The following is a 72089-nucleotide window of genomic DNA, read 5'->3' on the forward strand; positions in this document are numbered from 1 at the left end:
GACGGGGTGTGCGGCTTAGGACCCCTGCCAGCTCGGTGACCCCGGCCGAGTGCTTTAAGCCTTCTAGGTCTCAGTGTTCTCATCTGTAGCATGGGCTTAACAGGACCCACTCTCTGTGGAGGTTACAAGGTCTCACTCTGTTAATGCTTGTAGACTCTACAATGTAGAACATGTAGCACAGTTTGGAGCGTCCTTAATGGTTGCATAGATGTTACCTGGTGTGTTGAATGACTTTGCCTGGTACAGACCAAAGCGGTTAGGAAATTGATATATCCCAGCTTCATTTCCTTTCCATTCAAACAGGGCTCAGGAAAAAACATTTTTTTTCAATAGTATCCTATAGTGGAAAGAGCACCAGTGTGAAGGCAGCTTAGGGTTTGAATTCCAGGGCTTATGCTCTCTGTGGCCTGGGCAGGTTTCTTTTGCACTACAACCCCCCACACTTGTAAAATGACATTAAAAACCACTCTTTCTGTGGGTTCTTAGAATTAATTAAGCAGGTTATGTGTGTAACATATCCTGGCACTTGAATGAGTTGTCAGAACCAAGGGCTGCTGGAGATGATGCTTCTGTCCTAGGTAAGCTCCCCTTCTACTGGGTGGCAAGGAAACACAAGCACAGTAGTCAGTGCTCTGGAAGAAGTGAGTTCTGGTGCTACAGAGCACAGAATCTCTTTTTTCTTTAATTTAATTTTTATTTTATATTGGAGTATAGTTGATTTACAATATTGTGTTAGTTTCAGATGTACAGCAAAGTGATTCAGTTATACATATATCCATTCCTTTTCAGATTCTTTTCCCGTACAGTTTGTTACAGGATACAGAGTAGAGTTCCCTGTGCTATGCAGTAGGTCCTTGTTGATTATCTCTTTTATATATTGTCGTGTGTATATGTTAATCCCAAACTCCTAATGTATCCCTCCCCGCCATCTTTCCCCTTTGCAGAGCACAGAATCTTGGAAGGGAAAGTTCAGGGTAGGCTCCTTGGAGGAGGTGCCATCCTTTCTAAGGATATGTAGAAGCTCCTGGGGTGGCAGGAGGGAGCAGTGTGTGTCAAAGTTTGAGAAATATAAAAAAAATATGACAAAACTCAGGTACAGGACTGGAACTCAGGGTTTGGGAAAGCAATGAGAGTTGATACTGGAAAGCTAGTGGGACCCCACAGAAAGGGGCCTTGTTTATCATGTCATAAGTTTGGATGTTTATCCTGAAGGCTGTGGGAAACACCAAAGAACAGTGAAATGGAATTCTGGTTTAGAGGCTCACTGGGACCTCCATGTGGAAGGCAGTTGATTGGGTGCAGCGTGAATTGTAATCAAAGGGTCCCACTTAAGTTATAAAAGGTGGGACTGGATTTTGCAGATCTGAGAGAGAATGGGTGAGGCCTGGTGACCAGTTAGAAAAGGAGGGCAGCAAGCGTGGGTGATGCAGTTTACAGCTGCATCTTTTTGTGAGATAAACAGAGCACAGTAGAGAGGGATTGTGGGTGGCGAGAGGATCTTACTTGATCTTCAGTGCTTTAGAGGGGCCTGGTAGAGGGGCCAGGTCTGGGCCCAAGATATGGATCTGGGCTTTTTGGAAGGACAGGTGTTTGAAGGCATGGGAGAGACTTAGGTTATCCACAAGAATATCCAAAGAATCATAGGTCTGAGAGATTTTTAAGTGGGCATATTTGAGGATGTTTATAAGCTGAGAGAAAGTAGCCAGCAGAGGAAGGGTGTGAAGATCTAGGAAAGGAAATGATTGTTCATTTGTTTTTGAAAAGCTGAATACTTATCGTGTGCCTGGCCCTTTTCTAGGATCTGGGGTTCACACCATCTGTTATCTCTCCTGCAAGGACAGTTCAATTCATCCCCTGGTGAACAGAAGTCAGATTATTCTTTGCATCCCATTCAGGTGTAAGAACTGTTCTGTACCTCTGAAGGGACTTTACTTAAGCAGAGTAATAAGTTAGAAATCAAAAGAAATTAGAGCTGGAAGGGACCTTAAAGGCCACTGTACTTAATTTTGCCACATATTTTACATTGAATATAAGAAAAATTTATTGTTGAGCCCATTCTCTTCAGAGTTCCTTCACTGAACTTCCTTTATGTCTTGCATCCAGTGGGGCTAGCTTGTAGATTTTGGCCTCCTCTTAAATTTGCTTCTTCATCCATATTACATTTTGCCCGGACTATGGCAGAACCTCCTGGGTGGTTTTGCGGCTCCTGGGCTTAGCTCCTCTAAGTTCATCTGCCTACTCGGGTTGAGTAATCTTGTAACATAAAAAGCTATGCTTCAAATAATGCTGCTAATGACTTGCCCACACAAAGTTAGTGCATACTAGCCCCCCAGCGTTTGCCCTGCCCAGAGGCGTGTAGTCTGAACTGTGCTGGGCCAAGCATCACCGGACGCGCAGGCTCAGCGGCCATGGTTCACGGGCCTAGCCGCTCCGCGGCATGTGGGATCTTCCTGGACCGGGGCACGAACCTGTGTCCCCTGCATCGGCAGGCGGACTCTCAACCGCTGTGCCACCAGGGAAGCGCCGTCTTGGGGCTCTTTGGCCCTGAGGAAGGGGAGCTTTTTGTGATCACTCCCTTTATCTAATTGGTCCTTCAGCAGCGGGTCGCCTTTTTCTAATCAGCGGAGGCACCCTTACTCAGCCAGTGGTAGTCCCAGGCCTCGTCACCTGTGGGACTCAAGCCACGCTCTCTCCCAGGCTTGCTTCGGCCAGCATCTCTATTTTCCTTTGTGTCTCTCCTCACACTTGGACCCCTGGCCTTTAGTCATCGCCACCTGCAGTATTTACAGTGCCCGGCAGGAGTCAGGCTTGAGTGTCTTTTCACAGATGTTCCCTCTGCCGTTAATGCACCTCCTACTCCAACTCTGCATAGCCTCATCTTTCTAGATTCTACTTCAGGGTTATCATGAAGCCGTCACTTAGATATAACTTTTTGCCTCCATAGGCACCTCTGTGCATAAAGGTTATGTTTATTTATCTCATGTGATTGAAAATTTGAGTTTATCCATCTTCCTCCTGAATGAAGGCTTTAAGGGCAGGAGTCATTTCTACTCCTTAGCACAGAGCAGATGCTCTTTTTCTTTTTACTTAGGTGCTTTTTAATGATGATAAAATGTATGGTTTAAATCACTCATTTTATAATAATTTTGCTTTAGGTTGTGACAGAAATGAAGTTTACAGAAGTCGTGTTCCTGCGATAAGAAATAAAGATGTGACCTTCCAGTTGTGTAGAGCTCATAAATGCTGTGTAAGTGCGTCGGGTGCACTAAGGAACCTGGAGCTAAGTGGGCTAGCTCTGAGAGAGAGAGACTTAACTATGTTCACAAAGGTAAGCCTTCATTGTGTCCTGCCAACCTTTGATAGTTGCTTTTGGGGCAAACTAAACCAATAAAATTTTAAACTGTTCCTCCCCATTAAAGGGATTGAATATTTGGCCACTTTGGTGCTCCTGTGTCTTGTGAATTGTCCAGCTGGAGATGGAGGTTTAGAAAGTGAGTTTCAGTCTTGTTTAAGTCTCTTCCCATCGGACTGGTCTCGTGATTTCCTACACACCATGTCTGTCTACCTTTTCCCGTCTACCTTTTCTTGGTGTTCATGCGTGGATTGTCTCCTGTACCTGCTCAAACCTTGGTCCATTCTCATTTGTACCATGGAAGTTTGTCATGCTGGATACTGTCAGAATTAATCTTACTTAAGTTTGTGTTAAGCCACAAACCACGCGTTTTCTATATTTTCTGTTTTTTGTGTGTGTTTATATTTTTATGGTTTCTCTTCAAGAAATAGTATGGGAAGGGAAATAGCAAGACGTAAAGAGCAAAAAAGTCATCATTCTCTTTAAATTGTTAGAACGTCTATCTGCAGTCATAATTATAAGGCACTGTGGTATGTGTTCAAATAGGAAATACATGTAACGTCCCATAGGAGCAGCAAATTCATTGGTGGTGAGGGTGTGTCATGGAAGTAATCACAAAACAGGTGACTCTTCATTGGGGTCCTGAAACGTTAGCGTGCGTGCCCTATGTCCAGTAGTGGTCTGGAGGGGTCAGGAAGCCTGCCTTTCAGTTTGAGGGAACAGAGGGTTTGAGGTTCTCTCTCTTCTATTGCTCTAGTATACTGCATAGCAGCTAATAAAATACTGGGTTTATAGTTGACATTTACATCGCTGATTGATCATCAAGATTGACATGTATCATTGGAACTGAAAATCGGAAGAGTCTTATGCTTTTTAGGTTCTTCTTTTTCCTTTGACTCAAAAGTATGTCGTACTTTACTGAGTGGTTGGCAATAAAGTTTGCAGTATTCAGTGTATTCAGTTTTAGTACCTAAATAGAATTAAAGTGTTGCTGTAAACTGGAATAAGACTTTGTTACTGACAAGTTTTAGAACGCATCAGTTCATCAATTACCTTTTTGGGAAGATTGTTGTTAATGATTTTAAAAATGTGGCTGTAAACCTCCAATTGACTCAAGAAAAGCAAATAAGTCAAGGTTGACAAATGTATAGGCTCTTCATCTTATCGTGTGTGTGTGTGTGTTTTTTTTTCCTTGTAGTTTTTTGTCAAGGTATAAAGAACTCTATCACTCTTAAGACAGTAAACTTCACGGGCTGTAATCTGACATGGCAGGGAGCAGATTACGTGGCCAAGATCTTAAAGGTGATTTTATGTTTAAACTTTCATGGAAACATATGTGATTGAAGCACATTAATACGTTGACACAGATGGCAGTTAATTTTTGTCTTTTGATACCTCTGAGTGCATCTTTCATTTTGTTGAAAGAATATGACCAGTTTTCAGTTTGGGATTCTACCATTTAGTAAAGATAGTCCAGTTAATTTTAGAAATAAGAGATTTAATATATAATACATAATAATACTTTTATGTATTTTTAGTTACTGAAAACACTGATTGTGATGCTGTGCAGAAACTATGCCATTATAGTCTTCAAGATTTAAATGAATCAAGTGTCTATTAGCTGCTGTAGTTTATAAACTAATAAAAATTACTACATCAGCAACTTGTAAATACAGTTTTTCAACTAATGCCTTAAGTTTACAGTGGTTCTAATTACTGTACTTAGGCCTAAATTATTTAGTAATTTGACATGAAGCCTTTTTAGTAGTTTGCTGGTGCAGATCAGGGATGGGTAAACTATGGCTGGTGGGCCAGATCCAGCCTGCCGCCTGATTTTGTAAAGAAAGTTTTTTTGGAACCTAGTCGCACCCATTGTTGATGTGGTAGCTCTGGCTACTTTCAGCCTACACCAGTGGGGTTGAGTAGTTGCAACAGAAACTGTATAGCCCACAAAGCTGGAAATGTTTAAATTTAGATTTTAAAAATTGAAGAATTCTTTGAGCCTCTACAGGGCAAGTCCACTGACCCCTGGGGGAGAAAACAGTCAAGAACTTGGGTGCCGAAGCCAAATGGCCTAGGTTCAAATTCCCTTTCTCCCTTTTCATAGCTAGTGATCATGGACAAATCACTTAACCTCTATGCCTCATTTGGGTTTAAATGAACTCATTTGTATAAATAGTGCTTGGCACATACCAAGCACTGTGTAAGTGATTGCTGTTATTTCTGCTTGGAGCTTTTATAAGCTATTGTTAATAGGAAAATGACACTAATGATTTTCCTTTTAGAGTGTCAAAGGTACTTTGAGTCGTTTATTTTTTCAAGAATGTAACAAGACTTTTCTCATTTAAAGTCAGTATTCCCTGGTACCAGAATTTATTTTATGAATAAAAAGAATTGAATGTCTTTAAGACAAGACTTGTGGTTAAATGTCAAACCATTATTTTCCCAAGGCACATCAAACTGGCTGTGCATAGTCCAGGCCTCTGAAGTTTGTGTGCATACCCTAGGTAGGATGTGAGATCCATGTTGTGAATATATTTTTGTTTTGTTTCGTTTTTTTGCGTTACGCGGGCCTCTCACTGTTGTGGCCTTTCCCACTGCAGAGCACAGGCTCCAGACGCGCAGGCTCAGTGGCCGTGGCTCACGGGCCCCGCCACTCCGCGGCATGCAGGATCTTCCCGGACCGGGGCACGAACCCGCGTCCCCTGCATCGGCAGGCGGACTCCCAACCACTGCGTCACCAGGGAAGCCAGTGAATATAGTTTTTAAAATAATGCCTGGGAATTCCCTGACTGTCCAGCAGTTAACGCTCTGCGCTCCCAATGCAGGGGCCGTCGGTTCGATCCCTGCTCAAGGAACTAGATACCACATGCAATAAGTGAAAGATCCGGCAGGCCGCAGCTAAAGGCCCGGCACAGCCAAACAAACAAACAAACAAATAAATATTTTTTCAAAATAAATAAAATAAAATAATGCCTTAGGAGTTAGGGCAACAAAATATTAGAACCTATTTAGCTTTGTATCATGAAAAACTATCTGTGTAGTTTATAATGTACGTAAGTTAAACGTATAGAACTTTGTGTATATAATTTGTTAAAAACGAAGATGCATATTAAAAAGTTTTCTTATGGGTTGCCCAGTCAGGTGTTTGGAGACCTTTGGAGGACAGAATGATGAAATTTAGAGCCTCAGCAATGACAGAATTTAGAACCAATTCCCTGACTTAGAAGATAAGGAAAATAATTCTTAGACTGTAATTGAGTTGTCCAACTTTACATAACTGTTCAAAAACAGGTCATCCAGTGGCTGGAATCTAATCCCTGACCGACTAGAATGTGGGTCACTGGACTCGTAAAGCAGAACTGACTGTTTAATTTCTCAGCTTGATTCTCCTGGCACATATGCTTGATACGTGTGTGTGTAAATCTCTGACATAATAAGCCATACTCAGTAGGCACACCCTGTTTCCTTATTGAAGCATCTTAATTTTGTCCCATTAAAGCTTTGAAGTATCAGACTATCAGAAGGCATGAAGAAACCTGGGCTGAGAGGCTTCGTTCCAGGAGACCTGATCTTGACTGTATGCCTGGTTGGAGGCGCATCCCTCTGAACTGCAACAAGCTCATTGGTGACCTGGGTTCGTGCTTTTGCAGAATCTCTTAGTGAGGATTTATGGCTTGGAGGTAAATGCTAAAATTGAAAATATTGAATTTTTGATATAATATAATGCTTAGCTTTTGGCGTGATACTGTTGTGATAGGATTTTTTTCAAAGCCTCATTTTTCTGATAGCTTTTATGTTGCTTTTAAACTTTCTCTAAGAGTTGCATGTATTCTTTACAGAAAATACACAGTAACAAGAGAACAATTACCTATAAGCTTAATACCCAGACATAAGCACTGTTCATTTTGGTGTATATATTTTCAGTCCTTTTTTTAATATATAAATATATTTGTACACTTAGGGATTACTAAACTAGAATTGTAGTATACTTGCTATTTCATATTCCTGCTTTTTTCACTTAATGAGGTATCACGTAATATTCCATCATATTGATGTCCCATAGTTTAATCACTTCTTTGCAATTATATTTAGACAGTTTGCTTTTCCCTGTCACAAGCAATGTGAATACGTTGTATATACACCTCTGTGTCCATCGGGCTTACTTGTGTAGAATAAGGTACTACACGTGGAATGACTAAGTGTGACATATTTTTAACACTGTTGATACACATTGCCGAATCACCACCCAGAAAGGCTATGCCAATTTGTAGTCCACCCCAAGAGTGGATGTGAAGCCTGCCTCTCACAAACACTGGCTGGTAGCACTTTTAAAAAACTGAAAGACTACAAAAATGAGTACCTCTCCCTTTTTTATGTAAGTGGGATTACTCCAAATTTTATACCTTTTTTCAGTTAATTTAGTATGACCATCTTAGCAAGTTAGTAAATTTGCATCTACTGCATCATTTTTTGTGACTGTTCAGTGTTCCGTTATATGAATATGCCAGGGTACACATAGCTTATCCAATCTTGTATAAAAGGTATGTCCAGTTTTTCAGTTACAAAAAGTACTCTGATATATATCCTTACCTATATCTCTATTTCTTTTGGTTAAATTCTTAGAGAGTTGTTGCATCAAAAGGGTATAGACATTTTGAAGACTTTTCTTACAGAATCGTGGCTTAATCTGATAGGAGAATAACCACATTTTGTTTTATTTTGTATTCATTTGATCTACTGGTGAGGTTTACTGGCTGTTTGTATTCATTTGGCTAGTTGGTTAATGACACCGTGTGTCCATTCTTCTGCAGTGACAGTTTGTAAGGGTTGTATCATATCCTGTCAGATCCATATGTCTGACTTGCTATTTCTGTATGTCATGGGGTGTTGAAAGACTCCAGTTACTTTAATGTGATGGTCTACTCAACACTTAAATAAATGACTCATGATAGTTTCCTTTCATGTAATAGTTTTTAATATCTTTGCTTTTGTGATGATCCCTTTTGTTTGAATGAGTAGGTTGTTCAGCCCCAGAACTACTAGAAGTCATGATCATTTGTTCTGGTTTTTGTCTGACGTTTTACCGCGAGAGTTCTTGACCATGATACTTTCATGATAGGTTTTTAGTATGTATTCTCTATTCACACATTGTTTGAATTTGTTATTATTTGTATCCTAGAAAACGGTACTTTTGGGCTTCCCTGGTGGCGCAGTGGTTGAGAGTCCGCCTGCCGATGCAGGGGACACGGGTTCGTGCTCCGGTCCGGGAAGATCACACATGCCGCGGAGCGGCTGTGCCTGTGAGCCATGGCCGCTGAGCCTGCGCGTCCGGAGCCTGTTGCTCGGCAACGGGAGAGGCCACAACAGTGAGAGGCCCACGTTCCGCAAAAAAACGAAAACAAAAACAACAACAACAAAAACGGTTCTTTTCTAATGTTGTACGTCCCTTATGTTTTTAGCAGATAATTTACTAATTAAAGTGAGTTATACTTGTAACTTGTTCTCATCTCTACTCAGAAAGAGGTGAACCTAGATACTAAGCCTGCTTCCACCCAAGAGCATTGTTTCCTTCTTGTGCAACCTCTGAATTCTTGCACGGAGTACTTTATTCATTTGTCAGTTTCACACGTAAGTATTTTAATACCTATTGTGTGCCAGACACGTGTTTAGGCACTAGAGATAAAGCAGTGAACCAGACACACAAAAGTCTTGCCCTCATGGAGCTTACATTCTAGTGAAGGAGTTCAGATAGAAATGAGTAAACGGAGAAGTAATATAATTTTAGATAGTAGGAGGTGCAAAAATATCTTAATGTAAAGAGAGTGAGCGGGGTCATGTAGGACTCCGTTGGACAGGTTTGTTAGGGGACAGCTTCACTGGAGAAGTGGCATTTGAACGGAGACCTGAATGAAGAGAGGAGCAAGCCATGTAAGATCTGGGGTAAACACATTCCAGGACAAGGAGCCCATGAGTATGCAGGCATATAGGTGGATGGAGTATTTAAGGAAAAGCAAGGAGGCAATGAGTATGCAGGCAGGTAGGTGGGTGGAGTATTTAAGGAAAGCAAGGAAGCCAACATGGTCAGAGGACTGAGTGCAGAAGATGTGGTATGACATGAGGTCAAGAGCTAGCCAGGGGTCTGATCTTGTAAAGTCTTGAAGGCCAGAGTAAAGATTTGGATTATTCTAAATGAGTAGAGGGTTTTGAACTTGTAAATGGCATGATCCAAATAGTATCTGAATGAGGGAACCTGGTATAGAGGATGGACTTGGGAGGATAAAGAAGAGAAACAGGGAGAGTAGTTAGGAGACTATCACAGTGGTCCAAAATAGAGATGTTTATGGCTTAGCTTAGGCTGGAAGTTTGGAGCAAGTGAAAAGTGGCTGAATTCAGGTTGTGTTTTGAGGGTGTAACTAACAAGGCTTGCCCATAGATTAGATGTGGGCTATGAAGGGAATAGTAACAAGGAGACAAGTCGTTGATGATTATGTGTGCAACTGGGTGGTATCACTTAGAAAAAGGGAGCTGATGGGAGGAGCAGCTTTTGAGGGAATATCAGGACTTTGGTTTGTTATCTTAGATGCCCTTTATGTATCTAAGTGTCTGGACAGTGCTCAGACTGTACTTTCTATCCAAAGGTATCCAAAGCCACTTTAGATGCAAAATGTTTAAAGCTGCCCATTGCTGCTGCCAAAATAGTAGCCACTGGAGGCAGTCTGCAAGATGGCATCTTAGGTTTCTGAGGAAGAAATTAGAATACACAAAGGGGGAGATAAGTGTATAATTACATAATGTAGATTTCATATTTAAATTTATGGGAAAAGCAATAATTAGTTGGCTTTTGGTTTTAAATCTAAATAGCCACTCATTGGGAACTAACTACTCTAATTTCCATTTGTTTTACTTTAGATCATTGTGTGATGAAAGCAGTTATCCAAAAAGTTCTCCAGGTGGAAGGAGTGCCAAGTCAGAGGTATATCACATGTTTCAGTTCTCTCGGAAGAATTTCTCTTTAATTGCTTGTTTTTCTTTCTTTCTTAAAAGAAAATTATCAAGGTACTTTCTGCCATCTTAAAACTAAGTTTTTAGTCAAACGAAATGGCTTTTCTGTTTTTGAAAATGTTGTGTGATGCTTTAATTTAGGTTCCCAGAAATGCAGATTGAAAACCTTTTATTAACTTAAAGTATCTTAATTTCCAATGAAGATCAAACCCTCCTAAATTATCTGAAACTTAAATGGCATATTTATCATTTCTGTCTCAGTACCAGTGGATAACTTCTCCATCGTGAAGGAACCATCCAAAGCTGCTAGACAGAAAAAGAGAACTCTAATTTGGGGAAGTGATCGAAAAGGAAAAGCTACGATTAGAGTTGGTAACTCTTTCTGAACTTATACCCCTTATGTTTTCTGGTGTGCTAAAATTAAAGCAGCCAATATTAACCACATGCATATTAGGAAGCCTATGATTATTTTGAGACTTATGAGAATTTATAGAATATAGATATAATAAATGAATTTAAAGAGATGTTAATATTAACCAACAGTATTGTTTGGATCTCATAAAAACTTCATTATTTTGAAAATATTTCCTGGTTGATAATTACTTCTGACACTTTGCAATTGAAATTTGGGGTGCACTTTGATGATAATTTTAGTACTGGTGCTTTTGAGGAATGATTTTTTTTAAATGCAGAATTACCTTTTGCGCTACAAGAAACAAAATTTCTTCTCAGTTCCAACCTTCCCATTGTTTCCTGCTCCTTTCTTAGAGATGCTTACCTAAATTTTTGAATCAGGTAATATCTTGTTTCTCTGAATGATTAAAAAAACTTGAAATATGTATGATCCTTATAAAAGACTTCTACAGACATGTTTATTTACCTAGATTGAACATTTTAGAAAACTATTTTCTAAATGTTTACTGTAATGTATATTTAATTTTCCAAATGGTAGTTAACCCAGGATATTACAACTAAGCCTATTATTTTGTTACGAAATGTAATTGTAATAAAAAGCTTTTGCACAGCCAACGAAACCATAAAGAAGACGAAAATACAACCTTCAGAATGGGAAAAAATATTTGCCAGTGAAGCAACTGACAAAGGATTAATTTCCAAATTTTACAAGCAGCTCATGCAGCTCAATATCAAAGAAAAAAACAACCCAATCCAAAAATGGGCAGAAGACCTAGACATTTATCCAAAGAAGATACGCAGATTGCCAGCAAACACATGAAAGAATGCTCAACATTATTAATCATTAGAGAAATGCAGATCAAAACTACAATGTGGTATAACCTCACACCAGTCAGAATGGCCATCATCAAAATATCTACAAACAATACATGCTGGAGAAGGTGTGGAATAAAGCGAACCCTCTTGCACTGTTGGTGGGAATGTAAAATGATACAGTGACTATGGAGAACATTATAGAGCATCCTTAAAAAACTAAAAATAGAGCTTCCATATGATCTAGCAATCCGACTATTGGGCATATACCCTGAGAAAACCATAATTCAAAAAGAGTCATGTACCACAATGTTCATTGCAGCTCTATTTACAGTAGCCAGGACATGGAAGCAACCTATGTGTCCATTGACAGAAGAATGGATAAAGAAGACGTGGCACATATATACAATGAACATTACTCAGCCATAAAAAGAAATGAAATTGAGTTATTTGTAGTGAGGTGGATGGACCTAGAGTCTGTCATACAGAATGAAGTAAGTGAGAAAGAGAAAAACAAGTGCCATATGCTAACACAAACATATGGAATCTAAAAAAAAAAAAAAGGTTTTGAAGAACCTAGGGGCAGCACAGGAATAAACACGCAGACGTAGAGAATGGACTTGAGGAGGGGGAAGGGTAAGCTGGGACGAAGTGAGAGATTGGCATGGACATATATACAGTACCAAATGTAAAATAGATAGCTAGTGGGAAGCAGCCACATAGCACAGGGAGATCAGCTCCGTGCTTTTTGACCACCTAGAGGGGTGGGATAGAGCAGGTGGGAGGGAGACACAAGAGGGAGGAGATATGGCGATATATGTATATGCATAGCTGATTCACTTTGTTATAAAGCAGAAGCTAACACACCATTGTAAAGCAATTATACTCCAATAAAGGCGTTAAAAAATAAATAACTAAAAATAAAAGTGAAGCCACCCACAAAAAAATAAATAAACCATAGGAAAATAATACCTATTGTTTACCAAATATTTTCTAAAAAAAAATATTTTGATCAGTTTCTGATTGGATATCCTAGGTTATTCAGACATTTCCTAGTAGTTTGCATTTCTCTATCACTTTTTAAATTTATCTATTCTGCTTGAGATTGCCACTCTTCTTAATAATTTACAATAGCTGCATGTTACTTTATGATTTATCACAGTTTCCAGCCCAGCAAATCTATTGAGAGAGCACAGAACTCTGATAAATGTGAAATATGCACTAGTGTAATGTTTTTTGTTTTTTTTGTTGTTGTTTTGTTTTTTGCAGTATGCGGGCCTCTCACTGCTGTGGCCTCTCCCGTTGCGGAGCACAGGCTCCGGACGCGCAGGCTCAGTGGCCATGGCTCACGGCCCTAGCCGCTCCGCGGCTTGTGGGGTCTGCCCGGACCGGGGCACGAGCTCGTGTTCCCTGCATCAGCAGGCGGACTCTCAACCACTGCGCCACCAGGGAAGCCCTAGTGTAATGTTTTTTTAAGAACACTTGATGAATGTTAGCTAAGAAAATTAGTAAAGCAGGGGCTTCCCTGGTGGCGCACTGGTTGAGAGTCCGCCTGCCGATGCAGGGGACACGTGTTCGTGCCCCGGTCCGGGAAGATCCCACATGCCGCAGAGCGGCTGGGCCCGTGAGCCATGGCCGCTGAGCCTGCGCGTCCGGAGCCTGTGCTCCGCAACGGGAGAGGCCACAGCAGTGAGAGGCCTGCGTACCGCAAAAAAAAAAGAAAATTAGTAAAGCAATAGTGATTTTGAAACCAACGAAGGTTTTAAGAAGCTAATAATAGGGATATTCAAGAAAATATTAAAATATTTTGATACACTCTGTTTACAGTATGAGCATATAATTTGGTTACCTTACTTTAGGTGAATGCAATAAAATATGTTTAAGGAGTAATCCATCCATATTAGACATTGTATAATATTTTGTTAAAATGAGTACATCTTTTCAATTTTCCCCTTGAATAAAACATATTCCAGATATGCCTAGCTTGAGTTGAAACTTAGAGTGAAATACAATGACATTAGTCTGGTTATCAAAATTATATAAAATTTTAAGGTGTTAGAATAACTAACGTTTCTGCCCATTCACCTGTTTAACAAATATTTATGGAGTGAACATTATTTGTCAGTCACTGTTCTGAATGACCAGAGTGCTCAGAGTCATCATTAAAGTCTCTGATCTTAAAGAGGTTCTATGCTAATAGGGTGATACAGATAAACTTTCTGTGTGTGTGTGAGACATATGTGAGATAGTGCTAAGTGTTGTGTAGGGAATTAAAGTAAGTAATGTGATAGTGACTTTTTTATTTCCTTAGATTGGATGGGCAAAAGGATGACATTTAAGAGGAAATTTGAAGGTCAAGGAATTCACCATAGAAAGAGGAGAAGGAAGAATATTCCAGGAAATCAGAACACCTATCTCAAATATTCTTAAGTGGTTAAGAGCTTTTCATATTTGAAAAACTAAAACTGTAGTGTGAGTTTAACACAGTAGGTAAGATGAAGAGTAATGAGATATATGGCTAGGGCCAGACCACCTAAGGCTTTCATAAGTTAGGGGAAGGAGTTTCAATCTTTCCCCCCTTCCCAATGTAGTTGCTTTCCTTCCTTCCTTCCTCCCTTCCTTCCTTCCTTCCTTTCCCTTATTACAGTAATCTCAGTGAGAGTTGACAGTGGCGTTTGTTAAGGTGGTAGTAATGTATATGCAAGAACATAGGCAGAGTCCATATATGTTTAGAGGCAGCAGAAGTGGAATTTTCTGATGTAATCAGTGTGGAGAGTGTAGTTGGGAAGGAGAAGTATCAAAGGGAACACAATTATTTTAGGTTTGACAACTGGATGCTAGTGTTTCCTTTCACAAAATTGAAAGAGTGAGGGACATGCAATTTAAGTGATGGCAGAGTCAAGATTTTTATTTTGCCTTTTTTAGTTTTGAGATGTTTGTTTTGTTGAAGCATCAAGTAAATAATTATTGATATGAGTCTAGTTTCTGGGCTAGAAGTTAAGGTAGGAAACATAGCTTTTAAAATCATCTCTGCATTCACAGATTTTTTTCCCTAGAAACAATTATATACCTACTTAAAATAGTCTCAATCACTGGTTTTATATGCATAAGAAAGAAAAAAATTTTTTTTAAATTTTCATTTAAAAATAGCATATTGACCATAGGACATTTTAAAGCAAAGAATGAAAGCAATAGTGCCAACACAAATTAACATAACGATTAAGATTTTAGTGTACCTGTATCTATTTTTAGATTGCCTATGTAAAAAAAAAAGTTATAAAGGTGAGAATATTCACTGGCTAAAGCTAAAATATCACCAAACAACTTTTGTTTAATTAGGAAGTTATTTTTTCTTTAACAATAGTTCTATTTACTAGAACAATAGTTCTAGTAAAGAGCACATTCTTACCCCATTCATCTTTTACAAAATCCCTGTCCCCCGTGCTATTTTCTTTATAGGACTTTGGACTCAACAGCACAGTAGATGATAGAAACAGAAGTGAATGTAGCTATAATGGCTACTGTATACCTAGATGCAGTGTATAGGAGAAGCATCATATAGAGCAAAATATCCCAATCTGCTACACTTACCCAAACCTTAGCATTTTATCTCATGCCTGTTTTGCAGGATGCAGCTACTTTTCTGTACTTTATTGAATTTACAATAGTTTGCTGATGGCCAGGATTCCATATTTCCCCACATTATCCTCTTAGCATCTGCCTTTTTCATTCCTCGATCATTGTCTATAAGATTAAAAACTCTACTCTGAGCAAAGCCTTGTTTTTACCCCATGCTCTGCCAACCTGGAAACAGCTCCAGAGTCTTATCTCATATTTATACAGAATGCCAAATCCTATTCCCTTAATTGCCTCAGCTGGGGAGCCAAGAGTGCATAAAACAGCTGGTGGCAAGTGTGTATATAGCAAATAGGTAGGGCAGACTCTCCTGCAAGATGCAATGCTGTATTAAGAATTTTGCAGTTAGGGGCTCTTTCCTCTGGAGGAAACCAACCCAACTAGTTCTGTTAAAACTCATTTACTATACACAACCACCTTCCAGATGGTAGCCTCTGACACCACAAAGTGCCAGAGGCAGAGCTGTGACTGTAAGATGTACATGTGGATGTGATAGGGTAAGAAATACTTTTTTTATTAGCAACTGAAGAAAGCATTTATGAAATGGAGACTTTGTGGCTGCTCTTCACACTCGGTGGTAATGCTGCTGTGCTTTTCAATCAGCATAAACCTGAATTCTATTTTGCTCATTTGTACATGTGTTAAAGGTCTTTTTTAGAGCTTCATTGTTTTTCTATGAAAGTGTAACATGCTTTTGAAGATGAAAATTCTACAAAGTTTTTTATATTTTGTTCATAATATCTTTTATTTTGAAGAGCGTTCTATTTCTAAACCTATGAATTTAGATCACTATGAAGTTTAATTCTAGTAGAAAGCCATTATCACTTTGTCTGTTATCTTTGTTTTCATTTTTCAGCCTTAGAGAATGAAAGGCCACATTTACTGTGCACCAATAATATTTTTATTCATGCCTCAATTCCATCCTCATGTATTTTCTATTGATTTCAAAATTAGACCCAAACTTGGATAAGTCATATAGGACATAGGAAAAGGGTTTGAAATTAATAACTTAATATTGCATTCCATATTTGGAATCAATATAATAATCACAATTAAATTTTTTTCTTGATTAGGTAATGTCTTGCTAGCGTTATTTTAAAATAAAATTAAATTCCAAAGTTAAAAGGTGCAGATTGCTAATTTGATGCATAAAACACCATGTAATTATTTTGATTTTTTAAAAAAATATCTCCCTCATTCAGAAGAGAATGTATTAAAACTAGTAGAATATGTAAACTTTTAAGAAATTCAGAATAGCTATACTGGGAAACTAAATGTTAAAAGTGGTCTTGGGGGTGCATAATAAATTTTTTTATGATAGCATGATTTTATGTTCCTAGAATATCAAGAGTGTTGAGATTAAGACTTCAAGACTTTTCATGGGAGATAAAAGTCGGTTTGTAATATAAATAATTTGACAATTAGCTTTATACATAACTATGCCATTTATTCGTGCATTAAATGTATTATTGGTCTACTATATGCTAGATCCTGCTGATACTGCAAGGGTAGTGTTAAGTCAACTAGCAAACAGGTACAAACTTTAAAATATGGCCCATATAGCAGAAATTAAAAGTGAAATGAAGTGGCTGAAAATTTAAAAGTGCAAAATAAGGCTGCCTAACCCTACTTTCATATAACGTGCATAATGAGGAAACAAGAGAACCAATTATAAATATAATTTGCTAAGAAACTGACATTCAAGAAAGAGAAGGAAATTTACCAATATAGAATAATATAAACGGAAAAAAATGACTATAACCGTGTTCCTCCAATTCTTGGTGACAAATTCATTTGATTTTGATGCATGAAAAGTATGCATCCATCAATTTGCTTTTATTCAGAGATATTTCTGAGAAGGATCTTGCTAGTCTGTTGTGGAAATTAGTTTTAAAAGTTGCATTTGCCAGAATGTCATTCTTGGAATTTGTTTTTAAGTAAATCCCTTTGAGATGATAAAGAAATACAAAATATGAAAAGTTATTTTCAAATCAAATAATAAAATGTTTTTTTATGTATATTTTATATCCCTACTTCATAATAAAATAATTTGTATTTTCACCAGATGTCGTTATTATATTAGTCCAGATTTTTCTATTTCTCATGTGAGATCAGGCCATTTCATACACTACACATTGGGGAAATAATAGGGAAAAGTGAAAAATTAGTATTTATAAGTTTGTGATAGTCCTAGATAATAGGAACTCAAGTAGATTGTTTCTTCCATGTATTTCATAGAGGGAACAGGTGGATTTTTTGACTATATATTCATTTCTATCCTACAAAATATATTTAGTTATAGATATTAAAGGATGTCATGAAATTTGGCACAGATGAAAAAGAACAAACTTCTCAGAGTGTGTGTATATAAACACTCATTTATGAGAAATTATAAATACTGCATTAAAATTGAATACTTTATATGTATTTAAATTTAGAATATTTATAAATATATAAAATATTATAATAATATACACTAATAATTATTTTTTAATTAGACTCTAAACTTGTAAGAAATAATGTTGAAATAAATCTAAGATTAAAAAAGGGAAATTGTGATTGTAGGGCTTACTGTTCCACAAAAATCTCACCTTAAACTAAAGGAAAAACAAATATATATTTTAAAATATTCTTTCAGCATGTATTGGCATGTCTATGTCTCTCTGTTTCTCTTTATAAATATACTTAGTTGACTCACATGCTAATAAAGTAATTAATCGATTGAGTTTGACAACCCAAATATAAATAATACATATATTTATATAAATTATAAGTAATATATGGTATATATTACATATATTTACAGCTAAATATTCTGTTATTAGATAGGCTTTATTTAAAAATAATGTTTATTGATTCTACAGGTTATTACATCTACTTCTATTTTGTTTTTGCTTTAAAGATTTTCTTTAAATAGTCTGATGAAATAAGGTCAGTAAGTCTGGTATATCAATATAGTATAACTTGAAAGCAAAAATGAAAGCACAAATACAATGAATAACTCAATATAGACCTTCAACAAGTTAATAACAATGGTTTCCACTTTTAAATACTGACAAATCATGAAAAATTTGTCTATAAAATTTGTGTTAAAACTTATCAGTTTTAACTCAGCAGCATTGTGGTAAAAATAATTTGTCTATGAAAATGAACTACACTTTTTCGTATTGATAAGCGTATTATAGTATAAAACTCACAGATGCATCTATCACACATTGAATTACTAAAGAAGGATGCTATAGAATTGTATGACTTTTTTAAAAAATCCATTTGATATATATTGAGGTCCTACGGATTATCAACCCCTTAAATTAACTGCTGGCAACACAATAATAGACAAAGCAATATCTCATTAGCCTATATGCCAATTTAGAGATCACAATGATCAATTTTATCATTTTCTAGAGAAACAAACCAAAATCCAGCAAGAGTAATGCCTTAGACAAACTCACACAGCATACAAAGTTTGCAACAAGTATAGGAAAATCACAAAAAACTGTAGCAGTGTGGGGACATGTAGATTGGAGAAAAATGTGTTACCATTGCAAGGCCTTAAAGTGTGACTGAACTGGTGTACTGGACCCTCTCCAGGGTCCTAACCTGGGACAAGTCCCCTTGTCTCAGCCAGGGAGGTTCTTTTTCCTATCAGATTCTCACAGCCGATAACAAAATGTATGCTGAGACTGGAACAGCACAAGCTTTACGCCATGACCAAAAATAGAGAAGGGGAAACTAGTTCACAAAGGAAATCAACTTCTCAACCCAAGTTGAGTTGGAGACACTAAATATATAGTAGGGTTGAGGTAAAAGAGAGGGATTTGAAAAGCGTAGGAGGAATATTCGTGAGTTATGTGAGAACAGGGGTGTGGTTTGGACCTGGAACTGATGCAACTCTCCTTTTAGTCCTTTTATGGGCTTTTCCAGTTGTTGCCATGGCAATTATCAACTGTCATGGCGCTGGTGGGTGTCATTTAGCATGCTAATGAATTACAATGAGCTCAAAGTCTACTGGAAGTCAAATATTCTGTTATCTTAGGCCTTCTTGGTTTCAATCAGTTCTTGCTTTTATCTCCTTGCAAGCTTCCTGAAGCACAGCTAAGAGTAAATGGTTTCTCTTCAAGGGAGGGGCAGAGGTATGACTCTGGGGCAACAGTCTTCGTAAAAAACGGCAAGGAGAGGGTGTGGTTGATGAAACCTAAAAAGAGAGGAAGCTGTGAAAGGTTATCTGGCAGTAGCTGTGGCCTTCAGCTGAGGGGCTCTGCTGGTACAAAGTGAAAGGAAACTGGAGAAGATCATAATGCAACCTCCCATTCATCTCTCCCTCTGGTCTCCTGCTAGACTTCCAGTGTAATACGTTGCCTGAAACCAATTGGAAGCAAGGAGGCTATAGAGCTAAATTAGGTACACTGAACCAGCTCCTATCCTGGGGCACTGAGCAATATATAGCAGGATGGGGAGTGGATCTGGATAGACAAGTGAATGATATCTCTCATCTTCAACACTTTTTACCATCAGTATCTCCTTCTTTTCTTTGCTTAAGTGAAATATTGTGTTCCCCAAACAGTTTTTAATCCTCTATTGTATAATCATACTGTTACTACCCACCTGAAACTTAAAATATTAGCTTTCCAGGGTTCTTTATATGAGATAGTGAGAGGGGGTTGGTAAAATGAAATAATGTTTTTGGATAAAGCATATTGCCTTAGTCTTCTCTTTATGTTTAGTCATGAGGCCTAATATTATAATAATATCCACCTTCTTCCCCTTCCGTGTTCTCTTTAACTTCAGCTGGACAGAATCTTTCACTTAGTGGAGAAACCCAAATCTTCACTCCATATCATCTGGGTTTTTCGGGACCTTATCTTTATTGAGTTGATCTTATTGGGACTCTCATTCAGGAAGAATTAAAAAGTACCACAGTGAGTCATAATGGTTAGAAAAAGAAACTTCACTGTCTCTATTGTGAAGCAGTGAGCCAGTTTTTTCTAAGTGCAGTTGATACACAGCCTTCTCCTCTGCTGTAGACTCAATGGATGAGGACCCCAAAATGACAGTCTCAGCTTCTATTTTATCAGAACTGTGACTTACTTCTTTCAGAGAAGCATTCATCCTTTGGTCACTAGGACTTCCCAGCTGATCAAGACTGTAGGGACAAAAGCAAATTTCTTTCAGTCAGTTGATAGTTTTAATAGTGTAATGAGCTACTCCCATCTCCTTTCCTTGGTTTCTATACATTCTGTCTATGGAAGAGATGTCCACATATAGAGACCTTTTGTTTAAGAAATATATTCTATCATGTGGGACAGCAACTTGGTTGCTTGGTTTCCTTAAATTAATTTTTTCTGGCCATTTTTTTAGTGCCAGTTGCTTCTGAATGATGGATAATCGTAAGGCCAGTGAATTTGTATGGGAATGAACCTATTTTCTTATGTAGTAGTCATGTTTGGATAAAGTTACCTCTTTAAAACACAGATCTGATTATAACATTCCTGTTTTACAAGCACTCAATAGCTTCTCATTTCCTCCAAAATAAAGCTCAAAACCTATAATATAAAATACACATTTAAGATCAGGCTTTAATTTTTTTTCATTTTTATTCTTTACTAAGAATTTCTAGATTTTCAAATTAAAACTAGATTAGACCACTTGTCACTTACTTTTTCCAACTTTTGTCTATATTTCTGAAGATAGCTAATTTACCATTTTTACTTATCCAACACTCATTATTAAAATTCAGCTCAAAGACTAACTTCTAAATTTGCTAGGACCTGAGGGCAATTATACTTTTTGTTTCCCTTCCCTCTCTTTTTTTTTGTCTGTCAAAATCTCTCTGAGAGCAGTCAATATAAATATACTGCACAGGCAGACCTCATTTTATTGCATTTCACTTTATTGCACTTCACATATATTGCATTTTTCACTAATTGATGGTTTACGGCAACCTTGCTTCTAGCAAGTCTACCTGCACAGTGTTTCCAGCAGTATTTGCTCACTTCTTGTCTGTGTCACATTTTCACAATATTTCAAACTTTTTCTCTATTGTTATATTTGTTATGGTGATCTATAATCATTGACCTTTAATGCTACCATTTTAATATATTGAGGTTCCACAAACCATGCCTATATAAGACAGCAAACTTAATTGATAAATGCTCTGTGTTTTGACTGCTCTACCCACAAGTTATTCCTCAGTGCCACCCCCTCTTTCTCTCTCCCTCACAGGCTTCCTCATTCCCTGAGGCACAACAATATTGAAATTAGGCCAATTAATAACCCTACAATGGCCTCTAAGGTTCAAGTGAAAGAAAGACTTGCAAGTCTCTCACTTTAAATAAAAAGTTAGAAGATTAAACTTAGTAAGGAAGGCATATTGAAAGCTGAGATAGGTTTAAATCTAGGTCTCTTATGCCAAACAGCCAATCTGTGAATGCAAAGGAAAAGTCTTGAGGGGAACTAAAAATACTACTCCGGTGAACACATGAATGTAAGATAGCAAAACAGCCTTTTTGCTGACATGAAGAAAGTTTTAGTGGTCTGGATAGGAGATCAAACCAGCCACAATCAAGCCAAAGCCTGATCCAGAACAAGACTGTAACTCTTTTTAATTCTATGAAGGCTGAGAATGGTGAGGAAGCTGAAGAAGAAAAGTTTGAAGCTAGCAGAGTATGGTTCATGAAGTTTAAGGAAAGAAGCCATCTTTGTAACAGAAGTGCAAGGTGAAAGAGCATGTGCTGGTGTAGAAGCTGCAGCAAGTTATCCAGAAGATCTAGCTTAGAATGAAGCAGGCTACACTAAACAACAACAGCCATCAACTAGGCGGTAAGACCCTACATCAACAAAAAGATTATGACTCACTGAAGGCTCAGATGATGGTTAGCATTTTTTAGCAACAAAGTATTATTTAACTGAGACATGTACATTGTTTTTTAGACATAACGCTATTGCAACGTAATAGACTGCAGGATAGTAGATATAACTTGTGTATGTCTTGGGAAATCAAAAAACCTTATGTGACTCACTCTATTGTAGTATTCACTTTATTGTGGTGGTCTGTAACCAAACCCTCAATAGCTCCAAGGTATGCTGGTACCTCTGTGTAACTCAGTGGCTCATTTCTTGTTTTAAACTCCTTGAAGCCAGAGATCACATTATATAATTTCGTGAACTATGGTACCAAGCTAAGGAGGTTTTCATCAGTTCTTTGTTGAATTTGAATTAATGTAAATATTTATATTAAGAAAAGTATGATAAAATCATTGCAAAGGTAAATCATACTTTATTATAAATGTTACAATATGAGTTTCTTTTTTCTTTTTTTTTTTTAGGGATCTATGTCATAAACAGAGTGCTTGAGTGGTCCTGTTTACATTCTTGATGTATTATAAAGCATATTTGATACTTTTCTGCTATCAACTTTTGCAGAAGTGGCTGCTCCAAGGAGAAAGGCAAAACATCTTCAAAGTCTCCTGCTGACTTAACACTGAAAACACTGTTGAATAGGTTAGTGGGTACTTAGAAGTTATTTGTTGTCAATGATGATTAAATCAGTAAACATTTCTTAAAATATGGATAAACCTATGCTATGGTAGTATAATAGCATCTTACCCTAAAAGTGTAGGATCATTGTTATTTTCAGTGACTAAAGTATATGTAATCATTTAGTTCTACAACAAATTTTGTTAAATACAAAAGCATGACAAGTGTTAAAATATTTTAAAACTCTAGATTATTGTGCAAAAACATTCATTTGTGTATGTTTCCTCTTATTCTGTTATATGGCCAAATGTGTACCCAATAGTTATGTGAAGACAAAAGCTGAAAGTTTCAGTCCCAAAGACAGTTTGAAATTTTCCAATTATTTCAATTAGATAATAATAATTTGTCAGGAAATAATGCAAAGTTGGCGGAATACTGTAGTTTTTATTAGCAGTACATGAGACTACAATGTTACAGTAATTTAAATTTAAATTGAGCCTAAAGTTTGGTTAAATTTAAAGTAAACCTAACATTTGTTAGTTAAGATAATGTTATGCTTTTATGTGTAATTTTTATTTTATTTTGAACTTTAATAATCCTTGCAGTCATCTTGGCATCAACTATAAAGTTGATGTGAGTGTATTTAATTTTTGCTTTTGACTCAATTTTTGAAAACTTAATAAACATAATTATTAGTAAATGTACATGTGTAAAAATTAGGAAATTAAGCAATTCATATATGTATAAATAACAAATTTGCCCATTTGTTCATTCATAATATTTTACTCAATTTTTTTACCCATTCAATACTTGATATATACTATTTATTAACACTGGAAGACTCTAGGAACACAATGATAAACAAAGCAAATGATATGTAATAAACACCCTGTAACGATACATAAATTTAATAAAAATCTAAATAAATGACTACAGATAGATCAAAGGTACCTAAGTGGATGGATGGAGAAAGAGAGAGAGAGAATTATGGATAGATATGTAGTTTAAAAGATTAATTAATATAGAGAAAAACTAAATATAAATTTAAGTGAGTATAACGGCAATACTTATTTGGGATTTGAGAGTCAGATTAGGTCTATTTGAAAAACAAAATGCTATAAGAAGTAGTCAATTAAAGAGCAGGGGAAGATCATTCCTTGGAATGGGAAGAATATTTTCTTTGGTTTAATGACTACATTGTGTACAAGAAACTAGAAAAAAGTCCACAGTAAGTAGAACTGGTACATAAAGTGGAAAGTGACAGCAAGAAAGACAAGAGTAGTGAGTAAAGCATGAATAGAAAGTGGCACACAAGCAGGGAACAAACATGTAGGCTTGTGAATTAGCCTAATTACTATGGAGAATGATTGAATTATTTGAATCATAGAAAGGTTGGAGTATTATGCTTATTTAAAAACCACTCTACTGTATGGAGAATAAATTGGAAGTGGGTTTTGGACCTAAGGAGTGGAAGAGGAGAGACATATTAGAGACTTGAAGTAATGCACGATGATGGTGGTTGCACTAGAATAATGGCAGGTGTTATGGAGAACAGTGAATATATGTATTTTAGATGTTAGATATCTACAAATTGATGCTATTTTAAAGACCAAAGTAGGTAGGAAATGGACCAATAACATTATGTCAAAGATAACCCCTAGCTTTTAGGAAGAATCAACCTTTTAGATGAAATAAAAGTTATTGAAATGGCAAACACAGGTAGACTAAATTGCTTCACTAAATTGGTGGAGAGCTGGGTACAGAGTGGGGATGGGAAAGCAGTAGGATGTAAAGGAATCAGGCATTCAGTTCTGAACATATTAATTTAAAAGTGGCTAAGAAATATGTCTACAACTGGAGTTATTAAGAATATAGTTGAACATACGGATCTGGATTTTTATAGATTAAAAACTATAATTTAAGAGATAATACCAGATGCTTTTAAAAACTTGTAAATACAGTAATTCACTTAGAGATAGAGTGAACAGGAGAAAACAAGAGAGCCTAAGACAGACAAGGAATTCCAGTAATGACATATCAGGTTAAACAGCTATGAAAGGAAACTGAGAAAAGAAACTAGTAATCTGATGAAGATTAAGAAAAGAGAATATTACAAAAGAAATGTTTGCTCAATTGTGTTGAATTTTGCTAAGATATCTAACTAATTAGCTAACTAAGCAAAGAAATAATTTTAATATTAAGATTACTGATTCTTTTGTTTACATTCCAGGCAAAGACATATAATATGCCTGCAAGTATCATGCCTAGAATTAAAACTAAGGAGGATTTGAAATATTAATGAGTTACATTGCATTAATAGATTTTAAGATAAAACCCTTAGAGAAGAATAAAATTGCATATGTATTTTCTTATGAAATTGATCTATAGCATTAATTAAATTTAGAAATTGTTTATATTTAATCATTCTTTGCAGAACATTGCAACATTGTTTGAGCTTATGAAGAGAAAATAATACATAGGGCTGTTGTCAATTCTATTAAAAGAAGTAGGGTATAAAAGTCTATTAGCTTTTGATAATAATATTTAGAGGTAGTAAGTATGAAGTTAATATTTGCATTAAATGGTTTATAGCAGGTAAACTCCTAAAATTCTCACATGTGTAAGAATTAGAGTTAAATTTATTAAGGATTAAATCTCGAATGACATTCAGAACAAAGGGAAATATTTTCTTCATAACCATTCCATGTTTTGCTTCAAATGCGTTTATGTTTGGTAACAATTACTTGAATCAAAGCAAAATTAATCCTTGTTTCATCTGTAGTTTAAAAAATACCTATGCAACTTTCACAGAATTCAAAGATAGAAATATATAAAATTGTTTCCTACCTACTCCATTATTGCAGGATTCTCCAGAAAAGCTCCAGTCTTACAAAAGCAACTGTTAGTATTTAGTGATAATCCTCTGTACTCTATTAGTTTTGTCTTTTGGGATAGGAAATAGATTATCTCACCTTAACATAGTGAAGAATTTGCAGGTGTGTTGCCCTCTACCTCAGAGAGTTAATTAGTTATGTAAACAGTGAAAAATAATTAAAAGTACAATACTGTTTTAATTTGATCAGAAAAACTTTTAAAAAATGAAAAAATAGGCTTTTATTATTTATTTTTATTTTCCATAGCAAGTAATGAATTAAAATGCTACTGCCTTAAATAATGCATTTTATGGTGAGTTTTGATATTTTTTTGTAAACATATTCATAAACTTTTTAGTAGAGAGAGCTGATGGGAAAATAAGTGACACTGAATAGAGTTGCATATCACGATGTCTATGTTTCTATCCAATGGGAGACGTGCTTTTAAGCTTGGATACTCATAGAGTATGTTGACTTCCATTCATAACAAAAACAGGTCAATCATAAACAACAAAGAAATCAACTTTTTCCCTTAATCAAACTTAGTTAATGTTCACACATTTGTCAGTACTGAGGAATTAAAAATTAGTGTGAACACCCCTCTGAATAACAAATATGTTTATGTATATGTAATTTCTGTTTGTTTTTTTTGTGTATGTGTGTTTTTTGTTTTTGTTTTTTTGTTTTTTTGGTGGTACGCGGGCCTCTCACTGTTGTGGCCTCTCCCGTTGAGGAGCACAGGCTCCGGACACGCAGGCCCAGCAGCCATGGCTCACGGGCCCAGCCACTGCGCAGCATGTGGGATCTTCCCGGACCAGGACATGAACCCGTGTCCCCTGCATTGGCAGGCAGACTCTCAACCACTGCGCCACCAGGGAAGCCCTATGTATATGTAATTTTGATTTAATTATTTGCAAAAAGAATTTATATTGTTATCAAATATAGTAAATATTCAACCATAATTGAAAAATTATTTTCTTTCTTGTTCTTACAATAATTTTTCAATGTCTAATGAAGTTTTATGTCACAGTGTAAAATAGACTGTATTGAGAAAAGGTCTATTGAGAAAAAAATATTTTTTTTCCTACAGCTAAGTACCCAGTTCTACCAATCTGGACAATGACCTTAAATTTTTTCCTGGATAAAAACAGAAATGCAAATGGAAAAATGAAAACTTCATGGAGGCAATACTGTCTGTGGATTCTCAGGGTGAATATATCAGGTTTTAGATATACACTAAAACCAAGTTTGGCTCATTTTGGAGAAACTGTCCTAGTCATCTGAGGGCTATATGATCTACTAGTAACGTTTCCTTCAACATTTGCAAATCTCTTGTGACCAGCCCTAAAGTGCATGTCATCATGGGTTTAAGAGAAAAAAAAAAAATTACTAGGGTTGATTTCAGATATAAAGAACAGTTCCAGAAGCCCAAAGCATTGGTTGCAATTGTTGGGGCCCTGCAAGTTGTACTGATATCTGCTAAGAGGTGCAAGTCGAATGGGCTCCTAGATGACTGATAGGTACTGGGGCTCCCAATTCAATTGAATAATTGAGTCTAGTTCTTGGTTTTGGAGGGATTACCTGAGGGCAGTTATTTCAACCTGCCCAACTTTCCCACACCAACAGCCAAAAGGCATTCTGAGAAAGAGTCAAGAGGATAGGAGTGAAAAAGACATCCTAAGGTGTTGACAGGCACTTTATGTGGAAGGTGCAGGATCTGGGACCATCCCTTTTTTGTTTTTGATAGCTTCCAAAGTTAAGGAAAATAGTGCTTAGACTATGACAGTTTTGACTTGACTGCTCAAAGAATTGGACATTATGAATATGCTCACATAGTTCCAAAAAAGTTTTTTTCGTGAGCAGCCCTCTGTATTTTGTCAGGGATTGTCACTTACTTCTGCTGGTAGAGGTTTGATTAACAATGCAATCAGCACTGATGCAACTGAAGCTTTGGACTTGCCAACTAACAAGACATCATCTATGCAGATCTTAGGATAGCAGATATAGAGTCAATTATGCTAAATCCTGATCAACCCACTTGGAGAGAAATTCCAAGGGAGTTTGTCTGCCTAACACTTCTCTACATGAAGCTCTTTATTATCAAGACAATATACTCCGGTAATCATGGTACAGTGAAGATCAAGCATGTAACTCAATTTCTATTATGCACTCAGATGTAGAAGCAACAATAGTTTATTGGTTTGACCTAAAGGATCTCACAACAAGGGCATGTTCATATTCTTTTCCCACTATGAAATTTGTCCAAACCCCATACATTGGATTTGGTAAACTCTCCCCCTTGTTATAAGACAGAAATTGTAACTTTGGTGCCCTCATCTAACAGAGACATAAAAGTTTTATTTCCCTTGCTTCCCAAAGTTACTCAGAATACACAGACAAGTGTTTATGGTCTTGAGTCTTCATTTTGGACAATATGTCTTTGAACTACCACTAATCACCATTCTTCTTAAAGTAGATTAGATCAGGGTAGAGAGAGAGGAAGAGGTCAGAGGTGCAGAAAAGAGTGGTTCCTTACTGGTATAAAAGGCTTTTGACTTACAGTGGCATTCATTCCAACACTCTATTAACAAAGCCTGGCAAAGAAAAATTGTTTATGGGTTGAGTGTCAATATCACAAAGCTTGGCAATATGATGAATTTGAAGCAAATAGAAATTAAATCAATAACTGTCATGGTCCACCCTTTTGCTACTCACCTTTTATATATACCATTCTTTGAACCTAGCAAGATGCAGCTATTCAAGAATAGTTTCACCTTCTTTCAAGAATAGTTTCACCTTCTTTCAAGAATAGTTTCACCTTCTCCTCAAAAAAGGGAGGCAAAGAGTCTCAGTAGTAATTTTATCCATCTCCAGTTAATTACTCAACTTCTATCAAAGTATAACTGAACAAAGATAACTAAATATCCAGTAGTACTTTGACAGAAATTTAAGAATAATTAAAAAGACTAAATAGTGAAGTTAACTTCTAACACATTGTAAATAAAATAAAATTGGGAAGAAAAACAGAGAAGAATAAAATTGGATATATGTACACAGATACAGCTAACAAGCAAAGAATAAATATGCAAAGCTACTAAGGTCATCACTGTGAGGCCATAGTTGATGGCCATGACATCTTTCTCCTACCACCCACTCCACATTTCCTCAATCTTAGTAAAATCTTCAAATAGTTTGAATTCCTTATCTTGTAGAGTTACATACATCTTCAGTTTTGAATGGTCTGGTTTTCAAAATTACTGCCTTTTTTGGATGATGTAGGTTCCCATTAATCTTAACGATTTAGGAATAGATGTACTAAAGATGTCCTCAAAGAATCTCCTGGCCTGAAGACACATTTTTTCTTGTCTTCATTGTATGGCACAATCCTATTTCTCTGAGTAAGCAGAATCAATTATTCTACCCAATAGAGTAAGCCCTTTTTTGACATGTTGATTTAGTGGCTTATGGATTCCAAAATGGCTAGGCGTTGATCTCATCTTCCAATTCAACAGAACCATTGTTGTATACATTAGTGAGATCATTACCCAAGTGAGAACTAAGACCTCCAAACTATCAGAGATAAAAACAGTTGGTATAGGAAGCAAAACCTTTGTGAGTGTGATATTTGGAATAGTAGAGGAGCCACACACACTTCTACCCCTTGATTCCCAGACCCAGCTATTCTGGCAAACATGAAGCTACTCTCTGTAGAATAAGGGAGGGTTATAAAGAAAGAAGACCGTTATCCAAGGACTAAGATTCAAAATCTCTTTGAAGAGGATCTGACAAACACAAAAACAAAAAACCCTACTGGTGTCAAAGCAAGTTGCTTGAAAGCATAGGATGGAGCGATGCTGTAGAAGTCACCCAGGGTTGCCACGAGGTATGGGGCAGGACACACCAGATTTATAGAAATGACCACTGAGTTGGGAAGGGTTGGTGAATGGTACAGCCAGAGCCACTGTGGGAGTGGCTGCTTGGTAGGGAAACAGGTAACTCAGGGCGCACAGCCAGAGAGGGTCTATGGCAGCCCTTGTTAAGTAGGGAAGTTTTTGTCTGAGTGGTGGTAGCAACTTGTTCATAGAAATAGACCACTGACCAGGAGGGTGTGGACTGACGTTGTAGACACAGATGACCTCTACATAGGCTTTTAGAGGCAGGGAGACAATGGTCTGAGAGCTTGAGTGTATAAGCTTGTATAAAAGCATCCTCTGGGTTGGGAGTCTATGAGATCTGCTACCACTGTTGGAGAAATAAATAATTGAAAACAAATCTCCTGCCACCCCCGAAAAACTCTCCATGAAAGTAGAAGAGAAATAAAAAGTTTTATTATTGAAAAAGCATTAAACCAGAATGTGATGTGCATTACAGGCAATCCCTAAAGAGATTGCAAAGACAGCAAGAAATCTTACCCTTGTATGTAGCCAAGTGAACATTGTATATATTTTTTTCAAAATAAACAATAGCTAATCCTTGAGTGAGAAGACTCAATAGCACCATTTGTTACATATAGTTCATCCTAAATCACTTGGTAATTGGAGTAGCCCCTTGTTTTGCTAAATGCTTTTAAAAGAAAAAAAATAATTTCTTGTATTTTATAATGGGAGGAAGGTTAGGCTAACAATTTGGAGCCAGGAGCCAGCTGACGCTCCCATACTCCCAGGAGACTGGGTTATAGAGCTGATATTTTGCTTGATGATTACAGTTCAAAGAGATGGCTCCCAGGCCTTGACTAGGTTCCCAGGCTCCTGGCTTACTTATTTACTGTTTTAAAAGATAAAACACATACATTTCAAAGAAGCAAAGAAAATACTTACAAGTTTTCTAAAGTAAATGCTCTAAGAAAAGGCAGGTTGGGGGTCATCTCCACCCTAATTTTCAACAGGGAGAATTAAGCCTCTTATTGTTAATTTGTGTTTTCTCTTACAATGTGACCATCAAAGGTAAAAGGAAAAATGGAAGCAGGACCAGAACTGGGAAAGGAAGTGATGTGTTACCTCTGTCTCCTTAGAATGTCACTCTAGTCCTTTCTCCTGACAAAGCTGAACATTTTCGCTAGCTGTAAAGAAGTTTTTAGAGTATATTGCTTCAGTATCACAAAACAGGACAAAGAAGTGTAGATTAGGAGCTGAGAGACAGTAAATGAATACCTTGCCCACATACTGTACACACTTTTCTCTACTTCTTATTTTTTAAATAATAAATCCCAAATATTACATCATAAAAGTATATACACATATACATTATTACTCTTAGCAGTTACCAAGTCTCCATTGCAGGGTGGGGCTATATAATTTATTCAATCTATTGATGAATAATAAGTTGTATCCAGGATGTACTCTTTAAAATTGCAAACACTACTGCAACAGATATACTTGTGCATATGTATTTTGGATTTTTGCCAGTGTATTTTAGGACAGATTTCTAGAAATGAGATATCAGTGTAAAAAGGGAAATGCATATGTAATTTGCCGAATTCCTTCTCATATGGTTGTACAGTTTTGCTTTCCCAACAAAAAAATGTATGAGTTCTTTCTTCCTTTTAACCTTGACAACAAACTATGTTTGCAAACTTTTGAATGCTTGCCAATCTTATAGATAAGATATGGTATATAAACTAAGCTTTAATTTACATTTGTATTTGGTTATATCATTTAATTATCTTTTAGACAGTTTATTGTTTTCATTTGTAATAAATAAAAGAAGTGAACTTAGAATTTGAATTTGGAATACCACCCTAAACAGTCTTCTTTTATTCTCCTAGACATATGTATCTGCTTTTTAATATGTATTTAAGCACAACAAGACATCTATTAATGGATAAGATAGATTTCAGAAACAAACATTGTTCTCAGAAACATAGTTATTAAAGAAATAATATAGAAACATATTAATAGATTTAAGGGGGTTGGCAAACTAAGCTGAGAACTCAATAAAAATAGAAAGATAAATACTAGAAAAGTTATATGAGATGTGGAAAAACAAAAAATAGTGTCTGTGAATCTTGGTGAGAAAAAAATAAGTTCAAATGAGAAATCATTGGAGGCAGAATAGCAATGCTGATTAGATCTAACTTAAGGTAAAACACATTGCTGGTCCTGCAAAAAGTAGGAGAGTACAGGATACAAATTCTTCTTTCAGAAAGCATCTCTTCACAATAAGTTTCAACAAGTAAATCTATCAATATCTTTAGAAATATAAGCTATGGCACAATATTGTAAATCAACTATACTTCAATAAAAAATTAATTAAAAAAATATAAGCTATGGACAATTTTCATAAGGAGAAAATAAAATACATCACATAAAAAACTGTCCATTTTAAGCATATCTACCTTATGCCCCCCAAACACAACCAAACTTTCTGGACTAGATTTTTTCACATGGTTAATTGAACAGTCTATTTCTTCTTCCACATCTCCCTCTGAAAGGTTAATGATTTTGAAACTTACTTTTATTGGGGTATGTATACTTTATTTAATTATTAGAAATAGCTGGTTTTGACTGCAAATATCCACTATATCATTATGATTGTAAGTTCATTGATATCAAATCAAACTCATGTGAACTTATATTTGCTCACTTAGTTACCAAACTGACATGGGTAAAATTCAGTCCTACTTTTGCTTGGGGGATATGTACAGTACATGTAGGAGTAACTAGTGTGAGTTAGGGAAGGTAGGTAAGAGACTTGTTTATGAACGCAACAACAAAACAAAAGAAGAAAATTTAGTAATAATTAATAGAAGCTGTCGTACTGCAGACGTTTTTTGCCCATCACTTTTATGTGGCTATGACTCTCAGACAATATCTCTGAAAGTATTGCATCTTTCCCAAATTCATTTACCTCAGTCTCAGCAGAATAATTAAAATTAAAATACATAAAGTATGAAATAGTATCCCTCATATTTATAAATAAATATATTTTAAGTACATGTATTTGTCTTGGGTAATCACATTTCTAACCAAAATTTTAATTTTCGTTTGACTTAAGTACACATTTTTACAATCAATTTCAGAAACATCAACTACATATATGCAGGAAAGAAAATCTGACCTGATTTCTACATGTGAAAAAAGTTTGGGTTTTATTTAAAACAAACAATGTGATCATCAGTATAATTCAATGTCAGTTTTAAAAAAGCAGATGTAATCTTAAGCTTAAGTTATACAAGAATATAATATAGGTCTAAGAAGAAAGTAACTTCACTATATAACCGGATGATATGGTTCTCCATGCAAAGAGTTCATTACAATGTTAATTTGAGATGATTAGGAGACAAAAACACTTCTCTTTGTGATATGCATACTCTAAATCATATATTGATAAATGTAGACAGGTCTAAAGATTATGACCAGAATGTAAGAGTTCCCCCAAATTTACAAACACTGATGAAATGAATGAATTAATGAAGATTTGCATTTGAAACATGACCACTGAGATGTTTATTATTATTTCAAATGATACTAGAAAAAAAAATGAGTTCTGCCCAACATAAATGTTTTCTAAGATATAAAACAATATTAGATGGGAATAATCTTAATGATAGACTGTGTTTAAATGTGAGTGGATTGGCCATCCCATCTGTTAATTTTTTTCTTTTAACCAACAGGTAGAGGGTCATTTGCTTGAGGTAGAACATCCAAGGATCTGCAAGACATAGTTCCTGCTCCCAAGTTTACATCAATCCGTTTCTGTTGAAGTAATTTCAATGCACTTTTTTGGTAAGAAGTCTTTTATTGTTTTTTTGTTTTTGTTTTTAATACCCCTTCCCAACACATACACACACACACACACGCACACACATAAACACAAAGCAATGAGTTCATGATTGTTAAGTTTTTTGATACCTAGCATATATTTCACTTGGATAGAATAAATTTAGATTGAATTTCAGTTGTAGAGTTTAAATTGTAAGCATTTTTATTTTTCTTATTTTTTACCTTGTTCTCTTAAGAGTATGCCAAATTACATATATATATGTGTATATATATTGCCCATGGTCTAACTCTAAAGGCATGGCCTAGACAATACTAAATTCCTTTATCACTTTACAACTTCTGTTGCATGTTTGTTTTTCTTTCTGTGGTTTATCTGGCAAGCTACAGATAGCATTTATGATCTTTACTTGCTCATATGAGAATTGCTGCTGTTAAAATACCCTGAAAACAGCATTTCAAATTAAGCCAAAAATGATTTGCCCCATGCTGTTTTCATCTTGTGTGAGACTTAAACAAGAAACAACTGTGAAATAAAAGCTACTAGTAACGCACAGAAAACTGAAGTGAAACGTAAAGAAACTCAACCGTGACTGCATAGTACATTTTCTTTCCCCATGCCTCTACTAAATAAAAAGAAGATGATAATGTGTGACATAAAATTTCTGGAGATCACAAAACAGACAGATTTTAATTCTAAATATAGTAAGGATGAACAAAATGGCTCATTTATCTAGTATTTTTGTCTTTGCATAATTAAACAGTGATGCACTAAGCATATTAAATGGTGATCCATTAAATGTGATATTCTTGAAAATTAAAAGAAACTTCTGAAAAATTGAATTTTCTACAATATATGTGTAAGTATTAGAAGAATGGTTTCATATTTTTCTTGTTTCTATCAAAATTACTATATATTTATTGCTGGACTAAGGACGCTAACTTTTAGAATGATATTTTTGCAAATCTTTGATGGCTCTAGGGGTCATTTTTTTTGACAGGTTTTGCTCTATTTTCCAGGTTTTAAAACACCAGACCCTAAGATCATGTTAATGCAACACGTGCTGGAGTAGAAAGGAACTAAATATATGTCAGATCAACTACACTTTAGTTCAGAGTTTGCTTAAGGTCCATGAAGCACAATGAAAATCATTATCTTAAGTAAAATCATTAGTTCTATTTCCAACATTATCTTATTTTATAGAATCAAAAAATTGCAATTAAAATGGTACCATCAATGAAGGTGTCATTTGGAAGGGTGATTATTAGTCATTAAAAAGTGACAAGATCTATTTACTCTCACATCTGATCTCCTGTGTGGACATTTTCAGGAAGGCAATAGTATTTGAAGTCAGGTTTAAACTCAGAATTCATACATTGATAGCCATGTACTATAAAAGCAATTCAGAGTGGTTTTGTAAAAACCGATATACAGTTAAACTTATATTTAATATTTACTATATGATTTTCTCTTGAGAAATCCTTAGGAAACCTGACTCAACTTATTCTTTGCCTAATGGAAAATAAGGCACACATACAACTCTTTTTGTACTATTAGCTTATTAGTGAACCATGAATTTTTAAAAGTAATCCCAATATCTAACATTTCAGTATACAATGGACTAAAAATAAATGGGTATTGTATGATTTTTTGTTATTTTTAAACATTTCTTAGTATGTGATTTATTCTGAAGTTAATTTAAGTTTTTTAAAACAATTAACGTTATGTGACCTAGGAGCTATACTTTCAAAGCTTGTCAGATGTCATTAAACTATTTTATCAACTGCATTTTATATGCATACACATTATTCTGTTTGAGCCTCATAAAAACTTTATTAAATTAATACCATACGTTTAGAGAAGAGACACACCAAGGAAAACTTGCCTCAGATCTGACTGTTGGTCTATAATCCGACACAGTCAGGATTATAAAGTAGGCTTGTGTGGCTCCAAATGTTTTATTCTTTGCACTACCAGGGACTATTTATTATTTAAAGTTGTCTTTGGAATCTTTTATAACACTTAATCAATTAAATCTAAATCAGTAGGGCAATATTCAAAACAAGTAACAGGAGGGGTATTTAGTGTAATTGAAGTGGAAGAAGGTGAGAGTTTTGGCAAAATTGGTTTATTTATAAACACAATATTTTCTCATAATTTTAACTAGTATCAAAGTTTCCTTCTTATTTATGTGGTTTTTTTTATTCTGATACTACAAGGTATAGATATCAGAGCTTTGTTTCCAAATAGTGTTTAAAAATTGGTTGAAATAATTAAATTAATAATTTTAATATATCTACATGCTAATGTCTGTGCTAACCCATATACTTATTTCTAAGACAAGTAAAAATATTCTTGTATTTTCAAGGTTAGGAACATTCAGAGAAGACAAGTTTTCCATCCACATTTTTATGTTGATATCAGTTGATCTACATCTGATATCTAAAGCAGATATGCACTGTAGAGGATAGATTCAGTTAAGAAAGGGTTAAGACATGAGAAATAAATGGAAGGCATTGATTACCAATCATGGTGTTCTTTCCTACTAAGCTTGGACAAGACCTCAAAATCTTTCTCAAGCCACTACCAATTGACCAGAGTTGGAATGTGAGTTGCAAAACTATTTACCATCTCTACCCTCAATTTCATTTTCAACACAGTTGTCAGACTTGTCTTTCTAACATTCCATTCCCGTGGGAAAATTGATTTCTTGTTTTTTAATGCATAGAATGTGTTTACTATGAGTAAACATTCACAAGTTATTTGTTTTGTTGATTGGCACATTCGTTTCACTATTTTATATTTAATATACTAATACATATTTGCCATATGATATGTGCTTGTTATTGTTATCAGTGTTTTACATGCAGTCACTTACTTAACCCTCACAACAGCCTTTGACTTAGCCACTACATTCCAATTTTAGAGACGAGAAACTGGGTACCTTAATTCAATTTTCCAAAAAGCTCCCAGAGGAAACCAGTAGGAAGTGGTAAAAGCAGGTTGAGAAAGATAAAGAAACAAAGCAAGGTATAATTCCTAGCTAGGTGTGCCCTTATCCCAGAGGGAAGCTCTAGAGTGTAAATTAAACCTTATATTTTGTCCTGAAGGCAAATTAGCTGAATTTTCAAATTTGTACTTATTGGAGTACAATACCCAAGGCAGTTGTAAGCTTCCAGGCACTCCTATTCTCTACATGTATTCAAAATGGCTTTATTTGTAAATGGGAGTCCTCTGAATAGAGCCCCTGGAGCAGCAATTTGAAGCAAATAACACATAGTTGAGGAACACATAGTTCTCTAGCAAGCACAGAGGTAGTTATTACCAGATGGGAAGGAAAAAAAAAAAAAAAGAAGACGGCATATTTGAAAACTAAACCTATGAAAAAAGCTTAAAAGTCTTTGCCATACCAGTGAAAAGTTTAAGCCATCTGAAAAGAAAACACATGTGTAAACAGCTATTCCTTTACAAACTAGTGAGTTTTGTATTATTGTGTATTTTGTATTATTGTCTCATAGCTAAAATTTTAAAATGAAAGCATTTCATTTTAAACAAGATCTCTGTTTGCCTCTCTCTATATGCTTATATATATATCTATATATGTGTTATAAACGTGTAATATTTTTGTACCTCCAGATGGTATTGCCAAAATTACTTTGTAAAGAGCTCTATTTAATTGGTTTATAAAGAAACATTATAAAAATCAAGTATACTCTGAGAAATAGAGAAACTAACCCAAATGTTTTTCAAGTTCATGTGATCTATGATAATTTTCAATGAATAAAGCTTGTTTATTGATTTAATTTAAAAAGCCATGTTTTGAGATCTACAATTATTGAATATAATGTAGACATTCAACTTTTAATTTACTTAGGTTTACTAAAAGTCAAATAAGCTCATGTTATTTAAGCATGTGTTAAGAACAAATAAACAGATATAAGACAAAAGTTTATAAGTAAAGTTTTCACCAGTAACTATGCTTTATAAAAGGTCTACTTAAAAATGGTTTCCAAAATCATTTTGATAATTTGAAACAAAGTTATACTGCAATAAGTTAAATGGTGGATATTCATCAGATATCTAGATCATTTCCAAATAAGACAAACACTGAAACATTAATTACTGAATATATGTTTATCCACTTTTGGCTTCCTTTTACAGAGAAACTAAAGATATTTGTGTTTATTAGTAAACACATCTTGTGCCACATTGAAAAATTTAGTATGAGGAGGAATATATTTCTAGAATATATTAGATATGTTTAAAAATGTGTCAATCACAGAATGCTAGTGTAACTGAGAGCCCACAGTTGCTTACTTCTTAGCTGCCACTAGGAATTAAGTATTCTAAGGGTTAAGAATTATAATTAACATATGCAATTAAACCTCATAGACCTAATAAAGGAAACATCTCTATACAAGGAAAGTAGGATGTGTTTTTGGTAAGAAAAGGTAGGCAGATGTGGTTGTGGTCAAGGAAAAAAGAGAGTAATTTTGTCCTGAAGTAAAATAGCTGGTTGTTCCAGAATGAGAAAAGGGAGGTGGGGGTGGGGGAGGGAACTTAGGACAAAATCTGAATGGATGTAAAAAAGTTGTAGAAGTTTTGTGAAAAGGAATCTTGGAAAAAGAACTGTATATGTGTCAATCTGCCTAAGATTGGAATAAATTTATTTAGTTTTTTAAAAATGAGTTTTAATATTAATGATACACCAGTACAAATTAGAATTTAGTTTCCTGTCTGTTAAAAGAACAAAGTTTTCTTACATTATTGACCTACTTTTAATAAGAAAGTACAAACAAAATTTGTTTTTAATCTTTTAAATAATCTGCCCAGAAAGTAAAGATTTTGTGTTTTCCCAAAACAATTTACTGTATTTAATTTCGTCTTATCAGGTCTTTGATTACTTAAGAAAACCCACTCTTCTCAATATTAAAAGAGCTTAGGTTTTTATAGCTATGTAACCTTCTGTATTTACCTTCAAAGTCCTTGTCACATTGGTTAAATGGGTATTTTTTTAAAAACTCCCCCAATATCAAATTCTAAATGAAGTCTTTTTCACCTCAAATTAATTTCAGTATTTTCCAGAGAGCCCCTGGAACATCTCAAAAGATTTGTTCTCTCTATTTATAAAAAGAGAAATGTTTAACTAATTAGGCTTATTTGATATGTTAAATTGCATAGGAAATATTGTCAAATAAGAAGTGATGCACATTTGTATGAGTATTTATTATTAATACAAGTGTTCCAGAAACTGTATAAAATTCCTAAAAATCTGGTATGTCCTGATATAATATTATCAGTCATAATTACCATTATCATCTTAAAATCTTGTCACAGAGATAATCAATTTTCTTGCCAATGCCATTATAATGAACACTAACCAATTCTCTAACCATGGGGATTTTTAAGTGTTATATTTTTCAGACAGTTATTATTTTACTCTGAGGTTTTTGCAAAAGTAAGTTTCATGGAAAGAACCCTACCAAGTACACTTGACCACTGACACTGCTGCCAAATTATAAGTTCTCAGACCCCCTCTGGTCCTGTATAAATGCCAAAGACCTCAAAATCAAATGGAGTAGAAAGAGAAATAGCTACATTGAGGTAGATTACTTCATTCCAAAACATCAGATCAAGAACATTTTTTCATTCTTCCTTTCCTCTCTTAACATCCTTTGCCTAATTCTTATACCATGAAGGTCTTTTATAATTATTTTGTCCACTTTTTGCCTTGACCTGGTCTGGAAAGATGGCATTGTTCAGTATCTCAGGCCATTTCAAAAGAGAGTAATCCAGCCTCCAAGTAACTGTTGGATTTGCTGTGATGCTGGTGATCCTGTAGTTCTGCCCACTAAGAACTCCCTGATTTCCAATGTCTCCATTTCTCTGAAACAAGCTCACTGGATAAACACTTCTGAGGAAGTAAAGGGAAAGTTACATGAAATACATAAACAGGCCAACAGGCTTAAAGAAATACCCCTCTATTGGGGATTATTTCTTTGACATATTTGATTCTAGCTGGCTTGGGTCATGGAGAACCTGGCTCAGGAGTGCTATCCAAACCATTGGCATTGTTTGCTTGTTAATAATTATAACTGTCTCCATAACATGCTACATTCTCTCAAAAGTTTTAAATGCATGTGGGCAGCCACTGACCAGCCAATGCAAGTTAAACAGACAAAGAAGACCTCATTCAAGACTTTTGCAATAGGGGCAAGATATTCAATCCACTCCGCTAAAACAAAAGGGTGGAGGATTTTTAAATGCTGGGATAAGCCAATGGCAAAGTGCTAGAGGACATTAGGAGAGTGGTTGGCCAATGAGATGGTGTTGAGAAAACTAGTAAAGTGTCTTGTTCAGGCTTCAGAGGCAGAAGTAGGCCCCTGACCGACTTGTGGCCCTGTCTAGACTGTGTGCCTGCCTGCACACCTAACAATTGTTACCAACAAGTCAAGCAACACTTAAGAAAAGGAATGAGTCTTGAAATTTCTTGAGCCCTGGGGATCTGGCCAGTCCCCCGTGGTCTAGAAAATCTTTTGACTCACACGGTGAAACCAACAGCACTGTTACAGTTAAACCAGAGCTGCATTTTTGCTCATAAACTGATGATAGCAGATTGTGGATTGGGATTATAAACAGAAGCCCCCAGAACTGCAATTTGAAGTCTCACCTGTGAGGTGAACGCATGGCCCAGGACCCTTCCCAATTGGGACTCCAGATTGCTGTTACTTGGGACTTTCCAGCTGCTGTTTGAATCTGGATGTAGGTGTTGGCCCAATCTGATGATGTATACTCTGTTATGTACCTCTAATACTTTTATTCATCCCCTTCTAATGACTGTATATTGAAATTAAGTTAAATAATCTTCTATTAAAAATTAATTAAATCTGTTCAGTTGTGTGAGACAAGTGGTTATTTTGCCAGCGAATCCAACAAACCTTGAAACTAAATGTAGGCTTTCTGCAAAACAGATGGGGTCATCTGTGTTTGCTAATTGTCCCTTTTCAGAGTTAGGTTCCTACCCTCCCATGGCAAATGGGAGATGGAGTGTTATCATTCATGTTGATTCCATTTCACAGAGATGATCCCACTGGTCTTGAGAAAAACATTCCAGTGGTGTAGAAGATTAACATCTCAAAAGGGCAGAGAAAGAGTTTACAATTACAAGTTTTCTGAAGTAAATGCTTCAAGGAATGGGAGGTCAGGATCTGTAGTCAAGAAGTCTTGAGAAAGCTTAGATAAACTGAGGGGAAATTTAAGGCAGTCTTTGTCACTGCCTAGCTCAGGACACTTCAGGAAACTATTATCTATCTGATGATCACAGTTGAACAGCAGTGCTGAAGCAGGCAATTCACAAGGAAATGGCTGGGGACCGCTGCAAAACATGTTCTTTTAAAAGCCAGCCTCCTCATCTCTGCACAAAAGACTAACTTTTCCTCTAAATATGCTCTTTGCTGCACCTCACAGGTTTTGATTTGTGATAGTCTTGCTACTGTTAAATTCAAAATATTTTCTAATTACATTATGATGTCTTCTTTGATGCACTAATTTTCAAACATGGGATTTCTAGTTAATGTTCTGCAATTAATTTCTAGCAAACTTTTATTCTTGTCAAAATATGTTATTTTTATTTAAATTCTTTGACATTCGTTTGCTCAAAATTTATGTTCAGATAATTGGTAAATTTTGGTAAATGTTTTATGCATAACTGAAAACTGTTGGAGAGTGCAATGTTCTCTGTATAACCAATTAAAAATGTGTTATTCCTTTATTCCTATTATTCAAATCATCCTTATTCCTACTGACACATTTTGTGTCCTTTTTATGTCAGTTATTGACAGAGAGCTGTGTTAATATCTCCCACTCTGAAGACAGATTTTTGTTTTTCTTCCAGTAATTCTGTCAAGACTTGCTTTATATATTTTGAAATTATTTTATTTATTCTAAAAGGATTATCATTTTTGCAAATTGAATATTTTATTTTATTATTTTCTTTTCTCTAACAATACCTTATATTTTTCTAGGTGTTTGTTTTAAATTAATATAGTTAAACCAGTCTTTTTTTTGGTTATGGCTTTCTTGGTGCAATTTGTCCATTTCTTTGAATTCAAATTTTGTGGGTTGAATTCAAATTTTGCGGGGTTTTGTTCATTACTTGTGAAGAGTTTCAGTTTTAATACAGTCTATTAAATTTGTCCACTACTGGAGTATTTAATATATCCAATTACAGCTACTATAATGACTAATACATACATTTGTTTAATTTATTTTATTTTATATTATCTACCTTTCTTCCTGTTTTTTATATAGTTTTCTCTTTCTTACACTTACTTCAATAGATATTTTTGAATCATTCAATTATTCCTACTACTCTTTTGAAATTTTTGTTCTCTATTTCAGTTTAATTAGTAAAGAGCTCAGTAATTACAGTGAGTATAATTAATTTATTACACTACAAAGTTAATAATTATCTCCATCTTCCTCATGAAAAATGAAAGGACTGATTTGAGTTCATCAATTTTCTAACATACACTGTCACATTTATTTATTGAAGAATTTTAAGTTCCTCAATAAATTATTATTAGCTTTGTATATAGCCAACACTCATTTAGTTTTAACCATATATTTACCATTCTTTTTTGTTTTTCCTTTCCACTTGTTCTTTATAATTTTTTTTCTGAAATCATTTTCCTTTTCATGAAATATATATCTAGATTTTCCTTTAATGAATGTTTACTCTTATTTTTTGATGTCTAAAAATTAAATTACTTTACCCCTCATTCACAAAAATATCATTTTCTCTGTGCATAAAATTATAGATTGATACATTTATATTTGGCATGTTCAAAAAATAATTTAGCTATGTTCAGGCTTGCATTATTACTAGTGGGAAAATCAGCATTTGGTCTAGTTGTTAGTTACTTTATTATAACAAAAATTCTTTCCTCAAGGAGTCTTTTAGATCTTCTCTAAAGCTTATCTTTTATGTGCTATAGTTGGTCTATGGCAGTAGTTCTGAAAGTGTCGTCTCAAGACCAGCAACATCAGTATAGTCTTTTTAGATATGCAATCATGAGGTACTTACTGTGGATATCTTTATATTTCTCCTCTTCTGAATTGGTTGAGCTTCAAGAATCTGTGGGTTTGTGCATTTCATGAATTTCCCAGATATAATATATTCATTAGGTTTGTTCCCTCCTCTCTCTCTCTTTCTCCTCTCTGAGACTTTAGTTAAAACTTATAACTTCTCCTTCCATACTGCATATATATTAATCAATTTTTAAATTTTCATCTCTTTTTTTTCCCTCTGGCTGCATTCCATGTGATTTCTTTGTATCTAGTTTCCTCCTAAATTGTCATCATTGTATATAATTTTCTAATGAATCAGTAGAATTATTCATATAAATTAATGTATTTTTTGTTTTTCTTCATATTTTTAGTTTTATTTTTCAAATTTTGCTTGTCATTATTTGCTTTTTTTCATTCCCTGTGAATATGGTCAATAAGGTTTCTTATTTTCCAAAACATTTTAAAGATAATTGATTTGTATCTGCTAATTCCATCACCTTAAATCATTTTAGGTCTGTTTTCCTCATCTATTGTTTCTCCTGGTTCTAGATCATGAAGCTTTGTTTCATTTTATATTTACTTTTTGTTTTTTTTGCATACACTGCTAATTTTCCTGGGAATTTTTTACATTGAAAGTCTAGCACATGAAGTGAAGACAATTTCTTGAGGAAAGTTTGTTTTTGTTTCTTCTAATATCTTTTGTGGAGTTGCTATTCTAGGATCATTTTAAATTATATTCCTACCAGAGATGTACCAAGCAGCCAGAGAAGTATACAATCAATCAGGCTATACATTTAAAGTGAATTGCTCCATCTTTTTTCAGTGCTAAAACATATATATCATTAGTTACCTCACAGTCCACTGATGATAATAGCTCTATTTCTATTCACCCTTGTATTGATGGTATAATCTATTAATGTCCCAACTTTACAGAAGAGGATAGCTTATTAGTAGCCTCTGGAATTTTCAGTAACCTCTGGAATTCATATATTTTCCCATGCTCCATGAGGTCTCAAATACTCAGTTTCACCAAGTTCAGCAAATATTCTAAATGTAAAACGTGTATGTTGTATTCCTATTGCATACCTAAATTTAAGCCTTCACTTAATCACTGGCCTGATTATTCTTAACTTTCTTTCAAGGTCATTGGTGATTTTAATTTTGTAAGATGTATTATATGCAGTATCCACTTTTTAAATGAGAGAATAAATTTTGGCTCTGAATGCATTGTTATTGGAAACAACAACATTGTCTCTTTAAAATATAAACAACTAAAACTCTGCCATCATATACATGTTAAAACATTTCTTTGTCCGTCTTGTAATTTAGAGTCTTTAGTATAATAATTAGTTATTTGAAGGTATTTTGAGTATCATGTATTTGTAAGTCTTTATGTAATTTTCTCGTTGGGAACATAGTGGTAAGCAAGCAGACTCATTTATTGCCCCCACAAAATTTAAATAATAAAGAAAAAGCAAGAATAAAACAGGCAAATAATAGTCTGATGAAAGTCTCGATGATGTACAAAGTGCCATGCTTGCTTATGGAAACAGAGCTAAATCTGTTGAGAGATATGAAATGTAATTTACATGGATATGTGGAAAAGTATGTTTTCCACTAGAAACTGGAAAATGTGTGTCTCAAGCCAAAAGAAGGGGTGTGATTAAAACTGAGAGAAAAAAATAAGGGACAAAGACCACATTATGGAGTATCTTACAAACACAAAGTGAATCATTGTGTACAGAATGTTTACTAATGCAAATTAAAAAGTAGTATTAAATTTTCTCCTAGACTACTATAAAGGCAATAACATACACAATCTTAAGTAGTATATGCTTTTTAAAATCTTACAATAAATAAAGCTGTTCTAAACTGTTCATTTGCTGAGACACCTCTTACATCATGTGGTTTGCACACTGTAAGATGGAAAAGTATAGGTACTTCCCATTTATTTGGAAACGATGGAAATAATATTAACTTTGAGGGAAAAATTATTCAAATCAAGGTAGATTAGGTAAGTTTAATATTTGTAGATCAAAGATAGGAAGACTAGCCCTAACAATTTAATTGAGGCTTCAGTGAATATACAGATGGTATTCTACTTTTCTATGTAATACACATTTGTTCAAATTATGAATGTAAAAACTGTTCAGTAGGCTGATTATAAGGATTGTTTTATTCTAGGAAAATTTTTTTTAAAATTTAGAAACTTAGACTTCCAGAACATAATTAGTTTTTACCCAAAGAAATCATGTTTCACAATAATTAAGAATGTAAGAACCTTCCTCAAAGAACCTGCCATGATTCAAGGACTGAAATGTTTTAATTTATCCAAAGAAAAGTCAAGTATCCCTTCACCACTTCTGCCTTTATCCTTGTCAGCTTTCCAAAGTCTAGACACACTTGCTCTCTGGCTTCTTTCTGCTCCTCACATTCAGATGTGAAGCATATAGGTTAAGCCAGAACAAGGCTCTCTTCATAGTTGGAGTAAACTCTGTAGCCTGAAATATAAAGACTGGAAAGTAGGAGAAGGGCAGCAAGAAAAAGATGATAAATCTCAAAAAAAGTTACTTTGAAATCTGACAAATTTCTTATTTAAGTTTTCTCACACCTTTATGTCACCTTACTATAAGCTATTAAATAAAGGATTTAATGAGAGATTACTTAATGTTATAATTAGCTTATTTCATGTGTCTGCATAATATTTTTGAAAATAACCTTAGTTTAAATGTTTAATTACAATCAAAATGTGATTTGTTATGCAAATACAGTAAAACTTAACTAACAAGAATGAAAAAATGAAAATTCCCTTAGGGTCTGAGATACTGCCAATGGTTAAAAAAAAAAAAAAAAAAACTTGATTTTTTTTTTTGCTCATATTTCTCTTTTCCTACCTATATTAGTTTTAAAAAAATAACTTTTACAGGAATGTTTTGCAGTGCTTAAAAAATATTTTGTGTTTTGCCTTTTTCCGGTAAAAATGGACATGGACTCTTAGTATTGATATATATGTACTAAAATTTCATTATTTCTAAAGAAATTTGGTGTCTCACTTTTTTAGATTTATTGTATAATGTGTTAATTCAGTTCCCTGTTGAGGGATATTTGTTTTCGAATGTTTATTATTTTGGACAATACTACAAATTCCACCATTTTTCACATAAGTGTACACCCTTACAACAGCTTCTTTATAGAATCTTTCTTAAATGAAGAATTATTTGGTCAAATAGCAAATAAAATTTTACTATGTATTCTGAGATTGTCTGAAATATTATCTTGCAGAATGATAATTTACAGATAGAAATCTTCTACTGGATATGTCATTTTTTATTTAGGAAATTTTTCAGAGCTCCAGGATTGCTATATTATTGAAGACTTCTCTTTATTTACAGCATCCTATTCTTTATGTGGATGCTATGTTCTCTACAAACTCTCTGAGACTGTAAATTGGACTTTTTTCTAAACTTTTTAACTTTTTCTATTTCCTTAATTATTTCTATTTCCTTTGGGGGTAGTTTTTCTTATTGTTCATTTTTACTCTTATATTTTATGATGATGGTTTTATGTAAATATGTGAATTATTAATACTTACTGATATTTGTGACTGAAAATTTGGGCTCACCCATAAAAGTGACTCGAAAGGAGAGGCCTATGCAAGGTTACATGATGAAGGCACAGTATGAAGGTGTACTTAGGCAAATCAGGATTCCTACATTTGTAATATTAGAGGGAGCTTTTCACTGAATTTCTGGTATGTATTTTGTCATTTCCTTTGGTTCCATTGTAAAAACCTAAAATTACCTTGTACTCTATTCTGCTTCTTTCCCCAGCCTTAACACGTTAGCTTTGTTTTGGTATACTTATTTACTTTATTTAAAAGCATTTCTTCTGAATTTAGGCAGGAATTTAACAAATTTCCTCCTAGTCACTCTTATATGCAGAGAGTTTAAGTGACAATGACCCGACTTTTCAATAGGCCATCATTTAATTAATTACTTACTCCTTCCTTTTATACTTGATGACAGTATGCTAAGCTTTCCTGTGTCTATCTTCCTGAATTGCTTTATAGTTTTCTTTACACATTTTTTTAAACAATCCAAGTCAACACTGATTTATTAAACATCCTGTGATAAAATTAGAATTCAGCAATATAATGTTTTATTTTTGAAAAGTCAGTTTGAATAGAAGATAGATAAATAGATAGATTTCCAAGATAATGAATGAACCAACACCAGCAGCATTTTTGCCACCTCTTGAAGGATAGCTATATATCTATCCTTATATTTATCAGTGTAAGAAACAGAATCCTTTCAAGGTTGTTAGCATTTATGCTGGAAGAGGCAAGGAGGCAAATTAAAAGGTCAGCTATTACAACCATTACTATTATTAACATTCATAATAATAAGAGTAATAATGGCTAACTAGAATAAGTTGAATCTGTGTAAATACATGAATTCATACTGCTACTCAAAAGATGAAAGAAAATATGAAGTACAAAAAAGGTATTTGTTTTATAAAAGTTACAATTGGATGAATTTATTTGAAATGGTTTAAGAATTCAGGGAGTGATAAGATATGCACAGTTCTTTTGTTACTTTTGTGAATGATATGTATGTTTTATATATCTGGGGCATCTGGCAGGAACAAGGAGCAGGCCGAATGGTTCAAAATGAAGGATCTAGACAGAGAGAGTAGTTACTGTCAAATAATAAAAAAAAAGTGCTAACTACTCACAAAATCCAACATATCTTTAGAGGTGAAACCCCCTAATGCGTTGGAACCACCATATATAATAAAACATATTTTTTCTTGATAGTATTAACAAAACAGGTCAATGAATCACAGTGATATGGGTGATGTGATGTTGGACAGGCAATTTTTAAAGCTGTCTCATTTTAGAAGGAGCCAAGAATTTTAAAAGTGTAATGATAAACTTAGACAAAACAAACTTGATGCCAAGGAAAACACATGAAATTATAAATAAATTTTAAACTGCCCTCATGGGGAGTACAGCCACGGATTATAAAACAACTGGATTATTTATTTCACAAAATCTGTTGGACCACAAGAAAATATTGTTTGTCAGGTTGTATTTCCCTTTTTTTATTCATTAATTGAACAAACAGGTATTAAGTCCAAATTAGTTTTTTTTTCTTTTTAGCTTGAGTTGAATGCACATGTTATTTACATACTTATAGCTTTATATATAGCAATCTGTAAATATTATCAGTGTTAATATTAAATATAACAGTGAAACTGTTTAAAACTAATAATCATTAGCAAATTTTTTATTTGTTTTATAACAAAAAAAAGTATGTTGGTGAAAGGTGAAATCTAATTATATTTATAAATATTTCCTGACCTTACTAAGACTTACACAATGTCATTTCTTCTTTAAGAATAAAGAAGTATGTTTAACATATATTTTTATATATCTTCTATTTTATGGTTTTTTTTGTTTTGCGGTATGCGGGCCTCTCACTTTTGTGGCCTCTCCCGTTGCGGAGCACAGGCTCCAGATGCGCAGGCTCAGCGGCCATGGCTCACGGGCCTAGCTGCTCTGCGGCATGTGGGATCTTCTCGAAATGGGGCACAAACCCGTGTCCCCTGCAACGGCAGGCAGACTCTCAACCACTGCACCACCAGAGAAGCCCTATTTTATGCATTTTTAATTTCTATATTTTTCCTGTAATTTTCCCCTGAAAATTAAGGGAAAAACCTCTTCATTTTGTGGTGTTTTATTAATATTTTTTCTTGGACTTCTTGTTTTCAGCTTGTGTATGTCCATTTTAATTTGTAAGTAATGTGTAATTTTGTTTTTGTTTTCTGGGAGTAGTTTTCCTCCAAATGTATTTTTTATCTATCTTTTGATTTATTTCTGCTTTTTAAATGGAATATCCTTGTATGAATCTTCATTTGATTAAGGGAAACTTTTCACAAAAATAACATAATTCTCCTTGAGTTTCCAATAACTTTGTTTGAATGTTTTGTCTGTGTATAACCTTAAACATTGCCTGCAGGACCAAGTGTCAGACATTTGTAATTAAATCAATCTTTCAGAATTTTGTTTTCTTTTTTTGTTGTTCCTTGAAAAGGAGAGATACAATTGTGGAATTTGTTGTGCTATCTAGTAGTTAATAAATTTAATTATCTATGGAAGTCTGGTAATATTTTTCCCCCCCTGTAGACATGCCTATACTTTTGAGTTAGATTTTAATATTTTTCTCTGGTCTTTCTGCCAATCTTCTCTTTAGAAAATAAAGCAATCCTGTGCTACTGTGTCATCTATGGTGAGAAAAAAAGAACTAACCCAGACATCACTGGATCCTGTTTTCAAGAGGGTAGATAGAATTGAATCCAGCAAGGAACCAGAACCTGTGACATCAATATCACGTGTGAGAAAATAAAGAAGGCATGGGTTTGCTTCTGATTAGGTAACTGGCCTCAAATGCAAAGTTTTCTGATTTATCCATGGGCTCTTAACAACACAATACTACTCTTACCAACCTAAACATTATTAGTAGATGCCTATAACATTCTCTTTTAGTCTCTGTTTCTGTCTTTCCCGATTTCTCTCTACCTCTCCCTCTGTCTCTTTCTCTCTCATTTGGACCCAACATATAGGTATTAAAAATAAATAAATAAAAAACAGCAAAAACAAAAACAAAAAAAGAACCTTGAGAAATGCTGTTTAAAAAGATTCTGGCCCAGTAAATATTAAAAGTATACTTGAAGAGATAATGTGTAAACAAAATGAACAAGTGGGTTTTTCATGCAATCTAATTGTTTGGAACATGGAAAGCAAAAGACTAGGCCACTTTTCTCTACATATCTTTGATTCCTTACTTTTACTCTTATTATGTCAATCATTTTGAACTTCATCTGATTCTTGGTGCTGTGAGTTCATTCTCACCAATCAAAATTCTAACAATTTTAACCTCAGTTAAATGTTACAGTAGAGGAAGCACTTTTGAAATATTAGGCATAAATATAAAAGTGGTATACTTGACAATTGTTTAAGTCACCAATAAATGATTGAGTGCATGTTATAAACTTTCTATGAGATGTTGGAGATGTTTTTAAATCGACCATTTTTATTGTCATTTCATCACTGCATATCAATATATTGGATTTCTTTCCTATACATTTTTCCTCGTTGGTTTGTTTAGCCTCTAACAGAACAGATATTTCTGAATAGACTATTAAAATTGAGTTTTTGCTTACATAGCAATGAGAATGAGGGGCATTCAGCAACCAGTTGCGTTTTCCAGATGGTCTCAGTAACCTTCCTTTCTTTAGGGTCTAAGCCAAAGATTAAACCCTCCACCTTAGGTAACTTTCTCTTAGTTCCATAACTACCTGCTGCATTCCAAGACTGCATAGTTATTAACAAATGTATGTTGCTAATACTGCTATAGATTAGGAAGGGACAGTCCTTCTCAGGAAAAGACACTGAGTCACCTTTCATCTATTCCTTTTTCTTTTACATTTTCCTTTCAACTACCTTGTTCTTTTCACTTCTTAAATAAGTTGCCCTCATTTAAACTATGGTAACACTTTTCATAATCTCTTTATCTTCAATCAAATGTGATCAATAGAGAAATAACTTTTTTTTTGTAATGCTTGGGCATGGTTAAAACTTAGATGCCAGGAAATTTTTATTCTAATGCTTAGCTTTCTCCAATTTTAAGTACTACCTTTTTCTGAGAGAACATTAGGTTAAAAAAATATTATCATAGAAATACAAATTTATCAACATTTAAATGTTTAAAACTATATGATCTCCTAGATAATGAAAATATATATATTCACTTGTTTCACAATTCTCCTTCATATAGGCTTCTGTTGTGTGATTTATGTATTATAGATATAGAGTGCAAAATGATTTATGACTACTTATTACTTTTACTGATACCCTCATTTTCTTTAGAAAATATTCTAGACCTTGTACTGACATTAAAATCCTGATAAAGTGTAATTTTAAGAATTTACTATCCCCTTAACACACACACAAACACACACACACACACACATTTTGTTCCATTCTACCAGGCCAATGTTCACCTTTAGGTGATGGATTTTCAGTGCAGTTCAAGCCTGTTAACATTAACAGGAGCTTATTGGAACAGTCATAGTGAATGATGTAAAAATTGTGCTGCTGAGACTCAATTATAAGGTAGAATACTATTCAATCTCGATGATTACAGTGCATCTGAGAATTTTTTTTCATCTTTCTTATCTAGCTCTATGTCACAAGTTGGTGTTTTCATCTAGTCACATAGATAAATTCAGATATCTTTAACACTTGTGATTTTAATCCATATTTCCATTTTATTTCATTCTTTCTTAATCCTAAAATTTACATGGAAGCTGACTAATGTTTTCTTTATTCTAACATTTCTAGCAGCTCCATGACTGTTTAAAATACTTTTTACACTAATACGACAATTTCAAATGCAACTATGAACATCTATTGATATTTTAGTTGCAATACTAAATGACACCAAAGTAAAAAAGTCTCTGAGAGTATTTTTTAGTAAGTTTTTTTGTTGTTTTTATATTTCAATCAGTAAGATGTTGAATCTGTTTTTTTTTTTTTTTCATGCAATTCCAATAATTTAGTTTAAAAACAGATATAGCCATAAGAACAGATTGGGAACCAATGACAACATAAAGATGCATTACTCACATTATGTTCAGGAATAATCTTTTGTGAAAATGGATCATTATGAAATAGAATACTGAATAAAAATAGAATACTGAATAAAAAATAGAATACTGATTCTATATACTACTTTTTCTCCACTAATATGGAAATAATAAATCTAATTTATGTGGCTATTGAAGTTACATGAATGGATGGAAGTTCAAAGAGGAAAGATAGAGCAGAGTGTATAAGAAATCTGACATCCAAAATTTAATTAATAAAGGAATTGTTGACAAATAATATGCCAAGAAGTGGCTTTGTAATAATCAAGGACATTTGGTTACTGGCTAAATACTGAGATTATCGTTAATTACTTTTATGTTTTTGTAATACTATCATGGTCATATTAAAAATTAGTCTTTTTAGAATATCTAAGAAAAAATTGCATAGAAATAATATGACATTTTAGATTTGCTTTAAATAATCTATGTTGGAGGATTGAGTTAAATGGCAAATTCAACACTAAAAATATGTTGATAATTTGTAAAAGCTAAATACTAATGGTTAAATACTAATCTAGACTTTTCATTTTAAATACACCTGGTTTAAAGTTTTCTAATATATAAGCACTGACATGCCTATTCCTGGGTTTGCTGATCAAAAGTTGGAGAGTGGAAAGATCATGATCTTTGGAATAAAACAGACATAGATTTAAGCCTGGGCTTCTCCAGTTGTATAATATTAGAGGCATTAGTGAACATTAGAAGTTTTAACTTTTTATCTGGAAAATAGGGATATAATAATAGCTATATATTTGTGTATGTATAACTTACTAAATATATAGCACTAAAAATGTAACTAAAGAGGGTGCTGATCTAAGAATTCTGAATATGTTAACTCATTTAATCCTTAAAACAAACCTATGAGGTCGTTACTATTGCTATGCCCATTTTATATATGAGGAAACTTAGGCAGAGAAAGTTTCAGTAATTTGCCAGAGTTTACACAGCTTTTAAATTTGTAAAGTTTAAAAGTAAAGTAGATTCAGTCAGAAAAGTGTGGTGTGAAATATGTACTGAATCACCATAATATCTAGCTCTTGTTATCTAACAAATGCAATTGTTGTATGTTATATACAGATATCCCTGTTATATTTCTTTGAACTCTCAACAAGTAAGACACATACAGAACATGAAGGAAAAGAAATATGAAGCCGTCTAATAATCAACAAATGCTAATTTCCATGATTAGAAATATTTCATGAGTTCTACTAGTTTAATATCTGAAAAAAACTATCCTTTCCTCATCACATGGACTGCATATTGTTGATTTTTCTGTGAAATGATATATTCAGGCTTGTATATTCTTGCTTTATAGAAAAGAACCTAGAGTAAAACGTGATTTTTTTTTTTTTTTTTTTTTTTTGCTTTCTCAAATGAGAACTAGCTTGCCATCTGAGGAAGAACATCCTTTTTCTTTTGTCTTTTGTGGTTTTGATTACTGTTCCGTATTTGTTAGTTCATTAATTTGTCCATTAAATTATTAAGTACCAGGCACTGTGCTTGATGATGAAGATATTAATAGTGAACAAGATAAACATGAATCTTGTCCTCATGGAGTTTATATTCTTTGGAGAACTAAAGAGTAATAAACAATTATGTCAAAATGATACACAAAGTGCTAGAGGGGCTTCCCTGGTGGCGCAGTGGTTGAGAGTCTGCCTGCCGATGCAGGGGACACGGACTCGTGCCCCGGTCCGGGAAGATCCCACATGCCGTGGAGAGGCTGGGCCTGTGAGCCATGGCCGCTGGGCCTGCGCGTCCGGAACCTGCACGTCCAGAGCCTGTGTTCCGCAACGGGAGAGGCCACAACAGTGACAGGCCCGCGTACCGAAAAAAAAAAAAAAAGCGCTGGAATAAGGGAAATATGAACAATATATGGCATTGACAATATCCCTAAAATAGCTTTAGCAGGAATGATGGAAAATTCATAGAGAAATTTATACTGAAGCTAAACTTTGAAAAATATTATCCTGGTATGGAATTATGTAAAATTATATGTTAAGAATCAAATGTAATAACATATGTGATACCCTTGAGGAATATTAACAAGCACAGATATAAGTTTAAAGTGGGTTCGAAATTAGGTTTGAAGGGAGTATTAAAAGATATGTCTAGAAAGATAAGCTGAAACCATAGAATGGAAGACGTAATCTCTGTTAAATGTTTTGAGCTTTATTATAAGGATAATGGATAACCAATAAAAATTTAGAAAGATGATCATATTTGCATTTTAGAAAGATTATCCTGGCTTCAGTGTGAGAAGTGACTGGAAGAAATCAAGACTGTAATCAAGGATACCACTTAGGAGGTTGTTACAACTATCCAAGAAGAGATTATGGTTTTTGCATCAGAAGAGCTTTACTAGTCTTTCACAGACGTGGGAAAAAATTAGATATATTTATAAATTAGCATTCAAAGGACAATAATTTTGAACATAGAGTTGAATTCAGGAAAAAAGCCTCAGAATTATACCTCAGTTTCTAATTTGAGCATCTGGTAGGTGGTAGTACTACTTTTTATTAATCCAGAAACAACAGGGAAAGAAAATGTTCTGGGACAATGATTAGGAGTCTAGTTTGGGATATTTCAAAATTTGTCAGCCCTGAGGTGCATATAAAAATTTCTAATCATATTTCAATATATTGTAATAAATTATTATGAGAGGTAACCATGGTGGATGATATTGGTCTTGAGTAATTAAGAATCAAATGTCAGAATAGTAGTGTATATATGGACATATATACTCTACCAAATGTAAAATAGACAGCTAGTGGGAAGCAGTCGCATAGCACAGGGAGAACAGCTCAGTGCTTTGTGACCAGCTAGAAGGGTGGGATAGGGAGGGTGGGAGGGAGGGAGACGCAAGACGGAAGAGATATGGGGATATATGTATATGTATAACTGAGTCACTTTGTTATAAAGCAGAAACAACGCCATTGTAAAGCAATTATACTCCAATAAAAACGTTAAAAAAAAAAGAATCAAATGTCATTTGAAGCTATTGGAATGGATAAGAATCAATGCATGAATATTTATTTCCCAGTCCAGAAGAATCTTTTTTATTGAATCATAGTTGATTTACAATATTGTGTTGCTTTCAGGTGTACAGCTAAGTAATTCAGTTATATGCATATTTTTTTCAGTTTATTTTTTGTTATAGGTTATTACAAGATATTGAATATTGGACTTCCCTGGTGGTGCAGTGGTTAAGAATCTGCCTGCCAAAGCAGGGGACACAGGTTCGAACCCTGGTCCAGGAAGATCCCACATGCTGTGGAGCAATTAAGCCTGTGAGCCACAACTGCTGAGCCTGCACTTTAGAGCCTGTGAGCCACAACTACTGATCCCACGTGCCACAACTACTGAAGCCTGCGCTCCTAGAGCCCATGCTCTGCCAGAAGAGAACCCACTGCAATGAGAAGACTGCACATTGCAACCAAGAGTAGCCCCTGCTCTCTGCAAATAAAGAAAGCCTGCGTGCAGCATCGAAGACTCAACACAGACAAAAATAAATAAATAAATTTATTTATTAAAAAAAAGACATTGAATATTGTTCTCTGTGTTATACTTAAATTCTTGTTGCTTATCTATTTTATATATAGTAGTGTGTATTTGTTAATCCCAAACTCCTACCTTATCCTACCCCAACCTTGCTTTCCCTTTCGGTAACCATGAGTTTGTTTTCTATGTCAGTGAGTCTGTTTCTCTTTTGTAAATAGATTAATGTGTATTATTTTTTAGATTCCACATGTAAGTAATATCATATAATATTTGTCTTTCTCTGACTTCCTTCACTTAGTATGATAATCTCTAGGCATTTCCAGGCTGCTGCAAATGGCAACATTCATTCTTATAGCTGAGTAATATTCCATTATATATAGATAGATAGATGGATATGCACATATACACATCTTCTTCATCCATTCATCTGCCGATGGACATTTAGGTTACTGCCATGTCTTGGCTATTGTAAATAACACTGCTGTGAACATTGGGGTACATGTATCTTTTTGAATTAGAGTTTTCTTCTTTTCTGGATATATGCCCAGGAGTGGGATGGAAAAATCTTTGTCTTACTGGAACATCGCAGCAAAGAAACAGGAGTCTCAACAGAGCGATGACTATTACAAAGCAGCCTTGAGTTTTTATAACCCTTCAAGTAGCCAGAAGCAGATAGGCTATTGTTGGAAGAGCTCTGGCCTGGGAGCTAGAAGATACTGGCCCCAAATAACCTCTCTGAATTTCTCCACTTTGAGGCATTGAGGTTGAGTTAGGGCAGTAATTCTCAGTCTTGCCTGCATGTTAGAGTAAACTTATCTACCAAGGAGTTTCTAAAAATCCCATGTCCAGGCTGCACTCTACACTGATTAAATAAGAACCTTTCAGGCATTCAACAGTAGTTTTTAAAGCTCTACAAGAAGTTCCAGTGTTTAGCCAAGATTAAGATCCATTAGTTTTGGAGATATCTAACTCTAAACATTTTATGGTATTTTCTCAATATATCTAAACAATGCTTTGGTCAGAACAAAGCAATGCATGTGGCCTTGTGGCTCCAAACAGAAGAGTCCTCCACTCTCACAGGTGGAGGGGGCGGGGCACTGGAGTAGTAACCACAGATGAATTTGTTCTCAAGCTCACCTTCTCATGTGCCCTTTAGGAAGAAGAGCTCCCTGTCTTTATCTGACCATTTTAAGGAAGGCTCAATCCCAATATATCCAGCTAACCAAAAAAAAAAAAAAAAAATCAGATTTGGCATCAGCACTTCCAAAAAGAATCATGTTTTCCCAACCCTGCTGATTATTACTTTCTACTTTCTCAGGTGGAGATTGAGAAATTCAGGGGTTGGCTTTTAAGTAACTCTTGGCTGCATGAATATTGAGAAGACTGAGAAATAGAACATGACTCCTACTGAAGGGAGGAGGAGAGGAAAAAGATTCTCCTGGGTACCTGTGTAGGCGTGCCAGAAAATTAGGTGGAAAACCATCGACTTGTCATGACATTAAGTAAAAGGAAGATAGTGGGCAAGAAATAAATGTTTAGTTACATAATATGTTGTCCAGAGTTAAATAAGTCTTTTCATGAATATCCCAATGGAATTATTAGGGTAGAAATAAGATTTCAAGAAGTCAATGAAGTCAATGAGTAAATGAGAGTCAAAGGGGAGAGACAAGGACTATAGAGACAAGGACTATAGGACTATAGAGGAGTGTTAATGTTAAGTGTTCATATCTGGATATTTATCAGAGAGAAATCTGAGTTACATCTGTCTCCTGGATTAATTTTTAATAATATGATTTTTCATTTTCAAAAGTATGACAGGGTTTCCCTGGTGATGCAGTGGTTAAAAATCCACTTGCCAAAGCAGGGGACATGGGTTTGAGCCCTAGTCCTGTAAGATCCCACATGTCGCAGAGCAACACAGCCCATGTGCCACAACTACTGAGCCTGTGCTTTAGAGCCCGTGAGCTACAACTACTGAGCTCACATGCAAAAACTACTGAAGCCCACGAGCCTAGAGCCCGTGCTCTGTAACAAGAAAAGCCACCACAGTGAGAAGCCTGCACACCGCAATGAAGATTAGCCCCGGGGCCGAACGGCTTCAAGATGGTGGAAGAGTAAGACGCTGAAATTACCTTCCTCCCCACAAACACATCAGAAATACTTCTACATGTGGAACAACTGCTACAGAACACCTACTGAACGCTGAGAGAAGACCTCAGGCCTCCCAAAAGGCAAGAAACTCACCACGTACCTGGGTAGGGCAAATGAAAAAAGAAAAAAAACAGACACAAAAGAATAGGGACGGGACCTGCACCAGTGGGAGGGAGCTGTAAATGAGGAAAGGTTTCCACACACTAGGAAGCTGCTTCGCGGGCCGAGACTGCGGGTGACGGAGGGGGGAAGCTTTGGAGCCATGGAAGAGAGTGCAGCAATGGGGGTGCAGAGGGCAAAGTGGAGAGATTCCCGCACAGAGGATCGTTGCCGATCAGTACTCACCAGCCCGAGAGGCTTGTCTGTTTACCCGCCGGGGCGGGCGGGGGCTGGGAGCTGAGGCTTCAGCTTCGTTTGGATCCCAGGGAGACGACTGAGGTTGGTGGCATGAACACAGCCTGAAGGGGGCTAGTGCGCCACGGCTATCCGGGAGGGAGTCCAGGAAAGTCTGGACCTGCCGAAGAGGCAAGATACTTTTTCTTCCCTCTTTGTTTCCTGGTGTGCGAGGAGAGGGGATTAAGAGCGCCGCTTAAAGGAGCTCCAGAGACGGGCGCGAGACGTGGCTATCAGCGCGGACCCCAGAGACGGGCATGAGACGCTAAGGCTGCTGCTGCCGCCACCAAGAAGCCTGTGTGAGAGGACAGGTCACTATCCACGCCGCCCCTCCCGGGAGCCTGTGCAGACCGCCACTGCCAGTGTCCCGGGATCGAGGGACAACTTCCCCTGGAGAACGCACCACATGCCTAAGGCTGGTGCAACATCACGCTGGCCTCTGCCGCTGCAGGATTTCCCCGCATCGGTACCCCTACCACTCCCTGGCCAGAGTGAGCCAGAGCCCCAAAAGCAGCTGCTCCTTTAACCCTGTCCTGTCTGAGCGAAGAACAGATGCCCTCAGGTGACCTACACAAAGAGGTGGGTCCAAATCCAAAGCTGAGCCCCAGGAGCTGAGGAACAAAGAAGGGAAAGGGAAATTTCTCCCAGCAGCCTCAGGAGCAGCGGATTCAAGCTCCACAATCAACTTGATGTACCCTGCATCTGTAGAATACCTGAATAGACAACGAATCATCCCAAATTGAGAAGGTGGACTTTGGGAGCAATAATATATATTTTTTCCCTTTTTCTCTTTTTGTGAGTGTGTATGTATATGCTTCTGTGTGTGCTTTTGTACAGCTTTGCTTGTACCATTTGTCCTAGGGTTCTGTCTGACCGTTTTGTGTTTTTTTTTTTTTTTACTTAAAAATTTTTTTTCTTAAAAATAATTTTTTATTTAAATAATTTTATTTTATTTTTATTGTTATTAGTATTTTTGCAGTACGTGGGTCTCTCATGGTTGTGGCCTCTCCCGTTGCAGAGCACAGGCTCCAGATGCGCAGGCTCAGCGGCCATGGCTCACGGGACCAGCCGCTCCACGGCATGTGGAATCTTCCCAGAACGGGGCAAGAACCCATATCCCCTGCATCAGCAGGCGGACTCTCAACCACTGCACCACCAGGGAAGCCCTATTTTATTTTATTTTATCTTCTTCTTTCTGTTCGCCAATTTATTCTGAGCCATGAGGAGGACAGGCTCTTGGTGTTCCAGACAAGCATCAGGGCTGTGCCACTGAGGTGGGAGAGCCAAATTCAGGATATTGGTCCACAAGAGACCTCCAAAGTCCATGTAATATGAAATGGTGAAAATCTCCCAGAGATCTCCATCTCAGCACCAAGACCCCGCTCAACTCAATGACGAGCAAGCAACAGTGCAGGACACCCTATGCCAAACAACCAGCAAGACAGGAACACAACCAGATCCATTAGCACAGAGGGTGCAAAAACTAATAATAAAGCCACAGACACCATTGGATGCACACCCGAGGGGCCTAGGAGTCCTCAAAAGGGTACACCCGTGAAAAGAAAGCCAAAGAGCGACAAAGAACTCATGAAAACAACTGCAAGCCTCCCTTTCTCCCCGGCTACGCAGGGCCTAAACTGAAGGCAAGTTCTCACGTTGAGTTTCCCTTTCGTTCTAGAGCTTGTCAGGCTGACCCACACCGCGACCATGGAAGCACCTGGTTTAGACAGCGCAAACTCATTTTCTTCCCAGAAGCATTTCTACCGGGTTTCCAGGCCTGTCAACAGCAGGGAACGTCAGGCAGCTTCAAGGCAGCATGAATGCAGCCTTCCAAATGGGAAAGCAAGGATACTTCCAGCAGGCCCCGGTTTCCATGCGCACACTCAGCATACCTCCCTGTGGTTTCTAACAAGTCAAGAGAGACACATATTACCCTGTGTTTGCTTCCCTGAATCAACTTCTCGAAGTAGGTGTTCTAAATCAAGTGAACTGCCTCAACCAAGGAACTCCCTAGCTACGCTTCTGGGCCTGTGGCTATTCGAAAGCCTATGGTGCCACAGGAAGAACAGGACTTAAATTGCAGTAACAACGCAACGCGGCTTTCTCTTGGAGGCAGGGTGACTTCAGGCAGGAGGTCCTAGATGGAATGCGAGGCCGAGGGTTCTGTCAGTGCAGCTCAGACTAGGGCAAGGCGTAAGAACTCGAAGGCATGGGAGACATGCCAGAAGTCTGTTCGTGAACTTGTGGGTGTGCTGGGGAAATTAAGCTGTTCCTAAAGAGAGTGCAGTGCCTTTCCCTACACTCGGTGTATAGAGAGCAGCTCCAAAGGGCTCCGGGCCTGGATGTTGCTCAGCAGACCTAGGAGTGCCTGGGGGTACTGTGTGTTCCAGCCGGGAACAGGGCACCCAGCGAGGCTCCTAAGTGTCCAGAAAAATCTACTGCCATTAAAGACACGCAGAGCAGAGGCTACGGCCTCCTAGAAACCGCTGCACGCCTCAAATTCTGCACAGCATATCAGGGCCTTATGTTCAGGCATGTGATCACGCTGAGAGTCCCATTAGCGACACAGCATTGCAAGATGCTGACTTTCTCCTCGAGCAGAGTGACTTCAGGTACGAGTTCCGCGAATTATGCAAAGCAGAGTGTTTTCTAACGGCAGCTCACACAAGTGCGACGACAAATATTTCCTGGGCACATCGGACTCACCAGAAATCTGGTCCTGAGGCTGTTTGAGGGCTCTGGAGATGTACCTCTCCTCAAGGAAAGTGCAGTGTGTTGCCCATCACTCGGTACTCACAGAGGGCCTCGGAGGGACAGACCAATGGGCTTCGATGTTGCTCAGCCGGCCTACGGTGGGGGGCAGGGTTTTGGAGGTCCTCAGTGACCTTGGAGGGAAATGGATGCACACCCGAGGGGCCTAGGAGTCCTCATAAAGGTATTTCCTTGAAACGAAGCCGAACAGCGAATAAGAACTCATGGAAACAGCTGCATGACTCCCTTTCTGCCCGGCTACTCAGGGCCTGGCCTGGAGGCAAGTTCTCACTTTGAGTTTCCCTTTTGTTCAAGAGCTTGTCAGGCTAACCACCACCGCGGCCATGGAAGCACCTGGTTTACACAGAGCAAACTCATTTTTTTTCCCAGAAACATTCCTACGGGGTTTCCAGGCCCGTCAACAGCAGGGAATCTCAGGTAGCTTCAAGGCAGCATGAATGCAGAATTTCAAAAGGGAAAGCAAGGATAGTTCCAGCAGGCTCCCGTTTCCATGCGCACACTCAGCTTACCTCCCTGTGGTTAATAACAAGTCAAAAGAGACACCTGTTACCCTGTGTTTCCTTCCCTGAATCAACTTCTCGAAGGACGGTTTTCTGCATCAAGTGAACTGCCTCATTCAAGGAACGGCATAAATACGCTTCTGGGACTGTGGCTATTCCAAAGCCTGCAGGGCCACAGGAAGCACGGGGCTTAAATCGCAGTAAAAACGCAAGCCGACTTTCTCTTGGAGGCAGGGTGACTTCCGGCAGGGGGGTCCTAGACGGAATGCGAGGCCGAGGATTCTCTCAGGGCAGCTCAGACTAGGGCAAGGCGTAAGACCTCAAAGGCATGTGAGACGTGCCAGAAGTCTGTTCGTGAAAGTGTGGGTTTGGCGGGGAAACGAATCTGCTCCAGGAGAGAGTGCAGGGCGTTTCCCTACACTCAGCGTATAGAAAGCGGCTCCAAAGGGCTCCGGGCCTGGATGTTGCTCGGCAGACCCAGGGGTGCCTGGGAGTGTTCCGTGTTCCAGCCTGGAACAGGGTTCCCCCGCGAGCCTCCCAGGTGTCCAGGAAACTCTACTGCCGTTAAAGACACGCAGAGCAGAGGCTACGACCTCATGGAAACTGCTGCGCGGCTCCGCTTCTTCACCTCACGTCAGGGCCTTCCCTCCAGGCCTGTGCTCAATCTGGCTGTCCCGTTAGCGACGCAGCATTGCGAGATGCTGACGTTCTCCTCGAGCAGAGTGCCTTCAGGTACGAGGCCCGCGAAGTAGGCAAAGCAGAGTGTTTTCTCACGGCACCTCTCGCAAGGGCGACCACAAAGATTTCCTGGGAGCTTCGGACTCACCAGAAATCTGGTCCTGAGGCCGTGTGAGGGCTCTGGAAATGGAGCTCTCCTCAAGGAACGTGCAGCGTGTTGCCCATCACTCGGCACGCACACAGGGCCTCCGAGGGGCAGAGCAATGGGCCTCGATGTTGCTCAGCCGGACCACGGCGTGGGGGGTGTCTGGAGGTCCTCAGTGACCTTGGAGGGAAATGCATGCACACCCGAGGGGCCTAGGAGTCCTCAAATGGGAAATTCCGTTAAAATAAACCCGAACGGTGACTAAGAACTCATGGAAACTGCTGCATGCCGCCCTTCCTGCCCGGCTACGCAGGGCCTAAACTGGAGGGAAATTCTCACTTTAAGTTTCTCTTTCGTTCTGGAGCTTGTCAGGCTAAGCACCACCGCGGCTATGGAAGCACCGGGTTGAGACAGAGCAAACGCATTTTCTTCCCAGAAGCATTTCTACCGGGTTTCCAGGCCTGTCAACAGCAGGGGACGTCAGGCAGCTTCAAGGCAGCATGAAGGCAGCCTTCCAAGTGGGAAAGCAAGGATAGTTCCAGCAGGCTCCCGTTTCCACGCGCACACTCAGCTTACCTCCCTGTGGTTTCTAACCAGTCCAAAGAGACACATGTTACCCTGCGTTTGCTTCCCTGAACCAACTCCCCGAAGTAGGGTGTTCTGGGTCAAGTGAACTGCCTCAACCAAGGAATGCCCTGCCACGTTACGCCTCTGGGGCCTGTGGCTATTCCAAAGCCTGCAGTGCCACAGGAAGCACAGGGCTGAAATCGCAGTAAGAACGCAAGCCGACTTTCTCTTGGAGGCAGGGTGACTTCCGGCAGGGGGGTCCTAGATGGAATGCGAGGCCGAGGGTTCTCTCAGGGCAGCTCAGACTAGGGCAAGGCGTAAGACCTCAAAGGCATGTGAGACGTGCCAGAAGTCTGTTGGTGAAAGTGTGGGTTTGGTGGGGAAACGAATCTGCTCCAGGAGAGAGTGCAGGGCGTTTCCCTACACTCGGCGTATAGAGAGCGGCTCCAAAATGCTCCGGGCCTGGATGTTGCTCGGCAGACCCAGGGGTGCCTGGGAGTACTCCGTGTTCCAGCCTGGAACAGGGTGCCCCCGCGAGCCTCCCAGGTGTCCAGGAAACTCTACTGCCGTTCAAGACACGCAGAGCAGAGGCTACGGCCTCACGGAAACTGCTGCGCGGCTCCGCTTCTGCACCTCACGTCAGGGCCTTCCCTCCAGGCCTGTGCTCAATCTGGCTGTCCCGTTAGCGACGCAGCATTGCGAGATGCTGACGTTCTCCTCGAGCAGAGTGCCTTCAGGTACGAGGCCCGCGAAGTAGGCAGAGTGTTTTCTCACGGCACCTCTCGCAAGGGCGACCACAAAGATTTCCTGGGAGCTTCGGACTCACCAGAAATCTGGTCCTGAGGCCGTGTGAGGGCTCTGGAAATGGAGCTCTCCTCAAGGAACGTGCAGCGTGTTGCCCATCACTCGGCACGCACACAGGGCCTCCGAGGGGCAGAGCAATGGGCCTCGATGTTGCTCAGCCGGACCACGGCGTGGGGGGTGTCTGGAGGTCCTCAGTGACCTTGGAGGGAAATGCATGCACACCCGAGGGGCCTAGGAGTCCTCAAATGGGTAATTCCGTTAAAATAAACCCGAACGGTGACTAAGAACTCATGGAAACTGCTGCATGCCGCCCTTCCTGCCCGGCTACGCAGGGCCTAAACTGGAGGGAAATTCTCACGTTGAGTTTCCCTTTCGTTCTGGAGCTTGTCAGGTTAACCACCACAGCGGCTATGGAAGCACCGGGTTGAAACGGAGCAAACTCATTTTCTTCCCAGAAGCATTTCGACCGGGTTTCCAGGCCTGTCAACAGCAGGGGACGTCAGGCAGCTTCAAGGCAGCATGAAGGCAGCCTTCCAAGTGGGAAAGCAAGGATAGTTCCAGCAGGCTCCCGTTTCCACGCTCACACTCAGCTTACCTCCCTGTGGTTTCTAACCAGTCCAAAGAGACACATGTTACCCGGCGTTTGCTTCCCTGAACCAACTCCCCGAAGTAGGGTGTTCTGGGTCAAGTGAACTGCCTCAACCAAGGAATGCCCTGCCACGTTACGCCTCTGGGGCCTGTGGCTATTCCAAAGCCTGCAGTGCCACAGGAAGCACAGGGCTGAAATCGCAGTAAGAACGCAAGCCGACTTTCTCTTGGAGGCAGGGTGACTTCCGGCAGGGGGGTCCTAGATGGAATGCGAGGCCGAGGGTTCTCTCAGGGCAGCTCAGACGAGGGCAAGGCGTAAGACCTCAAAGGCATGTGAGACGTGCCAGAAGTCTGTTGGTGAAAGTGTGGGTTTGGTGGGGAAACGAATCTGCTCCAGGAGAGAGTGCAGGGCGTTTCCCTACACTCGGTGTATGGAGAGCGGCTCCAAAGGGCTCCGGGCCTGGATGTTGCTCAGCAGACCCAGGGGTGCCCGGGAGTACTCCGTGTTCCAGCCTGGAACAGGGTGCCCCCGCGAGCCTCCCAGGTGTCCAGGAAAATCTACTGCCGTTCAAGACACGCAGAGCAGAGGCTACGGCCTCACGGAAACTGCTGCGCGGCTCCGCTTCTGCACCTCACGTCAGGGCCTTCCCTCCAGGCCTGTGCTCAATCTGGCTGTCCCGTTAGCGACGCAGCATTGCGAGATGCTGACGTTCTCCTCGAGCAGAGTGCCTTCAGGTACGAGGCCCGCGAAGTAGGCAAAGCAGAGTGTTTTCTCACGGCACCTCTCGCAAGGGCGACCACAAAGATTTCCTGGGAGCTTCGGACTCACCAGAAATCTGGTCCTGAGGCCGTGTGAGGGCTCTGGAAATGGAGCTCTCCTCAAGGAACGTGCAGCGTGTTGCCCATCACTCGGCACGCACACAGGGCCTCCGAGGGGCAGAGCAATGGGCCTCGATGTTGCTCAGCCGGACCACGGCGTGGGGGGTGTCTGGAGGTCCTCAGTGACCTTGGAGGGAAATGGATGCACACCCGAGGGGCCTAGGAGTCCTCAAATGGGAAATTCCGTTAAAATAAACCCGAACAGTGACTAAGAACTCATGGAAACTGCTGCATGCCGCCCTTTCTGCCCGGCTACGCAGGGCCTAAACTGGAGGGAAATTCTCACGTTGAGTTTCCCTTTCGTTCTGGAGCTTGTCAGGCTAACCACCACCGCGGCTATGGAAGCACCGGGTTGAAACGGAGCAAACTCATTTTCTTCCCAGAAGCATTTCTACCGCGTTTCCAGGCCTGTCAACAGCAGGGGACGTCAGGCAGCTTCAAGGCAGCATGAATGCAGCCTTCCAAGTGGGACAGCAAGGATAGTTCCAGCAGGCTCCCGTTTCCACGCGCACACTCAGCTTACCTCCCTGTGGTTTCTAACCAGTCCAAAGAGACACAGGATACCCTGCGTTTGCTTCCCTGAACCAACTCCCCGGAGTAGGGTTTTCTGCGTCAAGGGAACTGCCTCAACCAAGGAATGCCCTGCCTAGTTACGCCTCTGGGGCCTGTGGCGATTCCAAAGCCTGCAGGGCCACAGGAAGCACGGGGCTTAAATCGCAGTAAGAACGCAAGCCGACTTTCTCTTGGAGGCAGGGTGACTTCCGGCAGGGGGGTCCTAGATGGAATGCGAGGCCGAGGGTTCTCTCAGGGCAGCTCAGACTAGGGCAAGGCGTAAGACCTCAAAGGCATGTGAGACGTGCCAGAAGTCTGTTGGTGAAAGTGTGGGTTTGGTGGGGAAACGAATCTGCTCCAGGAGAGAGTGCAGGGCGTTTCCCTACACTCGGCGTATAGAGAGCGGCTCCAAAGGGCTCCTGGCCTGGATGTTGCTCGGCAGACCCAGGGGTGCCTGGGAGTACTCCGTGTTCCAGCCTGGAACAGGGTGCCCCCGCGAGCCTCCCAGGTGTCCAGGAAACTCTACTGCCGTTAAAGACACGCAGAGCAGAGGCTACGGCCTCATGGAAAATGCTGCGTGGCTCCGCTTCTGCACCTTACGTCAGGGCCTTCCCTCCAGGCCTGTGCTCAGTCTGCCTGTCCCGTTAGCGACGCAGCATTGCGAGATGCTGACGTTCTCCTCGAGCAGAGTGCCTTCAGGTACGAGGCCCGCGAAGTAGGCAGAGTGTTTTCTCACGGCAGCTCTCGCAAGGGCGACCACAAAGATTTCCTGGGAGCTTCGGACTCACCAGAAATCTGGTCCTGAGGCTGTTGGAGGGCTCTGGAAATGTAGCTCTCCTCAAGGAACGTGCAGAGTGTTGCCCATCACTCGGCACGCACACAGGGCCTCCGAGGGGCAGAGCAATGGGCCTCGATGTTGCTCAGCCGGACCACGGCGTGGGGGGTGTCTGGAGGTCCTCAGTGACCTTGGAGGGAAATGCATGCACACCCGAGGGGCCTAGGAGTCCTCAAATGGGTAATTCCGTTAAAATAAACCCGAACGGTGACTAAGAACTCATGGAAACTGCTGCATGCCGCCCTTCCTGCCCGGCTACGCAGGGCCTAAACTGGAGGGAAATTCTCACATTGAGTTTCCCTTTCGTTCTGGAGCTTGTCAGGTTAACCACCACAGCGGCTATGGAAGCACCGTGTTGAAACGGAGCAAACTCATTTTCTTCCCAGAAGCATTTCGACCGGGTTTCCAGGCCTGTCAACAGCAGGGGACGTCAGGCAGCTTCAAGGCAGCATGAAGGCAGCCTTCCAAGTGGGAAAGCAAGGATAGTTCCAGCAGGCTCCCGTTTCCACGCTCACACTCAGCTTACCTCCCTGTGGTTTCTAACCAGTCCAAAGAGACACATGTTACCCGGCGTTTGCTTCCCTGAACCAACTCCCCGAAGTAGGGTGTTCTGGGTCAAGTGAACTGCCTCAACCAAGGAATGCCCTGCCACGTTACGCCTCTGGGGCCTGTGGCTATTCCAAAGCCTGCAGTGCCACAGGAAGCACAGGGCTGAAATCGCAGTAAGAACGCAAGCCGACTTTCTCTTGGAGGCAGGGTGACTTTCCGGCAGAGGGGTCCTAGATGGAATGCGAGGCCGAGGCTTCTCTCAGGGCAGCTCAGACTAGGGCAAGGCGTAAAACCTCAAAGGCATGTGAGACGTGCCAGAAGTCTGTTGGTGAAAGTGTGGGTTTGGTGGGGAAACGAATCTGCTCCAGGAGAGAGTGCAGGGCGTTTCCCTACACTCGGCGTATGGAGAGCGGCTCCAAAGGGCTCCGGGCCTGGATGTTGCTCAGCAGACCCAGGGGTACCCGGGAGTACTCCGTGTTCCAGGCTGGAACAGGGTGCCCCCGCGAGCCTCCCAGGTGTCCAGGAAAATCTACTGCCGTTCAAGACACGCAGAGCAGAGGCTACGGCCTCACGGAAACTGCTGCGCGGCTCCGCTTCTGCACCTCACGTCAGGGCCTTCCCTCCAGGCCTGTGCTCAATCTGGCTGTCCCGTTAGCGACGCAGCATTGCGAGATGCTGACGTTCTCCTCGAGCAGAGTGCCTTCAGGTACGAGGCCCGCGAAGTAGGCAGAGTGTTTTCTCACGGCACCTCTCGCAAGGGCGACCACAAAGATTTCCTGGGAGCTTCGGACTCACCAGAAATCTGGTCCTGAGGCCGTGTGAGGGCTCTGGAAATGGAGCTCTCCTCAAGGAACGTGCAGCGTGTTGCCCATCACTCGGCACGCACACAGGGCCTCCGAGGGGCAGAGCAATGGGCCTCGATGTTGCTCAGCCGGACCACGGCGTGGGGGGTGTCTGGAGGTCCTCAGTGACCTTGGAGGGAAATGCATGCACACCCGAGGGGCCTAGGAGTCCTCAAATGGGTAATTCCGTTAAAATAAACCCGAACGGTGACTAAGAACTCATGGAAACTGCTGCATGCCGCCCTTCCTGCCCGGCTACGCAGGGCCTAAACTGGAGGCAGAGTCTCACGTTGAGTTTCCCTTTCGTTCTGGAGCTTGTCAGGCTAACCACCACCGCGGCCATGGAAGCACCGGGTTGAGACGGAGCAAACTCATTTTCTTCCCAGAAGCATTTCTACCGGGTTTCCAGGCCTGTCAACAGCAGGGGACGTCAGGCAGCTTCAAGGCAGCATGAAGGCAGCCTTCCAAGTGGGAAAGCAAGGATAGTTCCAGCAGGCTCCCGTTTCCACGCTCACACTCAGCTTACCTCCCTGTGGTTTCTAACCAGTCCAAAGAGACACATGTTACCCTGCGTTTGCTTCCCTGAACCAATTCCCCGAAGTAGGGTGTTCTGGGTCAAGTGAACTGCCTCAACCAAGGAATGCCCTGCCTAGTTACGCCTCTGGGGCCTGTGGCTATTCCAAAGCCTGCAGTGCCACAGGAAGCACAGGGCTGAAATCGCAGTAAGAACGCAAGCCGACTTTCTCTTGGAGGCAGGGTGACTTCCGGCAGGGGGGTCCTAGATGGAATGCGAGGCCGAGGGTTCTCTCAGGGCAGCTCAGACTAGGGCAAGGCGTAAGACCTCAAAGGCATGTGAGACGTGCCAGAAGTCTGTTGGTGAAAGTGTGGGTTTGGTGGGGAAACGAATCTGCTCCAGGAGAGAGTGCAGGGCGTTTCCCTACACTCGGCGTATAGAGAGCGGCTCCAAAGGGCTCCGGGCCTGGATGTTGCTCAGCAGACCCAGGGGTGCCCGGGAGTACTCCGTGTTCCAGCCTGGAACAGGGTGCCCCCGCGAGCCTCCCAGGTGTCCAGGAAAATCTACTGCCGTTCAAGACACGCAGAGCAGAGGCTACGGCCTCACGGAAACTGCTGCGCGGCTCCGCTTCTGCACCTCACGTCAGGGCCTTCCCTCCAGGCCTGTGCTCAATCTGGCTGTCCCGTTAGCGACGCAGCATTGCGAGATGCTGACGTTCTCCTCGAGCAGAGTGCCTTCAGGTACGAGGCCCGCGAAGTAGGCAGAGTGTTTTCTCACGGCACCTCTCGCAAGGGCGACCACAAAGATTTCCTGGGAGCTTCGGACTCACCAGAAATCTGGTCCTGAGGCCGTGTGAGGGCTCTGGAAATGGAGCTCTCCTCAAGGAACGTGCAGCGTGTTGCCCATCACTCGGCACGCACACAGGGCCTCCGAGGGGCAGAGCAATGGGCCTCGATGTTGCTCAGCCGGACCACGGCGTGGGGGGTGTCTGGAGGTCCTCAGTGACCTTGGAGGGAAATGGATGCACACCCGAGGGGCCTAGGAGTCCTCAAATGGGAAATTCCGTTAAAATAAACCCGAACAGTGACTAAGAACTCATGGAAACTGCTGCATGCCGCCCTTTCTGCCCGGCTACGCAGGGCCTAAACTGGAGGGAAATTCTCACGTTGAGTTTCCCTTTCGTTCTGGAGCTTGTCAGGCTAACCACCACCGCGGCTATGGAAGCACCGGGTTGAAACGGAGCAAACTCATTTTCTTCCCAGAAGCATTTCTACCGCGTTTCCAGGCCTGTCAACAGCAGGGGACGTCAGGCAGCTTCAAGGCAGCATGAATGCAGCCTTCCAAGTGGGACAGCAAGGATAGTTCCAGCAGGCTCCCGTTTCCACGCGCACACTCAGCTTACCTCCCTGTGGTTTCTAACCAGTCCAAAGAGACACAGGATACCCTGCGTTTGCTTCCCTGAACCAACTCCCCGAAGTAGGGTTTTCTGCGTCAAGGGAACTGCCTCAACCAAGGAATGCCCTGCCTAGTTACGCCTCTGGGGCCTGTGGCGATTCCAAAGCCTGCAGGGCCACAGGAAGCACGGGGCTTAAATCGCAGTAAGAACGCAAGCCGACTTTCTCTTGGAGGCAGGGTGACTTCCGGCAGGGGGGTCCTAGATGGAATGCGAGGCCGAGGGTTCTCTCAGGGCAGCTCAGACTAGGGCAAGGCGTAAGACCTCAAAGGCATGTGAGACGTGCCAGAAGTCTGTTGGTGAAAGTGTGGGTTTGGTGGGGAAACGAATCTGCTCCAGGAGAGAGTGCAGGGCGTTTCCCTACACTCGGCGTATAGAGAGCGGCTCCAAAGGGCTCCTGGCCTGGATGTTGCTCGGCAGACCCAGGGGTGCCTGGGAGTACTCCGTGTTCCAGCCTGGAACAGGGTGCCCCCGCGAACCTCCCAGGTGTCCAGGAAACTCTACTGCCGTTAAAGACACGCAGAGCAGAGGCTACGGCCTCATGGAAAATGCTGCGTGGCTCCGCTTCTGCACCTCACGTCAGGGCCTTCCCTCCAGGCCTGTGCTCAGTCTGCCTGTCCCGTTAGCGACGCAGCATTGCGAGATGCTGACGTTCTCCTCGAGCAGAGTGCCTTCAGGTACGAGGCCCGCGAAGTAGGCAGAGTGTTTTCTCACGGCAGCTCTCGCAAGGGCGACCACAAAGATTTCCTGGGAGCTTCGGACTCACCAGAAATCTGGTCCTGAGGCTGTTGGAGGGCTCTGGAAATGTAGCTCTCCTCAAGGAACGTGCAGAGTGTTGCCCATCACTCGGCACGCACACAGGGCCTCCGAGGGGCAGAGCAATGGGCCTCGATGTTGCTCAGCCGGACCACGGCGTGGGGGGTGTCTGGAGGTCCTCAGTGACCTTGGAGGGAAATGCATGCACACCCGAGGGGCCTAGGAGTCCTCAAATGGGTAATTCCGTTAAAATAAACCCGAACGGTGACTAAGAACTCATGGAAACTGCTGCATGCCGCCCTTCCTGCCCGGCTACGCAGGGCCTAAACTGGAGGGAAATTCTCACATTGAGTTTCCCTTTCGTTCTGGAGCTTGTCAGGTTAACCACCACAGCGGCTATGGAAGCACCGTGTTGAAACGGAGCAAACTCATTTTCTTCCCAGAAGCATTTCGACCGGGTTTCCAGGCCTGTCAACAGCAGGGGACGTCAGGCAGCTTCAAGGCAGCATGAAGGCAGCCTTCCAAGTGGGAAAGCAAGGATAGTTCCAGCAGGCTCCCGTTTCCACGCTCACACTCAGCTTACCTCCCTGTGGTTTCTAACCAGTCCAAAGAGACACATGTTACCCGGCGTTTGCTTCCCTGAACCAACTCCCCGAAGTAGGGTGTTCTGGGTCAAGTGAACTGCCTCAACCAAGGAATGCCCTGCCACGTTACGCCTCTGGGGCCTGTGGCTATTCCAAAGCCTGCAGTGCCACAGGAAGCACAGGGCTGAAATCGCAGTAAGAACGCAAGCCGACTTTCTCTTGGAGGCAGGGTGACTTTCCGGCAGGGGGGTCCTAGATGGAATGCGAGGCCGAGGGTTCTCTCAGGGCAGCTCAGACTAGGGCAAGGCGTAAAACCTCAAAGGCATGTGAGACGTGCCAGAAGTCTGTTGGTGAAAGTGTGGGTTTGGTGGGGAAACGAATCTGCTCCAGGAGAGAGTGCAGGGCGTTTCCCTACACTCGGCGTATGGAGAGCGGCTCCAAAGGGCTCCGGGCCTGGATGTTGCTCAGCAGACCCAGGGGTACCCGGGAGTACTCCGTGTTCCAGGCTGGAACAGGGTGCCCCCGCGAGCCTCCCAGGTGTCCAGGAAAATCTACTGCCGTTCAAGACACGCAGAGCAGAGGCTACGGCCTCACGGAAACTGCTGCGCGGCTCCGCTTCTGCACCTCACGTCAGGGCCTTCCCTCCAGGCCTGTGCTCAATCTGGCTGTCCCGTTAGCGACGCAGCATTGCGAGATGCTGACGTTCTCCTCGAGCAGAGTGCCTTCAGGTACGAGGCCCGCGAAGTAGGCAGAGTGTTTTCTCACGGCACCTCTCGCAAGGGCGACCACAAAGATTTCCTGGGAGCTTCGGACTCACCAGAAATCTGGTCCTGAGGCCGTGTGAGGGCTCTGGAAATGGAGCTCTCCTCAAGGAACGTGCAGCGTGTTGCCCATCACTCGGCACGCACACAGGGCCTCCGAGGGGCAGAGCAATGGGCCTCGATGTTGCTCAGCCGGACCACGGCGTGGGGGGTGTCTGGAGGTCCTCAGTGACCTTGGAGGGAAATGCATGCACACCCGAGGGGCCTAGGAGTCCTCAAATGGGTAATTCCGTTAAAATAAACCCGAACGGTGACTAAGAACTCATGGAAACTGCTGCATGCCGCCCTTCCTGCCCGGCTACGCAGGGCCTAAACTGGAGGGAAATTCTCACGTTGAGTTTCCCTTTCGTTCTGGAGCTTGTCAGGTTAACCACCACAGCGGCTATGGAAGCACCGGGTTGAAACGGAGCAAACTCATTTTCTTCCCAGAAGCATTTCGACCGGGTTTCCAGGCCTGTCAACAGCAGGGGACGTCAGGCAGCTTCAAGGCAGCATGAAGGCAGCCTTCCAAGTGGGAAAGCAAGGATAGTTCCAGCAGGCTCCCGTTTCCACGCTCACACTCAGCTTACCTCCCTGTGGTTTCTAACCAGTCCAAAGAGACACATGTTACCCGGCGTTTGCTTCCCTGAACCAACTCCCCGAAGTAGGGTGTTCTGGGTCAAGTGAACTGCCTCAACCAAGGAATGCCCTGCCACGTTACGCCTCTGGGGCCTGTGGCTATTCCAAAGCCTGCAGTGCCACAGGAAGCACAGGGCTGAAATCGCAGTAAGAACGCAAGCCGACTTTCTCTTGGAGGCAGGGTGACTTCCGGCAGGGGGGTCCTAGATGGAATGCGAGGCCGAGGGTTCTCTCAGGGCAGCTCAGACGAGGGCAAGGCGTAAGACCTCAAAGGCATGTGAGACGTGCCAGAAGTCTGTTGGTGAAAGTGTGGGTTTGGTGGGGAAACGAATCTGCTCCAGGAGAGAGTGCAGGGCGTTTCCCTACACTCGGTGTATGGAGAGCGGCTCCAAAGGGCTCCGGGCCTGGATGTTGCTCAGCAGACCCAGGGGTGCCCGGGAGTACTCCGTGTTCCAGCCTGGAACAGGGTGCCCCCGCGAGCCTCCCAGGTGTCCAGGAAAATCTACTGCCGTTCAAGACAC

General features: G+C 39.4%; 1 pseudogene; it reads left to right on the forward strand.

Annotated features, from left to right (window-relative positions):
* Positions 1 to 2408: 2408 nt before the first annotated feature.
* Positions 2409 to 21459, forward strand: LOC132593832 (centrosomal protein of 78 kDa-like; annotated as a pseudogene).
* Positions 21460 to 72089: the final 50630 nt, after the last annotated feature.

The sequence above is a fragment of the Globicephala melas genome, chromosome 18, assembly GCF_963455315.2.
Source record: "Globicephala melas chromosome 18, mGloMel1.2, whole genome shotgun sequence".
In the NCBI taxonomy this organism is placed as follows: Eukaryota; Metazoa; Chordata; class Mammalia; order Artiodactyla; family Delphinidae; genus Globicephala; species Globicephala melas.